Source organism: Dipodomys spectabilis, unplaced genomic scaffold (genome assembly GCF_019054845.1).
Source record: "Dipodomys spectabilis isolate Male_0828 unplaced genomic scaffold, ASM1905484v1 ptg000193l, whole genome shotgun sequence".
Lineage (NCBI taxonomy): Eukaryota > Metazoa > Chordata > Mammalia > Rodentia > Heteromyidae > Dipodomys > Dipodomys spectabilis.
This window is the reverse complement of record NW_024870870.1, coordinates 460,563-531,851: the sequence shown is the minus strand read 5'-3', so window position 1 is coordinate 531,851 and position 71,289 is coordinate 460,563. Positions and strand designations below refer to the sequence as shown.

Sequence of the window (71,289 nt, the reverse complement as noted above, 5' to 3'; positions counted from 1 at the left end):
GTAATTCAATAAATAACAAGCAAGCTCACATGAAAGCTATCAGCATAACCATGTTCAGGGCCCAGGCCCAGTGTTCAAGGACTGGAAAAAAAGTTACCACTTCTGGTATTTGTTTTTAAAAATATGAACTTTTGACATAAGAAACCAGATCATTCTATTTGCAGTAGCTAGGATAGGACTTAAATGTTGTGGGTGATAAAATGGCTTCTTTGTTGAATGTTAGGAAAAGATGTAGGCAGTCCAAGAAAAGGGATATGTTTTTTGTTGTTGGTTGAGGGGCTTGAAGTCTGGGCTTGGGCACTGTCCCTGAGCTCTTCAACTCAAGGTGAGTTCTCTACCTCTTGAGCCACAGTGCAACTTCTGGTTTTCCTGTGGTTAAATGGAGATAAGAGTCTCTGGGACTTTCCTGTCTAGGGGGCTTTGAACTGCAGTCCTTAGATCTCAACTTCCTGAGTAGCTAGGATTACAGTTGTGAGCCACTGGCACTAGGCTAAAAATGGGGGGATTTTAGAAAAGAAAGTCCACCTCTTTACCTGTGTCTAAACCTCAGGTATCACTATTAGAACACTTCATCCTCAACTCATTTCACCAGACATTTGTAAATTTTCTCTTTCCCTTTATGTAGGAATACTGCAGTCAGTATCAACTCAGCTGTGGGACTGGATCAATTGTATGTTAATTGCTAGCACCTAAATCAAGAACTGTTACATCAAAACAAATGAACCCCTCACTTGGAATAATTGTATTCTTTTTATTACAAATCTGTGCTTTATCAATTCCTAAGGTGATATTGGACATCCTAACAGGGTGTTGATATTTTCTTTCTCTTCAGCAATTGTCCTTCTCCCACATGTGTTCAAATATTTAAGATTTCAAAGATTTTCATTGATAATTCATTAAGCTGACCTCTAAGATAATGTGCAATTCTTGAATTTGGTCTGCTGTCTTGTTCTTACATGCACAGGCTTTCTATTATTTATTTGTTCTACAAGGAATTCTACTTTCCAATCTTCATGTGATCAATTTTAGTCCCTTTCATCAGTCTTTCTGACTCTCTCTCAGGAGTCTCATTTGAGTCTGTCTCATAAAAAATGTATTAGTTATCAGCTAAATGACTCTCAATTTCTGTTTCTGGCCTGATTTCATGTAGGCTGTGATAGCAGCCCTGACTGGCTGTGCTTACTGCAGTGTTTTTTGTTTGTTTTGTTTCTGGTTTTGTTTTGTTTTGTTTTAGAGGTCTAGGATTACTATTCAAGGTAGTAGCTTTTCTGGGCCCCTGTGATCCCCTGGCCTAGAGTCAATGGTGTTAAGATGATTGATGATTGTAGAATACACTTTGAATTATTACATTAATTCACAGAATTAAAAAAGTAATAATATATTATTTGTTTAAATTCTCCTTCTCAATTTTACAATTCATGATATATATTAGTAAAATTAGGTTCACTTTATTCTTTTCTATAGCTGCTAAAAGTAAAATTATATATTAAACATTCAACATTAAGAAATCAATAATAAGTAACCTATTATTAAAATGATATAATACTAAACTGTGATTTGAATTATAGTTCTAACAAATTGTGATGTAAACAACAATTAATAGAATTATGGGTAATATTTTTTAAACTTACCAGCTTTTTATTTGTTTCCTAATTGTCTCATTTGTAATTTTTGGTCCAAGCCATCTCTTCATCCTTATTGTTTAGTTTTCTATTTTATCTCTACTGGTTTGTATTTTGTTTTCCCTTTTTAGTGACTGACATGAGGCTGAAAATCTGTATGCTAGTTAATTACTTCCTATGTTAAAGTAAAATTATTGTTCTCCACAGCTGTTCTACTATTTGTATAGTATTTTCCCCAGTCCCATATCCTGTATTGCTGTTCTCATGTATTTTATTGTATTTTTATTGTGAAAATACCATACAGAGGGGTTACAATTACATGGGCAAAATAATGAATACATTTCTTATTAAGCATTGTTGTCTCCTCCTTTGTTTCCCCTTCCCATAGCTTCTTTACTTTACTTTTTATTTAAATTTTACTGTCAAGGTAATGTACAGAGGGGTTATACTTACATAAGTAAGGTAATGAATTCATTTCTTTCCTAATTTGTTATCCCTTCCCCCATTTTTCTCCCTCTTCCCTCCCCACAGCCCCTCCAGATTATTTCCAACATATTTTTTTCTGTGTATCACTGTTGCATAGGTTCCCCCTTTGTCCTTTGCCTAGACATTTTTTCCCTTTCCCTTCCCTAGTTCAGATTAACATATTTACAATAACCAGGGTATCAAAATCAAATACTGTGACTACAGGGGATACACCATAGTTGGGGAAAACACAAAAGGATAAAAAGAAATCACACAATACATTAAGAACAAAAACAACAAAGAACATGTCTTGGAGTTCATTTCACTTAGAATCACCTTATACGATCATATGTACATAACTATAGGGCTATTCTGCTCATCTACTAAGATTATCCTTGATGTACACAATAATGCTCCCCTATTACTCAGTAATCCCACTGCTGGGCATTTAACCAGGTGGCCACAAGCAAGGCCACACTAAAGCTACCAGCAAAATTATGTTTATCACAGTATTATTTACCATAGCTAAGATATGGAATCCATCCAGATGCCCCTCAGTAGATGAATGGATCAAGAAAATGAGACACACACACACACACACACACACACACACACACATGGAATAATATGCTTTCATCAGAAAGAACGATACCACCTCATTTGTAAGGAAATGGAAGTTCTTGGAAAAAATTATATTAAGTGAAGTAAGCCAGACTTAAAGAAACATAGGTCCTACGGTTTCCCTTATTTGTAATAATTAGTTTACACCAAGGATAATCTCATGTCCTATGTTGAGCATACAACATTATTGCTATATTGTTTGTTATTATTTCTGCAAACAGGCAGGTATATTTAAAGAATTATGCTCATCTTATCCATTATTGGAGGAAGAGCATCCAAAAGAGCAACCCCTACTAGGAAGAACAACTCCTACTTATTTAGCTTCATTCCTATGTAAGGCCAGTGTTGTCCCCTGTATCCTCATGCTGTACATTACAACTCTATACCAGTTCATCCTGTATATCTACTATCTTCTACATTGTGACCTAAATGCCCCAGCAATTCCACTTCGCTTTACTTTTCAAAAAATTTTACTCTTAATGTTTGAGGTTGGTGTGTGTGTGTGTGTGTGTGTGTGTGTGTGTGTGTGTGTGTGTGTTTACAAAAATCAGAAGACAACATTTTTCCTCATTTACAATATATCTTTCAGGTCATTATAAGTTATGGCTAATGGGAGAAGTCTCTTGCTATTTTAAGGATGAAACAGAAAAATATATTTGTGCATGCACCACAGTTGTTATTAGTCTGTAGTTGAACACTGAATTTCGATTTATATCTTGGCTGTTGTTGTGAATAAGGTGAGTAACAATGAACTACAGATATATTTATGAGTTACCCAGAGAGAAATAATCACATGATTGGTGGGTCAGGTGATATTTCAACTTTGGATTTCTTTAGAAAACTGCATACTACTTTCTACAAGGAGAGTATTAACCTGTATTTTGACCAAGAGTGTAGAAAATTTCCTTTTCTCCACACTCTCACCAGCCAACCTTATTACCTTTTGAGTTTTTTTAAAGGGCATGCTTTTAATGTGTGCAATACCCAAGATGACCTCAGACCCAAATCCTTTTACTCCAACCTCCTAAAAGCTTCGAATTACACATCTTTACCACCACACCTGGTTCCTTTGATTTTTTTGATAAGAGTTATAATAGTTATGAAGTAGTATCATAGTAATTTTGAATTGCATTTCTCTAATGACTTTTGTTTACAAAACATTAAGCCAGCATAGAAGTTGTATTAAACACAACTTTGTAAACCCACTGGCGATTTTCAGAGCTTTTTGGTAAACATATCTATTCAGAAATTTTGACAATTTTTAATCAAGTTTCTTGTTAATCTCATCTTTAATCTCTCTGTACAAAATCAATAATTTCAAGGTAGTAGAAAGGAAAAAATAAAGCAACTCCTAACATTTTTCAGTTTTCAATAACATGATATTGCTTAAATCATTTTCTGTTAATGCTTGAGACTATATAACTCAATTTAGTTATACCTTATACAAGGCTATGTATTTTATTTTACGTTGATTTTTCTTTCCAAAGCTTGTGTGACTAATTTCCCTTGGTTCCTTTCTGTCTCATGTAGTTCAGATTTCAAACTGAAGAATAAATGGAAGGAACAAACAAAAAAAAATACAGTTCCTCTCATCTGATGATGCCTCTACAAGAATGAGGAAAGACCTATGATAGAATATCAAAAAGACAATTCATTCTTCTAGGTCTTCTTTATCTTTGTGATGTAACTTAAATGATGTAACTTAAATGGAAGGAAGCAAACCAAAAACTTAGTTCCTCAAATCTGATGATGCCTCTACATGAATGAGAAAAGACCTATGATAGAATATCAAAAAGACAATTCATTCTTCTAGGTCTGCCTTATCTTTGAGATGTAACTTAAATGATGTAAAACACAATATACTGCTCAGATACTTTTGTTTTATCAGTTTTGTACATTTTCTTTTGGACTTCATCTCAGTCTACAACATTCCTTCATTATTATGTCCCTTATATTTTTACACTAACAAGACTTAAGATAACCAGTTTGATTTACAGCATGAGAAGTTATCTACCCGGCTTCCTTGGAAGTAGAGCATGATTAATAGATAACATTGCTCACTACATGTAATGGTTTCTGTAATACTTATGACATTCTATTTAGTATTTAAAAAAAACTTCTGGCTAAACTCAAAGCTCATGCATAGAAGTTTATGTTAAGTATTTTACAAGTTTTATTTCTCTTAATTCTTAAGATAACATTTGCTATAATGCTAATGTTATTACTATTTTAGTGTTGGGAAAAATTGTAATTAAAGGCACTAAGTGCATGGCCCAAAGACACACAGTGAGGAAGGAAATGAGTCAAAGTTTCCAAAAGTCTTTCAGCAATACACAAAAGGTAGGTAAATTCTTTCCATTCTCTTACACTCTCAATTCAATATTCATATTGTCCAAGAAATTATAGCATAGCAAATATTGCCCATCGTGATTGTTTTCTATCACATTTTGTCTTCAACACAGACTGTGTTGGTGACATTGGATTATCATGCACAGAGCTGAGCTTCTAAATTGAGGTCCAAAGAGAAACAAATTTCTTCTGTCCCACAGTTCCAGTTTCCTTTTTTAAAAAGTACCAAAACTTTTAAATATCACCACTTACTATCTTTTAAGAATCCAAAAATGAAATAAATTCACATTTAATCAATCCAAAATGTTTTAAAAGTAGGAGATAATTAAACAGGCCCCCATGAAGTAAATTTTCTTCTACTTTTAAAATTATGCTGAAAGCCTTGTATTGGCTAGTCACACCTGTAATCCTATCTACTCGGGATAGCTACTCAGGAGCCTGGGATCTGTGGATAACCATTGGAAGTCAATCAGGGCCAAAAAAAAAAAAATTCATGAAATTATTTTTCAAAATTTTTAATGAACTAGCAAAGACCCAGGAAAGAAAATGTAGCTCATATAGTACTTCACTAACCTAGAGAAGAAAGGCCTAGCAAGACCTTTAAGCCCTGATTTCAAACTCTGATCATGCCAACACACATGCATGCACATGCGTTCACGCACACACATTTTTTCCCTTCCCCTCCCCAAATTAGAGAAGCGTACATACAAGAGGCAGATGCACCAACTTCAAATACAGAGAAAACAAGGGTTATAGCGTGGGGGAGGAACATACAAAGAAACGAAAATTCACATCGCACATTATAAGTACGTTAGAAACAATAGCAAGAAACAAAAAACTACTTGTTTCCCTATCGTGGGGTTCAATTCCCTTAACATTATCATTTCTGTTCATATGTACATAGCTTTTGACCTTGTCTGCTTAACCCAGACATATATTCGTTATTGAAAATAAGGGAAACCATGGGACCTGTTTCTTTGGACTTGGCTTACTTCACTTAATAAATTTTTTTCCAAGTCTTTCCATTTCCTAACAAATGGGGCAATGTCATTCTTTCTGATGGAGGCATAGAATTCCCTTGTGTATATACATCACATTTTCTTGATCCATTCATGTAGTGGGGACAGCCGGTTGGTTCCATATCTTAGCTATGGTAAATAATGCTGCAATAAACATAGTTGTGCTGGTAGTTTTAGTATGGTCTTGTTTGTGATCATTTAGTAAATCCCCAAAAGTGGGACTGCTGGGTCAAAGGGGAGCTTTATGTGGAATCTTTTGAGGAACCTCCATAATGCCTTCCAAAGTGGTTGAACAAGTTTACACTCCCACCAAGAATGTTGTATGGTTCCCTTGTGGCCACATCCCCTCCAGCATCTGTTGTAAAAATATGGAACACACCACGAATTTGCATATCGTCCTTGAGCAAGTGCCATGCTACTCTTCTCTGTATTGTTCCAATGTTAGTGTATGTGTGGCTGAATTGAGCACAGAATATTTTTTATGTCAAAAGTGCAATTGTGGGGGCTGAGAAGGTGGCTCAGTGGTAGAGCGCTTGCCTTACATGCATGAGGCCCTGGGCTCGATTCCTCAGCACCACATGAGCAAAAAGAAAAAAGCTGCAAGTGGCGCTGTGGCTCAAGTGGTAGAACGCTAGCCTTGAGCTGAAGAGCTGAGGGACAGCGCCCAGGCCCAGAGTTCAGGCCCCACGAATGGACCCCCCCCCAAAAAAGTGCAGTTGGATTTTATTAAACTAGACAATTCAACAAAAAGTAAGTTCAAAAGAATTGTCATGAAATTTTAGAACCATATATTTCTTACATAAGCACAAATTTAAGAATAAAGTCAAGATTGACATGTCAAAAACAAAATAATTCCAGATATTTGTTGCTCAAGAAATGTGTAGGAGGGGGATTCAATTATTCTATACAAGGCACCTGTCATAATGAACACTGCACCAAGTGTTAAGGTTTGTTAAAAGTTTTAATGTTTTAAATATATTTAATTTTGGGAATTTGTTTACATATGCCAAAATTAGGACTATTTGGCAGGTATAAAACTTTTCCATAAAGTATTTAAGATTTATGGTAGCAGACATATACTACTAAGTATGTACATTTCAGAGTTTCGAGAAACTTCATCAATGAGAAATTGCAAAGTTTTTGTGTAAAGAAGCAGAATGAAGTGTTAACACTTTGTTAACTACACAGGCTGTTAAAACTTTAGGGCTTCCTCAGTTTATAAGTTAACGAGGAAAAATGATGATATAAGCCATAAACAAATAATGAGAAGAGCCATAAATAGTAATCTTAGTGGATAGCTTTAAAGACTATTCATATTCTATAAAACTCTTGATGAACATCACAACCTCAGTCAGTGTTAAATGTACAGGATTATGAGAAAATAGTAAAATCTAATATGTAGTACACTTCAAATAGTGAAAACAGTGATAATATTTTTGTTTTTTATTTTACTAATTATTAACATTTAATTATTGTTTTCTTTATTTGTAGCATTGTTTTACTTGTTGAAATATAGTACAACTTTTTTGGGGGGGTCCGGTCATGGGGCCTGGGCGCTGTCCCTCAGCTCTTCAGCTCAAGGCTAGCGCTCTACCATTTGAGCCACAGCACTACTTCCGGCTTTTTTCTTTTTCCTTATGTGGTGCTGAGGAATCTAACCCAGTTCCTTATGCATGCAAGGCAAGCGCTCTACCGCTGAGCCACCTTTCCAGCCCTAGTACAACTTTTTGTAAATCATCATTAGGAGGCACTTTGAGAAGGTTACTTGGATGGTCAAACCAATTTTTATAGGTGCATGTTAATTTACAAAGAGGAAAATTAAGATCAAAATATTTATTTAAAAAATTATCAAATAGAGTCTGAGTCAGAAGTTTTGATAAATGTCCACACCTAAAATTTTATCCCTAGGCTGAAGCAGCGGTATTACAGAGTTAAGGCCAAAACAGTGATAGACTGTGGGTTGTTCTTTATTTTGATTTTGTTGGTCATGAGGCATGTACTCTTGGGCCTGGGTGTTGTCCCTCAGCTCAAGGCTAGCGCTACCACTTGAACCACTGCACCACTTCCATCTTTTTTTGCTTATGTGGTGCTGAGGAATCAAACCCTGGGGCTGATGCATGCAAGACAAGCACTCTACCTCTGAGCCACCTTCCCAGAAACTGTGTTTTAAAAAATCATCTAAACAACGTTTGCTTTCTGCTTTGGGTAATACAGTGAGAGATATAAATATATTTTTATATTTTTGTGAATTGTACTTCTAAATTTATACTAACTTCAGCCACTTTATCCTTTTCAAAGTCATAAATATCTCTGAGAGTTTGCTTCAGTGAAGATTGTTTTTGCATTTATAATTTCTTCTGAGTTATTTTTATTTTTATCAAAATAACTTTATATTTCATGTTGATTTGTTATCATATAACAAATACCTTCAAATGTACACATAGAGTCTAAAGATAGCAGTATGAATATTCTCATACAGCTCTTGTTTGTCTGTTATGCACTTCTAGTATTGTGATATTTCTCTCTCTTTCACTCTCTCCCATGTCTAAGTACCATATCTGGTACTTAGAATTTCGGCTGGTCTACTACTATCCTTCAGGATCCACTAGTTTTGTGGGAACATGATAGCGACCATCAGTTACCCTTGCATTCTTTAAGAGTTATAAGAGTGACTTGATATTATTCTTTGCCATAATAAATGGCAAAACAGCAGATCTAGGAATTCCTTTTCACGTTTACTATTATAAATTTTATCTCATAGGAATCATTGGGATGGATAAGATACTGTTAACCTGTGACCTAAAAGTTCTTTTTCTTTTACAAACAACCTTTTTCTTTTATTATCAGTTAGTAACTACACATAATGAAAACAAAGCTAGCCTATGGAAAGTGGACCGAAGTTGCTCACAGGGATGAAAAAAAAAGGAATGTGGGAAGTGTGTACAAAGGATGTCCATCATAGAACACAGATCCTAGGAGCAATTTATCATGTATACTTTGTGAGAAAGACAATGTGCTGTGAACTATAGATTAAATCACTGAACAACTGATATATATATGCACATATATTTGTATATGTATATTTATTTATATATGCACACATATGTGTATATGCCCTTATATATGTACACATGTATGTTACTGTACACACAAATACACACGTACATGTACACATGTATACATGCACACATGGAGAAAGACACATAGATACAGCCAACACAAGTTTCACTAGGTGTTGAATATGCCTCAAATGGAATGCTTGGAACAAAGTATGTTCAAGATGTATTTGTCTCTAAGCGTTTTTTTTACCACTCTCTTATCTCTTAAAACTTGTACATTTAGAGAGATTCCACTTGCAAAATGCAGTAGAAGGGACAGCAAATCACTCAGAAAACTCAATAAGTAAAGTTCATATGGTGTTTCCTTGCTCCCCACAGAATGCTTGCTCTTGTAGAAACTCTCAACAATCAAAGTAGAAGGAGAATGCCCTGGTAAAGAATAAAGTTATAAGGCTTTAAATGGCATCCTTACTTGAGCTTTTTCCAAGGACTGGATTCTACACATACATTTAACCAACTCATGTGAAAAGTCTTATGTGAGAAATGCTGACTAAGGTCTTGCTGATTTCCTGGCCAAGAAAATAAGAAAAAAAGAAAATATTTTTAATGTTTTAAAGTTTGAGAATAATTTGTAACCTGTCAATAAATGTGTAGAACACAATTATACCAAGTAACAAAAAATGATGGTCTTTCATTTATGTGCTCTTGGCCTTGATGAGTGATTTTAGGTGTGTCTACACAAGTAGAATCAGCATAAATCAAGCTAGCACTTCTTCATTTAAGATATAAGGAAAGGATACAGGTTGACCCATTCTAACAATGAGATGTACAAGACAGTCTATCAAGGGGTGGGGGGTGAATGGGGAAGTTGGGGAGGAGTGAAGGAATGGTATGGTAGAGGAAAAACAAATGAGGGGGTAACAATGCTCAATAAGAAATATACTCATTACCTTACTTAGGTAACTGTAACTCCTCTGTACAGTATATTTACAATAAAAAATATATATTAAAAAGATACAAGGAAAACTTCTGTACTTATAGGAAGTTGTATTTATCACTCAATATCAGTAAGGTATTGGTTTTAGGACCAAAGGTATATGAAAACTTTGGATACTCAAATTCTCTACATAAACACAGTATATTATTTACTTTAGAATCTGCCCACAAGCTAGTGCAGAGTAATTGCTATGAAAATTTTTACTACATTCTAGGTTTGAAATGAAACATAAAAATATATGCAATATCAACAGATACAAATTTTTTCAGATAAATGTTGTTTGCAGTTTGTGGATGGAATTAGGAGAGCAATTTTGAAAAGCACACATTTCATCACCAAGACCGGTCTGCAAATTTTAACAAGGAGCTAATACAGCATCATTGAATAGTATGGAACTCCAAGGAGAAATACTTGAATTGAGACATTATCAGAAAAGGTAACCACAGGGGCTGGGAAGGTGGCTCAGTGCTACAGTGCTTGCCTTGCAATGCATGAGGCCCTGGGTTCGATTCCTCAGCACCACATAAGCAAAAAAAAAAGCCGGAAGTGCCTCTGTGGCTCAAGTGGTAAAGCTCTAGCCATGAGCTGAAGAGCTGAGGGACAGCGCCCAGGCCCAGAGTTCAGGCCCCACAACCGGACTCAAAAAAAAAAAAGAAAAAGAAAGAAGAAAGAAAGAGAGAAAGAGAGAAAGAGAGAAAGAGAGAAAGAAAGAAAGAAAGAAAGAAAGAAAGAAAGAAAGAAAGAAAGAAAGAAAGAAAGAAAGAAAGAAAGAAAGAAAGAAAGAAAGAAAGAAAGAAAGAAAGAAAGAAAGAAAATGTTACCACACAAGGACTTTTTAGAAATGCAGCTGCTAGATTTTCATGGAGAGCTTTCATAACACTTTGTGAAGCACAAATCAGAACCTCACTGAAGTGTAGATGGATTTCCCTCTCCTTCCTGTCATGGTTAGTCATTATCAATCAACATATAGCTAATCTTGAATAATCCTCTAATAACAAAATGTTGATGGAGTGTTTATATGCAGAAAACCTGGGAAGGCTAACTTTTTCCAATTAGGACATTCTGTATTCTATGACCCAGCAGAGAGTAAACTAAGTAAGCATCCATTTACAGCCTTCTGAATAATTCTGATTCTGCCCACATCAGTTATCTATCCATACCTGTGCCCGAGCGAGAGGATTTTAAAAGAATTTAGTGATTTACAATTTAAACTTAAATATGGAATGAAATTAGTTCCAATGCATTACATTAAGATATTTAGAAACAACTGGGAAACCTAAAGGTCTATTGTTGGGTCTTCGTCCGTCTTTGGATGGACGGGGTCCAAGGAGAGGTAAATGCGAAGTGAAGTGCGGCTGCTTGCCTGTTCCCCAGCCTCCCTTAGCCCAGTAGCCCAGGATACAATCAGACTCAGCTGGGAGTCAAACCAAGCAGGAACTCGTTTATTAACAGGGAGCATCCCCTTTTTAAAGCAAAAGACTGCGTGGGAGGAGAGGAAATGGGACCAACCAATCACTGAAAGGCCACACCTTATCATGCACCTAAGCTTCCATGAGATGTTTACACACTGAACCTAAACAAATCCAGCTCTGCCCACTCAACTTCCTCTCAGGGCCATCTTTGCTATCCCCCACAGTCTATAAGATTTATTTTTATTTAAAGTGAAGGAATATTGGAATTTGGTTTTCTACAGTTTAAGAAATTTGCAGCAGACTTGATACTTATTTAGTTTTGTATATTGAAAGGAACAAAAGCCTCAACAATATGTCAATACTATCCTTTTATTTATCTATAAAGGTTTATGCTTCTGGTCTCTTAATATTAAAACTTCAAAAAAATTATCTTTAGCAAGTTGTGCAAAGGGGTTTCAGTTCATCATGTCAGTGTTAAATAGAGTGTATGTGCATTTCAATGTTCAGTGCATCTGGATCATTGTCAAACTTTCCATTTTTCTTCCTTCCCTTACCCCAACCCCACCTATCCCTTCAAGTTTCCTACTTATATTCTCACATATAACACATTGAGTGTTATAACTGTATTAGTCCACCATTTCTCTCTCCATCCTTCTGCCCTATTTCCTGTAAGCCTAGATCCCCTTTTAAGACTTGTTTCAACTTCATGGTATTTTGTTAAATATCTCTACCTTTGGCATTTGGCTATGGGCTTGCCACATCCTCTCTTCCATGTTTGACCACATAAATGAGTATATTTCTCCACATTTCTAATCTCTGAATGGCTGACATAGGTCTATTTTACTATTCACCTTCTGTCCTAAATTTAGAATTGCACCTTCAGGGCCATCCTAGAGACCTTTATTCTTCTCTACACACTGAAGATGGAAAGGAAATAATTTCCATGCTCTCAGCATTATGCTATCCAATATGAATTTCCATCACTTATCACTTCAGCAGTCGATGTTTAGGGACAATCTTCAATTTCTGATGATAGGAGCACAAGTCAGTTTTAATTATGCAGATTCCACTATGTAGTGAGCCCTGTAGTCTTCTAAATTTTCAATAAATTTCGAGTAACTTTTTATTAATAATTTAAAAAGTTTTATTTCAGTATTTGAAATTCTGCCCCAATTATTTAAAAAGTTTCACAATAAGCTAGACTGAACTTTCCCCCCATTTTCCCCACTAGTTCAAGTTAAGTCTCCTTTGGCTTTATTGTTTGAGAGGCCAAGGGATGAGGGTAAACAGAGAGATGATCATTACTCAGATATCTCCTTCCTCTTCTGGTTCTGCTATTCTTGTTGAGAGGAAGACTGTAGCAGGGAACAAGAGTGATGCTTGACTTCACCATACAAGGGACCATTCCTGGCATGTCAATTATTGTTTCTCAGAATAACTTAAACTTCTTACTTTTGCCTTCTCTGTAACAGTAACCTAACTATGGCTTCCTTGGTGCGGGAGGAAGCACACTAACAGGTTACTACCTGTAAACTGGTATTTTATATCTCAGCTTACTACCAAAAATATAAAGCTTTGGCTACATAAATGTAAAGGTACTGATTGTCCAACAATACCTTAGTGAGCAGTAGACAATTCTACCCAGCTACCCTCTCCTCTCATATCCTCTCTTTCACTCCCCTCCACTCATTTACCCATCCCTTCTTTCTTTGTCTCTCTCCTCTTCTCTATCTTCTCTCTTTTTCTTTTCCAGTAGCAAGTGATTTGGTTTATCAGACAACACATACACAATTGAACAAATATTTATTTCTCCTCTTTTTGTGATTATTTATTCTTAAGAAGTGAGTTCTAGCACAGCACCAGTGGCTTACACCTAGATATTCAGTAGGTTCAAATTTCACAATTGCAATTCCAAGCTATTTTAAGTAGATAAACCTAAGAGATTCTTTTCTGCACTTCTGGTAAAACGAAGACGTGAAGTTATAGCTCAGGTGGTATAGAGCAAACATTGAGAATTAAAGCCCAGATAGAGCTCAAGGCCAGGAGTTCAAACCCCATTGCCAGCACAATATTTAAAAAAAAACAAAACTGAGTCCTTTGTCTTAGAAGGAATATTTCTCCAAATATTCATACCCAGGGCAATTCTCAAGGTCCAATACTCTTTGTAAGGCTCTTTCACATCTTAAACCGATTCCTCTGCTTGATTCACATTATGAAAAATATGAGTCACAATTCATATTAAAAAGTATGTGCATTGCTGAACAGTTCTTCCCATTTTTAATGTAAAGGAAGCATGACAGGAATTCACCTCACTTGGGAGTTAGGTTTGATTCACTGACAGACTTTTGCAAGTAAATGAAGGTCTGTTTACATGTAAAGAAGTCTATACAGATGGTTTTCTAGGAGAGAGAACAAGGTAGCTGTTGTTCAAGTTTGAATCAGAGTAAGTTTATTCCTATGATATGGTAAAGAGAAGCTCATCTCATAGAACACTATGCAGACAGTAATTTCAAAAGGATTAAAAACCCATGTCTATGTTGTGAACAGCCAAGTTTTCACAAACATAAAACAGTTTCCTGAGCCATAAAAATATAAGTTAGAGCAAAGGGAACTATGTTAAATATAGTTAATGACTAAGTGACATGTGTAATCACAACTAAACTATAAATTTTTCATCATGTCCCTAACAAGAATCGCTAAGATAGGCCTGCCTAAATCTGTCATAGAGGACTGGGTTCATGCAATTATCAGTTTTGTTTAGGGTCCAATATCTTCTACAGTTGCTTGGGTTGCAAACCGCTCACACCACATGCAGTGTCTGGAAAAACGTGCTGTCTTGCTAGGCACCTATGGGATTTTTGTGCCACTGTGAATATTTATCGTTTTTTAATTATACCTGACAGTGTGAAGTCGTTTCATGATAAGAATAATAGTTTCTGTACCCTTTGTTCCACTAACAAATCTCAGATATAAATATAGCCGGGAGCCTGTAGCTCATGCCTATAATCCTAGCTACTCAGGAGGCTGACATCTGAGGGTCACAGTTCAATGCCAGCCCAGGCAGGAAATTCCAAAGATTCTTATCTCCAATAAACCACCAGAAAACTGTAAATGGCACTATGTCTCAAGTGGTAGAGCTCTTGCCTTGAGCAGAAGAGCACAGGGACAGCACTCCAGCCCAGAATTCAAGCCCCAAGACTGACCAAAAAAAAAAATATGCATATATATATGTATAAATGATGAGATGAATTACATTTAAATATAAGTCAATATTTATGGTATACATTTAAAATATAACTATATATGATATATTTATAATATATACATATATTTATGTATAAGATCATATTGGCTTAGGGGTGTTTGTGTGTTCGTATGTGTGTTTGTGTGTGTGTGTATGTGTGTATAAGTGTCCGGGATACCTACCCTCATCTCTGTGGTGCCTCATCCTCCCAGCAGGGAGTGCATCCAGGATCTTGACCCCAAGGAAGGTGGATGGGGGAAGGTACCTAAGGTCACATCCAGGGTGATGATCCAAATTCTGTCCTGCAACCTAAGCCTGGACAGATAAAAGAGAGGAGAGGTTTAGGGGAACATCAAGAGAAGCCCCTTACCTTTGGCTACAAGTACAGCAGAAAACTGTATCCATCTTTCTTAGTAGTCAGATAAAAGGTGCACACTGTTCATTTATTTTATGATTGTGTTAGTCTTAGGACTTGGATTCAGGGTCTGGGTGTTATCCCTGAGCTTCTTTTGTTCAAGGCTGAGGCTCTACCACTTGAGCCACAGCACATCTGGCTTGTGTGTGGATTTGGAGAGGGAGGTGATTTATGGGAGATAAGAATCTCCTGAACTTTCCTGCCCAGCCTGGCTCTGAGTCATGACCATCAGACCTCAGCCTCCCAAAGAGCCAGGATGATGGATGGGAGCCATGCGCCTCTGACCGCCACCATCCATTTATAATGCCTTAGGCCCAGGGCCAGTCCACCCACACTACATCTCCTTGTTGGGAGTAGGAAGCAGACATGAGTGGGTTTGATACTTCAACAGCCTACTTATCTTTGAGCATTGTTCTGGGTCACTCTGATGTGGCTTCCTCCTTATCCACAGCAATGACTTGGCTCTGTCACAAGAACAAATGTCCTCCGGGAGGTGTCACGTCTTGGGTCTTTCCTCTGCACCCCACCCCCCTAACCAAAACTACACTCCCCAGCAAAAGGTATTAGACATGGAGTGTTTTCATTGTCTTATAGCCAGGCCCTGACCAGATAGGTGGGGGTATGGGTCAGAGTCCCGGGATTGTGCTGGGCAGAGGGACAAGGCAACATCTCCTCATTCACTTTCCTTCAATGGTGTAGCAGAGGGATGTGAGGAAGGACTCAAGGGATGGACAAGGAATAACCATCACAGTCTAGCCGGGGCACAGAGGGGCTTACCTCATGAAGCTGGCTCAACAGCCTGAGCAAAACAGCTCCTGACCCTCAGCCCACCTCCAGAATGAGAGGGACACCTTTGGTTCCAGCCACATGGGGATGCTGGGCCACCTCCTCCAGCACGTATTCAACCAGTTCCTGAGAGAGAAAGAGAGAGAGATAGAGAGAGAGGGAAAGAGGGGGGAGAGAGAAAGAGAGGGAGAGAGGAGAGGGAGAGGGGGGGTGAGAGAGAGAGAGAGAAAGAGGAAGAGAGGGCCAGAATTACACTTAAGCCAGGTGCTCGTGGCTCAGGCCTATAATCCTAACTACACAAGAGGCTGAGATGTGAAGATCATGATTCACAGCTAGCCCAGGCAGGAATGTCTGTGAAACTCTTATACTCAAAGAACCAACAGAAAACCGGAAGTGATGCTGTGGCTCATGTGGTAGATCGCTAGCCTTGATCTAAGGAGCTCAGGCACAGAATCCAGGCCTCAAATTCAAGCCTCACACATAACAAAAGTGGACCTCCCACCACAAGAAGTGGGCTGAATAACACTCACTGTCCTAGGAAGTATGGCAGAGAAGTCAGGCCGAGCTTCCTGTCAGCTGGAGGTCATGAGTAGATCACCTGGCTTCTCAATGCCTTATTTTCCCCAGCTGCAAGACTGAATACAGTGAAGGATCCCCTTCCTCATGGGGATAGGTTAATGATGAAAGACAGCCATGTATTGTTTCATAATACTATAACTGTTGCAGGATTAATAACAGACCCCATCTGAGCCCTTTTCCGGCATCTTCCTGTCATATGCTCACAGAATTGTTGAGAACCATATCTGACACCTGCTCCCTCTGTGCCTGGCCCAGCTCTAGAGAGCCCTCTGTATTAGTCCCTTGTTTCCTCACAACTGCCCCGTGAGGAGACTGAGGTCCGATGGTCGACATCCAACCCAGAGCTTCACCTGTGGTCAAGAATCGGCTGCCATGGACTAAGAGATTTGGACAATCCATCTGAAATGATAACTGAGTGGGGCGCTAAATGTCTACCACCCCCACCCCACACACACACAAACACACCTCCACCGTCCTTTGCAGGCAAATATATTTTACTTTCTTTCTTTTCGTTGGTTGTGGGGCTTGAACTCTGGGCCTGGGTGCTATCCCTGAGCTCTTCAGCTCAAGTCCAGCACTCTACTACTTGTGCCACAGCACCACTTCCAGTTTTCTGGTGCTTTATTGGAGAGAAGAGTCTGAGGGTCTTTCCTGCCCATGCTGGCTTTGAACCGTGATCCTAAGATTCAGCTCCTGAGTGCTTAGGATGAGAGCCATGAGCCATTGGCACCCAGCCAAAGATGCTTTTCCATGCCTGTCATCCTATCCCCTCAGGAGACTGAGATCTGAGGACTGCAGTTGGATGCACCCTTGGCAGCAAAGTCATTGAGAATTCTTACCTCCAATTAAACACCAAAAAACGTTGCAAGTGGAGCTGTGGCTCAAATGGTAGAGTGCTAGCTTTGAGCATAAAAAAAGGGATGGGATACAGGCCCTAGTTTTAAGCTTTTTCTAGCATAGATGCACCTAAGAAAAGGAAGCGGGTGAGCACATGGGAGCTCAAAGCTCACACATAATACTCAAGACTCACAGAATAGACCCCATCCTGCTCTGATTCTCTAGATTCTATGTCCTAGATCATGGCAGTCTTAGATGAGACTGACCATGCACCAAGTCAGGACATTCAAGTACAATCTCATACTGAGGATCTTATGACCTCATCAAGGACTCAAGATCTCTCACTGTCCTGCCTTGACACTGGGCAGTCAGGTGAGATCTAGTTATACAACTACAGGATATGGGAATGAAAGGATTTCTCAGCCAAGGGATGCAGACTGGAGGGCTCTAGGTCCCTCTCTCTCAGGGAGGAGAAAAGGGCCCATCCATCCCAGGAATGTTCCTGGGTTGTGAGTATTCTCAAAGAAACAACCCTGCTCCGAGCCCACTGCCTCTGGTTTTCCCACTAGATTCGACTTTCAGTCGGCCCTCTCTGAATCACAATCTGCCATCTAGATTAATGGCTGAGCAAGCAAAGAGACCCACCTCTACCTCTGAGGATGGCAGTCACGGGGACCTAGAGTCCCCTAAAGGAAGTCTGAGGGCAACACGGGTCTGACTCTCGCCCTCATTCCCTGGGTGTCCTGTTCCAGTGGCCCGCTTACCTCTGTCTCTGGTCGAGGAATGAACACTGGGGGTGTCATCTTCAGATTTAGTCAGCAAAAGTCCCAGTGCCCAAGGATGTACTGCATAGGCATCCTGCAGCGGATGACAGCCAAATCGTCAACGGTGAACCCAGAGTGCCAGGACTTTTCATAGGCATGTGGCTGGGTCGAAGGCTCTATCACTGATGGTCTAGGTTGTCAGGTGAGGTCATGGCTTCAATGGCCTGACACACTTGATCTGGGATTGTCCTCCCTCTTCATCTTCCTGCTAATCCCTTGCCACCCCCCTCTTGACACTCCCTCACCCTATACCTCCCTAGCCCTTGGACAGTTTCTTCTTATCTGACCAGAAAATAAACTTGGTGAGCCAGGGGAGATTGAAACTCTGTGACCCACCCTGAGCCCTAGGGTCTACCCGAGGCTGTTTCCCTCTGCAGTCAGCGACCACTCAGATCTTGGATGTCATGAAGTTGCTGATGTCATGAACGGGTCAGTAGCTTGGTCCTACATACTAGCTTTAGGCTCAGAAACTGTCCCCACAGATATTGTGAATGGTTGGCTCCCTTGATCCAGGGACTCCAAACCAAGGCTTGCATGCTCCCTTCATCCTTCCTTTCCTCCTTTTCTCCCTCCATCCTTTTCTCCGCTCTTTCTTTTTCCTTTCTTTGTGTCACTCCTGGGCTTGAACTCAGAGCCTTGGTGCTGTCCCTGAGCCTTTGTATTCAAGGCCAACAGTCTACAGCTTGAGCCTACTTCTGGCATTTTCTTTTTGGTAGTTAGTTGGAGATAAGAGTCTTACAGGCTTTTCTGCCTGGGCCTTAAGCTTCAATCCTACTATTTCAGCCTCCTAAGTAGCTAGGATGACAGGTGTGAGGCACCAGCATCCAGCTCAAACCAAGATTTCTTCATGTGCTGTGAGACCAGAACTGGAATCTTTCATCGTGTATGACCCCCACCTCTCCCTCCCCCCCCAGGACCTGGCAAACACTGTAACGGTTTGTTGGTGAATCTGTCTATGACAATACTACAGAAAAGTCCCATCCAATTCAGGTAAGCATCCTGGGTGGGGGTAAAGCCTGATGTAGCTCTCCAACAGTTCTCCCTCCTCCCTCTTCCCACCCTCTTGGTGCCACCGCACTTAACTGTTTTGGTTCTAAGGACATGAGCCATGATGTACTCACTGGATTCCAGGGCCTCTGGGATGCCTATCTTCTCAAGGATCTCTGTCCAGCGGCTGACCAGCTCTGTGGCACTCAATTCCCCACTCAGCGGTGAACAAGGTTGCCCTGAGGTGAAAGCCTGGCTCAAGAGGCCTCCTCTCCACTCCCTGGGGCCAGACAGGATGGTCCACCATATCCGGCCCCCAAGTTTCATGTTCCAGAGATAGGATCCCTGAGGCATCCCAGGTCTCTGAATTTCCCAGAGTCCAGGACAGGTCCTGGGAATTGTCTCTACACACAGCTAGTAGGCTGCAGATGGCGAAGTCAGAATCTCTGCTCCCCACAACATGCTCAACTGTGGTGGTCACCCTAGAGAGAGCTGGAGAAGAATCGGCAGCTGCCGGAGAAAGGCAGTCAAGGCACGACGTTCATAGCAGGAGATCATCTGGCTAGGGAACTCTGCTTGTGCTGCTTTGAACGTCATTATTTGGTAGCTGAAATGGTCTATCTAATTTGACCCAGAATCCCAAGCATTAGTTAGAAATTGCCAGTTTCAAGAAAAAACCCTGGAAAAGCTGGCATTTCACATGTCCCAATCGAACTTAAAGGGTTCCATAGTTAGTGGTCCCCTTTTCCTTCCAGACAGCCTACAGCAGGTTATAGAAAATGGCATTCAGAGAGCCCTAGCTAACTGTCATGTCCTGATCCCAAGTAGTCTCCAGCAGAGGGAACATACTTGCCTACCATTGTGCAGCTGGAAACAGCCCAAGAGGGACACAGCTTGGAGTCTGCAGGACTCCAGGGAGGACTGCCCACCAGTGCACTGCCCCTGGAGGGAATCCATGCCACCATTGGAGGCCTGGAGCCCCATGCCAAGATGCCCACGTACACCATCAATACCCTGGGTAAGATTCCCCTCTCATCCTCGGTCGTGGTGAACCATCTGCCATGTCACACTGATCATAACTTCCCAGACCCTCTTAGCTTCACAGCCCCTGCCCTACTACCTCTCATCTCGTTCCCTATTTATGTTTGGCAGACTCCTTCCCAACCTTGAATTAGCTCCAACTATACACACCAGAGCAGACTGTCTGGCTGGAAGAGTGCGGCTGTGGTCACAGTAGCCTCATGAGCCTTCTGGCTGAAGACAGAAGAGCAGGTGTCCACACTGGTCTGTGGTTCACACAAGCCTCCTAGGGGAGACCCACGCAGGCCCAGCAGTTACTGTGGGCTGCAGGAAAGGGGAAGAAAGAGGTGGAAAGGAACATCTACTGAAATCTTCCCTAAAGGAGCCATGAAACGGTGAAAGAGAAAACAAAAATTGTGGCTGGTCTCCTAGTGGGCATTAATGAAAAAAGAACAACAAATAAAATGCTTTTGCTCTTTTTAGACATGGTGACTTAAATATATTTTCATTGTTCTCATCCTCCTTGCTCTCCCAACAAACACACACACACACACACACACACACACACACACACACACACACACACACAAGCAAAGACAGACTCAGAGCAGTGCCTCTCCGGAGTTTGTTTCTCATCTGGGCAATGTACCAGCTTGAGTACAGGGGTTCCCTTGTCAGAACCAGGGGCAACCACCCAAGGGGAAAATGCTCTAATAATGTAGAACCACCCTGCCTCCCCGTTTCTCCAGGGCCAGACTCTTCCCCTTGGGAACAACCAGCCTTGACTCCCCATTCACCAAAAACCCTAGGCCAGGACGCTGGGTGAAGGAGTCCTGAGACATGTGGCTCCTCAGAGCCTGGACAGAAAACAAAGCAGGGGGTCATGGTGCCTCCAGAGAGGTGTCTGACCTGGGGTGGGGGCGTTGTTGGGGACTTTGATGGGGTTCTAAAGGCTATATACATGGATAGACTCCCTACTTTAAGCCTATATACTTCGGGGCGACTTGGCAGATCTTGGGGAGGACAAGAAGACCAGATGGACTGGGAGCACTAGCAGAAGCTGGCAGAGCTGGGAAATGTGATCACCCAGTCAGAACTGTTGACAGCTGGGGTTGGGGGTACAGGCTGGGTGTATGTCTGTCAGAAGGGGTGTGTATTTCTCCCAAATATCCACCTTCTATCTGACCCCAGTGCCCTCACCTCTCTAGTGGGCTCTTCTGGGAATGTCCTCAGGTGAAAGGGTGACTGAGCACAGAAGACAAGGGCTCACACAGCAAGGGGGGCCTATCTTCTGTATCCAACACCTCCCTCCCCAGCAAAAAGGAAAAGACCTAAGAAGGCAGGTGTTGGGTGCTGCTCCCCATCTCTGACGAAAGCCACCAGGTTCCCACCAGGGAGAGGAAGGATGCAGATGCAAGGCTGTTTGGCTCCCACTGCTCCAGCCAGGGGCTCTGTGGTGTCCCTGGATGGGTGCTCCTCACCCATCCTTGCAGCTCCCATTTTCATGGGACACTGGACGCTAGGGATGGGGGTGGGATCCTCAGGTCGACACCCAGCTCCAACTTCCACCCCTGGGGTGCATATGTGGCAGAGCCAGGGCAGATTGTGGGGTGCTGGGGAGGTGCAGGCAGGACAGGAGAGGGGAGGCGAGAGGCTGAGTTCCGGGTCTGCGGGGGTTGTGGGGGAAGGGGTAGAGTGGTGGAGTCACAGGGTGCAGGAGTCACGTGAGGTGCTGGCCCGCAGGGCGGCCACTCAAGTGTGCTGCTGGAAGAAGCTGTAGGCTGCGACTCTGGGTGTGCACCCTGAGTCTGAGGGCCTGGGGCCGGGACCAAGTCAGGGCCACGAGCCAGACAGGGGTGCGCCATCTCCACCAGGTGACTGCAAGAGGCTCCAACAGTCTGAGCTTGCAGCACGTTTGAAATGCAGCACTGCTTGGAAGGGGCGGGGGCGTCTGCTGGCGCGTGGTGGGGCAGCTCTCAGCCTCTGCTCCTTCTCCTCAGCGGCTGCAGCCCCCTCAGTGGCCTTGTCCCCTGTGGCTACTGCCTCTGCCTCAGCAGCTGCTGACTCTGCCTTGCTCCCCTAACTGGGACCTCAGACTCAGGGGCGCCATGGCTGCTGCAGGGGTTACGTGCGGCCATGGCCTGCTATGCAGGCTCCACATGCTCTATGCAACCAGCCAGGACCCACGCTATGATCTGAGCAGCCGCCAGCCACTGAAGCCATCTCCACTGGGGCTTGTGCTCATGCTCACTCTTCTCCCAGCTCTCTTTCTGCCCCATACTCCTCTCCTGGGCCACCCCGCCCCTGCTGTGCACATGCCCCAGCCCCCTTGGGCCCCTGGCCATTGCTGCCACCAAAGTGCGCTCCTGGGCCCCGCCCACTCCTCCCCTGGGCCCCGCCCCCCAGCCCTGGCCACAATTGCAGCCCTGACTGGGCCCTGAGGTTTCTAGACCATGGGAATTGCAGCCTTACCTCAGCTCAGCACTACCCCGCACCCCCAGTACTTGCCCGGGGGATCGAATCTCCCCTCAGCCCCACCGCTGGAGGAGACTCTCCTCCATCCCCCTCCACTCCACACACCAAGCAGGTGCATGGTGAAATTTGTGTGTGTATGTGTGTTTGTGCTTGTGTGTGTGTGAGTGTTGGGGATAACTATCTCTCAAGGACTCAGAACGTAGCACCCTTTGGGGTGACTCAGCACACAGCACACTTCCAAAAACAGCACAAAGCACCCTGTGTAAAGGACTCAGCACACAGCTCCCTTTGAGGACTCAGCATGTAGTATGCTGGGTAGAGTACTCAGCACACAGCACCCTTTGAAGGGCTGAGTATAAAGCACCCTGTGTAAAACATCTAGTGCACAGCAACCTTCGAAAAACTCAGCACATAGAACAATTTTGAAGGACTCAGCACATACCACACTGTGGAAGCACTCAGCTCACAGCACCATTTGAAGGAAAGTACAGAGCACCCTGTGTAAAGGACTCGGCACACAGCATTCAAAAAACTCACCTCATCCCTCTCTTCGCAAGGGCTCAGCACATAGCAGGACCCTTTGGGATGCAGTAGCTCAACACACTTTTTGAAGGACTCAGCATACAGTACGTAGTGTAATGGACTCAGCACACAGCACCCTTTGAAAAACCCAGGACAGCCCACTCTTCTCAGGGACTCAGCATATAGAACCCTTTGGGATGACTCACCAAATCTTTTTGAGAACTCAGCTCAAAACCCCCATGTGGGAAGGACCCAGCAAATAGCGCCCTGTGAAGGATTCAGCACATAGCTGTATGTCAAAAGTTCAGCTGTCATTAGAATTAGGGTGCTTTCTTCAGTATCACCATTCTTCAGAAACACTTCACAAATCCTACTAGTTCACAGTTAGACAACCTGTGTTTTATGGGGGAAGGTCAGCTGGGGGTCTTGAACTCAAAGCTTGGGGGTCCTGTCCCTGAGCTCTTTGGTTCAATGCTAGAGCTCTACCACTTGGAGGCACAGCTCCAATTTTGTTTTGGGGGGTTGTTCTTTGACAGGTCTTATAGTGATAAGTAAGGCCAAGTTGGGGTATCTGTAGGCAAAGGCTCTTAGCTCAGCCTGGAGCTGACCTCTCCCTTTTTGTGTCCCTGGTAAGCCGGGCCTCCTGGAGCTCTCTTGGCCTAGGGTGGAACAGACCTGCTCTGGCATGAGCAATCAGGGTGAGCAAAAGTCAGCTTGGCCCTGGTCACTTCCTCAAAGTGAACTCTAGAGAATGATGGCACGGGGCCACATGTCTCACATCTGGCCCCCAGGGTGCAGGAGTAGCCCACCATAGGGATAGTATTTGAGAGTTGTGTTTACTCTTGCTTCCTTGGGGGCCCCCATCATGATTCAAAGCCACCCTGGAAAGGAAAGTCCTTGAGGCTCTTACCTACAATTAACCATCGAAAAGCAAGTGAGGCTGTGGCTCAAGTGGCAGAGCACTAGCCTTGAGCAAGAAAACTCAGGGATAGAGCCTAGGCCCTGAGTTCACACACACACACACACACAGACACACACACACACACACACACACACACACACACACCACGTGCATGCAAAATCAGAGATTTCTACACTACAATCTTTTCCCCACTAAGCCTGGTGGCTGCTGGCCTAGGTGTTTGATGCATACACCACCACCTACTTCCTATTTATCTGAGGAATGGTCATATGGGTTTGGGAGGGGGGAGAATCATCCTAGCTGAGAATGTGGCTCAGTGGTAGAGTGGTCACCTAGCATGCCTGAAGCCCTGGGGTCTATTCCACACAGAAAAAGCTGGAAAGGGAGGTGGGGCTCAACTGGTAGAGTGCCAGTCTTGATCAAAAAGAGCTCAGGACAATGGCCAGGCTCTGAGTTCAAGCCCCAGGGCTGGAAGAACAAATCTTTGTTGAAGGCTTTTTATTTTGTTTTGAAAACAATTTATTCTTTGTGATAAGCATAACATGGGCCTCTTTCCTGGCCACCAATGGGCCATTAGATATCTCTTGAGTTTGGCTCACCTCCCGGCAGCCTCTGCCTTACCCGACCCCCAGTTTAACCTTCCCATCACCCGGCTGATGGAGGCCTGAGAGAAACCCACCTTGCCACCTACTTCTGGTGGCTGCCAAGGCTTTTGAGAGTCAGTATGTCACATAGAGAGTCATCATCCGCATCAGTCTACAAGAGAAAGTGCGGGAACACGCCTCCCCTGAGCCTGGGAGCTGTGGGCAGATCTGGATGTGCGGCATCTGGCGCAGGACGTGCTCCTTGAGGGAGTCCACTATGGGGTCAGGAAGCTGACCTCTCCTCTGGCAGTTTCCATGCTGTCTTCAAGTTGCAATTCTTCAAAACCTTTCTGCTCCTCCCTCATTTCACCCACCACAGGCCCTGAGGCGTCTGAAGCAGTGCTGGTGGTGGGGAGTTCAGCCTGTGCTGGCATCTGGAGACTGCTGTCTGTGCCTTCCCTTGCGAGGAGTGACAGCAGCTCCTGCAGCACTCTCCTCCTCTCCATCTTCTCCTGGGACAGCAAGTGCATGCACTGGGCTTTCTCCCAACACAGGTCATTCAGGACCAACATCTGCTCTTTACACACCATGAGGGACTCCTTGATGATTTGGATGTGTGCCAACAGCTGGCTGCATCAGTGGGGGAGCTCACCTGCTGGACTCTGGAAGTCTACCTCATCAGGCAGGTCATGGACAAAGCAGATTTTCTTCTCAGATGCCCATGTGTCCTGCTTCCCATCCCCACGCATGCTGTGGTGGCAGCTCATGGGGCAGAGGGCCTGTGGCTCCAGCTCAGTCTGGCACTGAGATGCTGGGTTGGCCAGGGGGTACCTGTAGCTGGCACACACTACTGTGGCAGGATTTTCCCCTGTGGATCTCAGCCTCCGAGTGTTCTAACAGAGCCTAGTCCATCTACCAGGAATGTGGGCATGGCCACCATTCTTGTATCCCTTTGGTCAGAAAGAACCATGAACTAATGGTGTGGCCAGAATCCTGTGATGCAGGCAGAATGGGCAGAGTCAAGATGACAGTGGCTCCCCCAGCCCCTTTCCCAGGGAACTCTGTCCAATTTAGTTGGGGACAAGAGGGTGACATGCTTTAGCTGGATGGCTGCACAGATTGTTGTGTATGTCTGTTTGTTGCCAGTCCCGGACCTTGAACTCAGGATCTGGGCACAGTCCATGAGCTGCTTTTGCTCAAGGCTAGCCCTCTACCACTGGAGCCACACGGCTCTACTTCTGGCTTTGTTGGCACTGAAGTTGGACAGGGGTTTCTAGGACTTTCCTGCTTAGGGTGACTTTGACCATAGCCTTGTAGGTTTCAAGGAGGACCTGCGCTGCTGCTGCTGCTGCTGGCCGCCCTGCTCTGCGGCCTGGGCCCAGGAGGCTGAGGTGAGGCCTTGGTGGTTTCTAGTCCCCCAACCCTCTTTGGTGGTTTGTAGTTCTCCCCCCTTGGTGATTTCTAGTTCTCCCCTTGGTGGTTTCTAGTTCTCTCCTCTTTGGCGGCTTCTAGTTCTCCCACCTTGGTGGTTTCTAGTTCCCCCCAGTTTGGTGGTTTCTAGTTCCCCCTCTTTGGTGGTTTCTAGTTGTCCCTCCTTGGTGGTTTCTAGTTCTCTCCCTCTGGTTGGTGGTTTCTAGTTCTCTCCCCCAGTTAAGTGGTTTCTAGTTCTCTCCCCGTGGTTGGCGGTTTCTAGTTCCCCTCGTTTGGTGGTTTCTAGTTCTCTCCCCCTGGTTGGTGGTTTCTAGTTCCCCCTCCTCGGTGGTTTCTAGTTCTCCCCCCTTGGTGGTTTCTAGTTCCCCCCTCCTTGGTGGTTTCTCTCCCCCTTGGTGGTTTCTAGTTCCCCCACCTTGGTGGTTCTACTTCCCCCCCCAGTTTGGTGGTTTCTAGTTCTCCCTCTTTGGTGGTTTCTAGTTCTCCACCCCTTTTTGGTGGTTTCTAGTTCTCCCCTGTTTGGTGGTTTCTAGTTCTCTCCTCAGTTTGGTGGTTTGTAGTTCTCCCCTCTTTGGTGGTTTCTAGTGTCCCCCTCTCCTCTCCTGGTGGTTTCGGGTTCCCCCCCCATCAGGGCCCGGGGCTGGGCTGGGGTTGTGGGGTGGGGAGGTGGCGGTGGATTTTCAGGCTGGTCCAGGTTGTTGGAAGCCGGGGCCTTGTCCTGTTGGCCTGTGTGTCTCTGTGTCTGTCTGTCTGTCTGTCTGTCCGTCTCCTCTCGGTCTGTCTGTCTGTCTGTCTGTCCATCTGTCAGTCTGTCTGTGTCCCTGTCTGTCTGTCTGTCTCTGGGTCTGTCTGTCCATCTGTCCATCTGTCCGTCAGTCAGTCTGTCTGTGTCAGTCTGTTTCTCTCTGTGTCTGTCTGTCTGTCCATCTCCTCTTGGTCTGTCTATGTCTGTCTGCCTGTCTCTCCGTCTGTCTGTCTCCTCTCTGTCCATCTGTCTTCCTTTTTGTCTGTCTGTCCGTCTGCATCTCAGTCTGTCTGTCTGTGTCTCTGTCCATCTGCTTCTGTCGGTCTGTCCATCTCCTCTCAGTCTGTCTGTCTGTCTGTGTCTGTCTGTCTCCTCGCAGTCTGTCTGTCTTCTTCTTGGTCTGTCTGTCCACCTAGATGTCCATCTGCTTCTCCTGTCTGTCTGTCCATCCGGTCTTGGTCATCCGTCGATCCCTTGTCTGTCTGTCTGTCCCTCAGTCTCTACATCTGTCTGTCTCTATCTGTCTGCAGGTCAGTCTGTGTCTGGGCCCCTGCCTGTCCGTGTGTCTGTCCGTGTGTGTGTGTCCATGTTTCTGTCTGTCCATCTCCTCTCTGTCTGTCTCATTGTCTGTCTGTCTGTCCATCTGTCTCTGGCTCTGTCTGTCTGTCTATCTTTCCATGTGTCATCCTCTTGGTCTGTCTGTCTGTCTGTCCGTCTGCCTCTCAGTCTCTCTGTCTGGGTCTGTCTGTCCTGTGTCTGTCTGTCTGTCTCCTCTCTGTCCATCTGTCTTCCTCACTGTCTGTCTGCCTCTTGGTCTGTCTGTCCACCTGGCTGTCCATCTGCTTCTTCTGTCTATCCATCTGTCTGTCCTGTCTTGATCATCTGTCCATCCCTTGTCTGTCTGTCTGTCCGTGTGTCATCCTCTCGGTCTGTCTGTTCATTTCTGTGTCTATCTGTCTCCCCATCCATACGTCTGTCCCCAACAACTGTCCTCTTCCCCCCTCAGGCCAGGCCGACTTTGACCTCGCCGACGCCCTGGATGACCCTGGTGAGTCCTGACCTCTCACCTTTCCCCCCCCCATGGCTTCACCCTGGCCGCTAGGCCTCACGTGGGGCCTTGATCCAGCTGTGGGCCTGAATCCCATGTGACCCTTTGCCACCCCCTGAGGCCTTGGGATCAGGGGTTGGGGGGGTCAGGGGAGGTCAGGGGTCACCACCCTCTCTCTCTTCACCCGCAGATCCCACCCCGAAGCCCATCTCGGATGAGTGGGGTCCTCCCACACACACACCAGGCCCACCCAGGGTGGGGAAACTGAGGCACGGCCCACTCCTGGCACACAGGGCTGTACCCACAGCTGCCTGACCCGCCCAGGCCGTGACCCCTGGGTCGGGATGGAGGTGAGCGGGGTCAGGGAGGGTCAGGGGGAGTCAGGGGTCAGGGGAAGGAGGGGGGTAAGGGGAAGGGGGAGGCCGGCCTCCATCCTCCCTCGCTCTCTCTCTTCCCGCAGACATCTACCTCCCGACGCCGGCCTCCACCCCAGCCCCAACCCCTGCCAGGCACAGGAGGTGAGGACATGGAAGGGGGGAGGCCCGGATGTGGAGGCTGGGGATGGAGAGGCCCGGATGTAGAAGCCTGGATGTAGGGAACCCAGTGTGGAGGCCCGGATTTACGGACCCGGATGTAGGGACCCAGACATGGGAATCTGGATGTAGGGACCCGGATGTGGAAGCCTGGATGTAGAGACCCAGATGTGGAGACCCCAGTGTGGAGACCTGGATGTAGAGACCCGGATGTGGAGACCCCAGTGTGGATTCCTGGATGTAGAGACCCGGATGTGGAGACCCAGACATGGGATCACGGATGTAGGGACCTGGATGTGGGTACCCCGATGTAGGGACCCGGATGTAAGGACCCGGATGTGGAGGCCGAGCTCCCAGGGCTGCGTCTCTCCTCCTCCTCCACCCCAGGTGCTGGCGACAAACACGTGATCCACGGAGACCTTCCAGGGTAAGTCCCGCACCCTCGGCCGCCCCACTTCCGGTCCCCTCCAGATCTGGGCCCAGGCGTGTATTGGGACTTCCGGTCTGCATGAGAACTTCCGCTCCTGACAGTATGTGAACTTCTGGTCCAGAGTTTCGGAACTTCCGGTCCTGATTGGGAACTTCCGGTCCCTAGTATATAACAACTTCCGGTCCTGACTGAGGACTTCCGGTCCCTAGTGTATATGAACTTCCGGTCCTGACTATGGGGACTTCCGGTCCCTAGTGTGTAAGAACTTCCGGTCTTCACTGTGGAGACTTCCGGTCCCTAGTATATAACAACTTCTGGTCTTGACTATGGGGACTTCCAGTCCAAGTGTACAGGAACTTCTGGTCCTGATTGGAAGGGCACTTCCGGTCCCTAGTGTATAGGAACTTCCGATCCTGATTGGAAAGGCACTTCCAGTCCCTAGTGTAGAGGAACTTCCCGTTTCTAGTGTATAAGAACTTCTGGTATTGACTATGGGGACTTCCGGTTTTGACTGTGGAGATTTCCGGTCCCTAGTATATAGGAACTTCTGGTCCTGACTGGGGACTTCCGGTCCCTAGTATATAGAAACTTCCGGTCCTGATGGGAAGGGCACTTCTGGTCCTGATTAGAAGGGCATTTCTGGTCCCTAGTGTGTAGGAACTTCTGGTCTTGACTGTGGAGACCTCCAGTCCCTAGTATATAACAACTTCTGGTCTTGACTATGGGGACTTCCGGTCCCTAGTATACAAGAACTTCTGGTCTTGACTATGGAGACTTCCAGTCCCTAGTACACAAGAACTTCCGGCCTTGACTAGGGGCACTTCCTGTCCCTGTTCATGGACACTTCCTGTCATGGCTGTGATAGCACTTCTGGTCAGGCACCCTTGTCCCGCCCCCTTCGCCTTGGCTCGCTTCCTGTTTCCAGACACTTCCTGACCAGAAGCTGCAGGGGGACGCCCCACCCCTTCCTGGGTGTGTTCTCCCCCCCATTTCCGGTTCCGCCCCCTCCAGGCAGCGCGCTGGCCCGCCTCGTGTCCCCTGCTGTGTCCGTGGTGGTCGTGGCCCTAGTGGGCACCGCCATCACCTACTTCTAATCTGGAGGTTGCAGACGCTGCTTCCGGGCTGCGGGCCAGGATGCAGGTGGGAACTGCCCCCTCCCAGGGTGCCCGGATGAGGGGGGGCGCGGGGCAAAGCCTCCCATGATCCCCTGCGGGCGCTGTAGCCTGTGCCTCCCCTCGCCCCCAGGCCCCACCCCGGTGTGAGGCTGGATTCGAACCCGGGACCTCCAGCAGCAAGCGGAAGCGGAAGCGTAAGAAGGAGCCTGGGGGGGAGGGATGAATAAAATCAACACATGCGCACTGTCAGGCCTGTCTGCCCCGCCCATCTTTCCATGGCGCATGCGCAGGCTCTGCCTCTTTGGAACCACTTCCCGCAAATGCGCGTTGCGTGCGCCCAGGCAGCGTTTCCCTTCCCCTCTGGCGCCTACTCAGTGTGGAGACAGGCGCAGGGTGGGACAGGATGGTAATGGACAGCTAGAGTGTCCAGTCAGTCACTTGTGGGCGGGACTTCGGCTTGACAGGACCTAAGACGGAGTAGGAGGAGGGGCCTGGAGGTAAATGACACCCTGTGTGGCCATCTAATTGCAAGGGGCGTGGCCTGAAGTCGACAGGACACTTGATAATACAAGGGGGCGTGGCCTGAAGGTGACAGACAGGACACATGATTATACAACAAGGGCGCGTGGTCTGAAGGTGACAGACAGGACAAATGTCCACACAACAGCCAGGGGGCGGGACCTGGAGGAGACAGACAGCCCCTGTGGCCTTTCAACAGCCATTGGGCGGGGCCTGGAGGTGACAAAGAGCCTCTATGGCCTTCCAACAGCCAGGAGGCGGGACCTGGAAGTGAAGGACAGCCCCTGAGCCCATACATTCACTAGTGGGCGGGACCTCTGGGTGATGGGCACCCACAGCGTTCATAGAGCTAGCCACGAAGAGGCGTGGCTTCACACATATCGACTCTCCAGCTATTGGCTTGGCAGGGGGCGGGACAAAGAGATGATGGACAGCATGCCCTGCCTTTCAATATCACCCAAGGAAGAGGCGGGACTGGACCCCCAGCTTCCCTGGGCGGGGCCAAAGGATGGAGAGACAGGCGTGTCAGCCAATCAGAGCAGGGGACGTGCCTGGAGGAGTCCCCGGGGAAGCCAATGGGTCCCTCCCTCCAGAGAAGACCTGGATGCCGTGCAGGTGCAATGCATCCTAGGCCTAGGGAGACACAGACCTCTGACCTCGACTTATCCTACCGCCATAAGGAGCTATAGGCCCATCTGGGTCAATCCCTGGAGAGGTCATTGGGGTCCCCTGGGACAGGCACAGAAGGGGAAGAGGTCGCAGACCTGGTCATCCACCCATCCATCCACCCAACCACTGCCCCCCCTTAGAGTGGTCCAACATCCGGGTACCCCACGTCTCCAATCCCACTGGGTCAATCTGAATCCGAGTTCAGGTAGTTAGGGGCAGGACTGTCGTGTGAGGTCCAATCAGCAGCGAGTTGGATTTGTGGGGGGGCTAAAGGGCGTGTCTTACAGCTGGACCAATGACAAGTGAATTAGGAAAGTGAGGGCAGGGTTTTCATGGAATAGGCCAATCAGGTGTGAATCTAGGTGATGGGATGTCCTGGAGGAGGGCGAGACCAAGCCTGTATCCTAGCAACCCACCGGAAATGGTCTGAAATGGAAGGTGGGAATAGTCCAATACCCTAGCAACCACCGGAAATGGCCTGAAATGTAAGGCGGGACTAGTCCAATACCCTAGCAACCACCAGAAATGACCTGAAATGGAAGGTGGGACCAGCCCTGTATTCTAGCAATGACCGGAAATGGTCTGAAATGGAAGGCGGGACCAGTCCTATACCCTAGCAATGACCAGAAGTGGCCTGAAATGGAAAGTGGGACTAGTCCTATACCTTAGCAATGACCGGAAATTACCTGAAATGGAAGGTGGGACTAGTCCTATACCCTAGCAATGACCAGAAGTGGCCTGAAATGGAAGGCGGGACCAGCCCTGTATCCTAGCAACGACCAGAAGTGGCCTGAAATGGAAGGCGGGACCAGCCCTGTATCCTAGCATCAACCGGAAATGACCTGAAATGGAAGGCAGGACCAGTGCCCGGCTTCTGACCCCGGTGACCCCTGACCCTGCTGTGCGGTGTGGTGCTCACGAGGTTTTGTTGTGTGAGAAGTTAGAGGACATAGGCCCGGATGTGAGAGGGCCCCGGATGGGAGGCTGGGGAAAGGCCCCGGATGGGAGGCCCAAGGTGGAGGTCCAGGATGAGAGGCTCAGGATGTGAGAGTCCCCGGATGTGGGAATCCCTGGGTCTGAGAATCCCCAGATGTGAGACTCTCTGAATGTGAAAATCCCCAGATGTAAGAGTTCCCAAGATGTGAGAATCCCCGCATGTGAGAGTCTCTGGATGTAAAAGTCCCTGGATGTGACAATCCCTGGATGTAGGAATCTCTAGATGTGGGAATCCCCGGATGTGAGAATCCCCGGCTGTGGGAATCCCCAGATGTGAGAATCCCTGGATGCGAGAATCCCCAGATGTGGGAATCCCCAGATGTGAGAGTCTCTGGATGTGAGATTTCCCCAGATGTGGGAATTCCCTGGTCTGAGAATCCCCGGAAGTGGGAATCCCTGGATATGAGAATCCCCGGATGTGGGAATCTCTGGATGTGAGAATTTCTGGATGTGAGAATCCCCAGATGTGAGAATCTCTGGATGTGAGAGTCTGTATGTAGGAATCCCCGGATGTGAGAGTCTCTGGATATGAGATTCCCCGGATGCAAAAGTCCCCGGATGTGAGAGTCTCTGGTTGTGAGAATCCCCGGGTGTAAAAGTCCCCGGATGTGGGATTCCCCGGATGTGTAAATACATCCCCGGGAATCCCCGGATGTGTCACCAGAAGTGAGAATCCCCAGATGTGAGAATCCCCGGATGTAGGAATCCCTGGATGTGAGAATCCCCGGATGTAGGAATCCCCGGATGTAGGAATCCCTGGATGTGAGAGTCTGTATGTGGGAATCTCTGGATGTGGGAATCTCTGTATTTGAGTATACCCGGATGTTTAATACCCGGATGTGAGTCCCCGGATGTGAGAGGCGCAGGCCAGGATCTGCCATAGCCCCAGGGAAGTTGGGGGTTGGGGGTCGGGTCGGGGTCAGAGGTCGGGGATCAGGTGGTCGCAGGCACAGAGCGGTCTGGGCTCGCAGCAGGGCTGCAGGCACGGGCTCCAGGTGTTGTGTGCAGGGGCGAGGGGCGGGGCCACAAGGGGGCGGCGCGTGCGCAGCATCCGGGCCACCGCGGCCTCCACACGCCTGTGCGTCGCCATCGGGCCCTGCAGCAGGCGGGTCTCCCCCGGGTCCACCGTCAGGTCAAAGAGCAGTGGCCGCAGGTGGCGGGTCATTTGCCGCCCCGAACAGGCACAGGCAGGGAAACTGAGGCAGGCGCCCGAGCACAGCGAGTCGAAGCGCGGAGCGGCGAAGTGCAGCTTCCACACCGTGTGGCCTGCGGGGGGTGGGGGGAGAAAGGAGTAACATCCAGGGCCTCACATCCGGGGATTCCCATCCGGGAATTCACATCCAGAACATCACATCCAGGGATTCACATCCGGGCATTCACATGCAAGACCTTACATCCGGGGATTCCCATCCAGGACTTCACATCTGGGTATTCACATCCGGGGATTCCCATCTCGGACCTCACATCTGGGAATTCACATCCGGGACCTCACATCCAGAACCTTACATCCGGGGCTTCACATCCGGGGATTCACATCTGGGGCTTCACATCCGGGGATTCACATCCGGGGCCCCACATCCGTGCATTCACATGTGGGACCTCACATCCGGGGACTCACATCCATGGCCTCACATCCGGGGATTCTCATCTGGGACCTCACATCCAGGGATTCCCATTTGGGACCTCACATCCGGAGCCTCACATCCGGGGATTCCCATCTCATGTCTTCCATCCAGGTCCTCACATCCCAGGATTCCCACATCCGGGGCCTCACATCCAGGGATTCTCATCCAGTACCTCACATCCGGGAATTCCCATCGGGGACTTCACATCTGGGACCTTACATCCGGGGATTCCCATCTCATGCCTTCTATCCAGGTCCTCACATCCCAGGATTCCCACATCCGGGGATTCCCACATCCAGGTCTCCCACCCCCAGGCCTTGCATCCGGGTCCCTGCACGCATGCATGCAGCTCCCTCCCCCGCCCCGGGGCCCAGCGGAGGTCAAGGCACTCACTTGGGTGGTCGAACCAGCGCACGGCGTGCAGCCGGGCCTCGCAGTAGTGCAGCAGGAAGTCGTGACCTGCGGCCTGCGCCGTCCCCAGCAGCACGGGCATCAGGTCCCGGCCTTCCACCTCCCTGCGGGACCTGGATGTGCAGGCCAGAGCCCCCAGAGACCCGGATGTGCAGGCCAGAGATCCCAGAGACCTGGATGTCAAGGCTTGAGCCTTTAGAGACCCGGATGTGCAGGCTTCTGAGCCCTCAGAGACCTGGATGTGCAGGCTTCTGAGGCCTTCAAGACCCGGATGTCCAGGCTCCTGAACACTCAGAGACCCAGATGTGCAGGCTTCTGAGCACTCAGAGGCCCAGATGTGCAGGCCAGAAATCCCAGAGACCCGGATGTCCAGGTTTCTGAGCCCCCAGAGACCCGGATGTGCAGGCCTGAGATCCCAGAGACACAGATGTGCAGGCTTCTGAGCCCTCAGAGACCCAGATGTGCAGGCCTGAGCCCTCAGAGACCCGGATGTCCAGGCCTGAGACCTGGGACTAGGTACTCAGAGACCTGGATGTGCAGACCTGATGCCTTAGAGACCCGGATATGAAGGCCTGAGTCCTCAGAGACCCAGATGTCTAGGCTTCTGAGTGCTCAGAGGCCCAGATTTGCAGGCCTGAGCCCTTAGTTACCCGGATGTAAAGGCTCCTCAGCCCCCAGAGACCCGGATGTGCAGGTCTGAGCCCTCAGAGACCCGGATGTGCAGGCTTCTGAGCAACCAGAGACCCGGATGTGCAGGCCTCAGCCTCCCCCGAGGCCCCGGATGACCCCCCTTCTCCTCCACCCCGTGGGGACGCAGGCCGGAGAACTCCTACCTGTCCGACGGAACCCAGCCCCCGGCCAGGCGCACCACGGTGGGGAACAGGTCCATAAGGCTGGTGGGCTCAGGCACCAGGCGCCCTGCGGGCAGCGTCCCAGGCCAGCACACCAGCCCAGGGACCCGGATGCCACCCTCCCAGCTGCCCATGCCTTTGCCACCTGCAAGGGAGGGCGAAGGGCAAAGGTCAAGGGGCGGGGGCGGGCCGCGTGTGAGGCCCCGCCCACCCTGCCTCAGTTTTCCCCTCGCCTCGGTGAATGCCATTGGAACCCCCGAGGCGGGCGCCCCAGCCCGGGCCTCCAGCGAGGCATTGTGGTCCGACGTGAAGTAGACGAGGGTATGGCGCCCCAGCCCCACGCCGTCCAGCGCTGCCAGCAGTCGCCCTGCGCGGGGGAATGGGTCCATGCCTCAGTTTACCCCCAGCATCCACCGTGCCTCGGTTTGCCCCCAACATGCACCGTGCCTCAGTTTACCCAACATGCATTGTGACTCAGTTTACAAATTTCCATCGTGCTTCAGTTTATCCCCAATGCCCAGTGACTCAGTTTACCAAACAGGCACCGTGCCTCAGTTTACCCCCAACGCTCACCGGGCCTCAGTTTACCCAAATGCACCGTGCCTCAGTTTACCCCCAACATGCACTGTGCCTCAGTTTACCCCCAACATGCACTGTGCCTCAGTTTACCCAAATGCACTTTGCCTCAGTTTACCCAAGTGCACCGTGCCTCAGTTTACCCTAAACATGCACCGTGCCTCAGTTTACCCCTATATTTGGGCCTCAGTTTAGCCAAGTGCACCGTGCCTAAGTTTACCCAAATGCACCGTGCCTCAGTTTACCCCAACCCGCTGAACCCGTCCCCGTGCCTCAGTTTACCCCCATCACGGTACCTCAGTTTACTCAACCCACTCACCTCGTCCCCGTGCCTCAGTTTACCTAACATGCACCATGCCTCAGTTTACCCAACATGCCTAGTGACTCAGTTTACCCAACATGCACCATGCCTCAGTTTGCCCAACATGCCCAGTGACTCAGTTTACCCAAATACACCGTGCCTCAGTTTACCCCAATACCCAGTGACTCAGTTTACACAACATGCACCGTCCCTCAGTTTACCCCTATATGCGGGCCTCAGTTTACCCACATCCACCGTACCTCAGTTTACCCAAATGCACCGTGCCTCAGTTCACCCTGAACATGCACCGTGCTTCAGTTTACCCAACATGCACCGTGCCTCAGTTTACCCAAGTGCACCTTGCCTCAGTTTACCCCCAACATGCCCAGTGACTCAGCTTACCCAAATGCACCATGCCTCAGTTTACCCAAACCCCATGCCTCAGTTTATCCCCAACACACTGACCCTGTCCCCGTGCCTCAGTTTACCCAAATGCACCGTGCCTCAGTTTACCCAAGTGCACCGTGCCTCAGTTTACCCCAATCCATTGACCCCGTTCCCATGCCTCAGTTTCCCCCATCCCGCTCACCCCATCTCTGTGCCTCAGTTTCCCCCAACCCACTCACCCCACCCCCGTGCCTCAGTTTCCCTATCCCGCTCACCCCGTCCCCATGCCTCAGTCTCCCTATCCCTCTCACCCCACCCCGTGCCTCAGTTTCCCCCATCCCAAGCACCGTGCCTCAGTTCCTGCCGCCCCGCACTCACCCACCATCCAGTCGAGCTCCTCCACGTTGTCGCCGTGAGCGCCGTGCGCGCTGCGGCCCCGGAAGGCAGGTGAGGTGACCAGCGGGACGTGGACGTGGAGGAAGGAGACGAGAAGGAGGAAGGGGCGGGCCTGGTGCCTGCGGACCCACGTCAGACCCCGCCCCCATCATCAATAACCTCACCAATAACCGACCTGATCAGGTATTGCCAATAATCGATCAGATGATCGATAATTGATCCTGATCTGATCAGATATTACCAATAATCGATCCTGATCTGATCGATAATACCAATAATCAATAGTGATCTGATCAAAAATACCAATAATCGATCGTGATCCGATCAGTTATTACCAATAATCGAACAGATCTGATCAGTTATTACCAATAATCAAACATCTGATCGATATGACCAATAATAGAACATGAGCTGATCAGATATTACTAATAATCGAACAGGACCTGATCAATAATACCAATATTCGATTGTGATGTGATCGATAATACCAATAATCGAACATCATCTGATCGATAATACCAATAATTGAACATGAGCTGATCAGTTATTACCAATAATCGATCATGATCTGATCAATACTACCAATAATCGATCATGGTCTGATCTGAGGTCTACCAGATGTCTCTGCAGATCTACTGATGGAACATCTGGGAACCTGAGGTCTACCAGATGTCTATAGAGATGTACTAGATGTAACATTCAGGGATTTGAGGTCTACCAGAGGATTTGAGGTTGACAGTTGACTATAGAGATCTACTGGATATACATCTGGGCACCTGAGGTCTACCAGTTGACTATAGAGATCTAGTAGATGTACATCTGGGGATCTGAGGTCTACCAGATGCCTATAGAGATCTCCTAGTGGAACATTCGGGGATTTGAGGTTGATAGTTGACTATAGAGATCTACTGGATGTACATCCGGGGATCTAAGGTCTACCAGTTGACTATAGAGATCTAGTAGATGGCATCTGTCCCCCTCCCCGACTCCAGGCTGACCTGTGGATGAAGGCCTCAGCCTCCTGCAAGAAGAGCCCCGCACTGGCCTCAAACCTCAGAGGCTGCTGGACGACCTGGTGATCCCTCATCAGGAAGCAGTCGGCATGGACGATGAAGACACCCAGGAGGCGGGAGGTGCAGGCCAGGAGCAAGGCCCCACATCCAGGGCCCAGCACCCAGGGCACCCAGCGCAGGCCCAGCAGGCCCGTGAGCTTCCCAGAGTCCAGGCAGAGCAGGGAAAGCAGCAGCAGCTGCGCCCCCAGGTCCAGCGGCCCTTGCAGATGCGCTCGCTTCTCTGAGGGCTCCACTTGCAAGCAGTCCCCCATCAGGGTGAAGGGGACCCCGAAGAAGGAGTCAAACCCGTGGTTCAGGGGGTGGTGGCAGTGGTCAGTGGGGGACTCACAGTTGAGGCCCAGGTGCCATTTGCCTGGAGGGGAAGAGACGGATGGATGAGTGAATGGATGGGTGAATGGGTGCATGGATGGGTGGATGGATGGGTGGATGGATGGGTGGGTGGATGGTTGGGTGGGTGGATGGATGGATGGATGGATGGGTGGATGGATGGATGGATGGATGGATGGGTGGGTGGATGGATGGATGGATGAATAGGGGAATGGGTGGATGGCTGGATGGCTGGATGGTTGGATGCACAGTGGATGGATGGATGGGTGGATGGGTGGATGGATGGATGGATGGGTGGGTGGATGGATGGATGGATGGGTGGATGGATGGGTGGGTGGGTGGATGGATGGATGGGTGGATGGATGGGTGGGTGAATGGATGAATGGATGGAGGTGGATGGATGGATGGGTGGGTGGATGGATGGATGGATGGATGAATAGGTGGATGGATGGATGGGTGCGTGGATGAGTGGATGGATGGGTGGATGGGTGGATGGATGGATGGATGGATGGATGGATGGATAGATGGATGGGTGGATGGATGGGGGATGGGTGGATGGATGGATGGGTGGATGGATGACTTCTCTCTTACCTATGAGGCCGGTGGCGTATCCCTGCTCCTGCAGGATCTTGGCGAAGGTGATCTCGGAGGTGGGCAGCCCGCCCGACACGGCTGCCCACTGCAGCACACGCGCCCCGTTGGTGGTCACCATGCCTTTCAAGAGAGAGGAGAAGGACCCTAGGTCAGTGATGATGGCGTCCCGGGTCAGGAGGGGGCATCTAACACCTTCAGGGGGAAGGCCTGCTGTGTCTGGGATAGCCTGGGACCTGCCCACCCGGGGTGGAAAGGACCCCAGCCCTGGGAGCCCCCGGGGGAAACCAATATGGCATCACTTCCGGTTTCCTGGCGTTTCAGGGGGGAAGTCCCAGAGTCTCAGGAATTTGAACCTGAGATCCTCAGAGTAGTCCTCCCCTCCCTCTAGTGGACCTCAGTGCCCTAGATGTTGAGCCTCAGTTCCCTGGATGTTGGACCTCAGGTCCCCGGATGTTTGATGTTAGTATCCCGGATGTTGGCCCTCAGATCCCCGGATGATGGAGTTCAGTGCCCTGTATGGTGGATATCAGGACCCCAGATGTTGGACTTCAGTTACCCGGATGTTGTAGCTCAGTTCCCTGGATGTTGGGTCTTACAACCCCGGATATTGGAGCTTAGATTCGGGTATGTTGGCCCTCAGATCCCCAGATGTTGGAGCTCTGTTCCCCAGATGTTGGGGCTCAGGTTCCCGGATGTTGGATCTTAGTACCCCGATGGTGGATGTCAGGTCCTCGGATATTGGAGTTCAGTTCCCAGAATGTTAGGCCTCAGATCCCCGGATGTTGGATCTTAGTACAATGGATGTTAGAGATAAGGTTCCCGGATATTAGAGTTCAGTGCCCCGGATGTTTGTGCTCAGATCCCCGGATGTTGGATCTTAGTAACCCGGATGTCAGAGATGAAGTCCCTGGATGTTAGAGCTCAGTGCCCCGGATGTTGGTGCTCAGTTCCCCGGATGTTGGGCTTTAGATCCCCGGATGTTGGGTCTCAGATCCGCAGATGTTGAATATCAGGTCCACGGATGTTGGATCTTAGTATCCCAGATGTTGGCTCTCAGATCCCCGGATGTCCTGCCCCCACCTCCCCCCCACCGCTCCCTCCGTTCCCCAGATGTCCCACCCCCCCATACCAACCCAGGCGCACAGGGTAGCGTCCCGTCAGGAAGGCCGCACGGCTCGGGCTGCAGACGGACGCTGCCGCCAGGAGCTGGGTCAGCCGCACGCCGTCCCGGGCCAGGCCGTCCAGGTGCGGGGTGCTGTGGGGGGAGAGGGAAACTGAGTCACAGCCAAGAACATACGGGGACCTGGGGTCTAACGTCCGGGGATCTAATGCCCAACATCCCAGGAGCTGAACTCCAACATCCGGGGTCCTGAGATCCCACATCCGGGGATCTAAGATCCAACATCCGGGGACCTGAGATCCCACATCTGGGATACTAAGATCCAACCTCTGGGGACCTGAGGTCCAACATCTGGGGATCTAAGATCCAACATCTGGGGCCCTGAGATCCCACATCCAGGGTACTAAGATCTATATCTGTGGACTGGGCTCCTACATCCGGGGATCTAAGGCCCAACATCCGGGGACCTGAGGGCCTACATCCGGGCAACTAAGATCCAACCTCTGGGACCTGAGCTCAAACATCCGGGTACCTGGTCTCCAACATCTGGGACACTAAGATCCAACATCCAGGGATCTGATATCCAACATCCGGGGGCCTGATCTCTAACATCTGGGGTACTAACATCTAACATCCGGGAACCTGATTTCCCACATCTGGGGTATACTAAGATTTAACATCTGAGGACCTGATCTCCAACATCCGGGGCACTAACATCCCACATCCAGGGATCTGATATCCAACATTCGGGGACCTGATCTTCAACATCCAGGGAACTGAGATCTAACATCCTGGGAATTGAACTCCAACATCCGGGGACCTAACATCCAACATCCGGGGACTTGGGGTCCACTAGATGTCTATACAGTTCTCCTGGTGGAACATCCGGGGAACTGAGCTCTAACATCCGGGGTACTAACATGTAACATCTGGGGACCTGATATCCAACATCCGGGGCAGTAAGATTCAACATCCGGGGACCTGATCTCCAACATCGGGGACCTGATGTCCAACATCCGGGGACCTGATTTCCCACATCCGGGGCATTAAGATCTAACATAAGTGGACCTGTCCTCCAACATCCAGGGCACTAACATTCCACATCCGAGGATCTGATATCCAACATCCGGGGTACTAACATCTAACATCCGAGGACCTGATATCCAACATCCAGGACACTAAGATCTAACATCCAGGCACCTGGGCTCCTACATCCGGAGGAATAAGATCCAACATCCGGGGCACTGAGCTACAACATCCAGGGTACTAATATCTAACATCCGGGGACCTGAGCTCCCACATTCGGGGCACTAACCTCCAACATCTGGGGACCTGAGCTCCTACATCCGGGGCACTGAAGTCCAATATCTGGGGACATGATCTCCCACATCCGGGGTACTAAGATTTAACATCCAGGGACCTGATATCCAACATCCGGGGCACTAACATCCAACATCCGGGGACCTAGTCTCCAACATCCGGGGTACTAACATCCAACATCCAGAGAACTGAAGTCCAACATCCAGGAACCTGATTTCCCACATCCGGGGTATTAAGATTTAACATCCGGGGACCTGATATCCAACATCCGGGGACCTGGTCTTCAAATCCAGGGTACTAACATGTAACATCCGGGGACCTGATATCCAACATCCGGGGCACTAAGATCCAACATCCCGGGATTTGATATCCAACATCCACGATACTAACATCCAACATCCGAGGAACTGAGTTACTAGATGTCTATACAGTTCTCCTGGTGGAACATCCAGGGATCTGAGCTCCCACATCTGGGTAACTAAGGCCCTACATCTGGGCCTCCCCCTCTGCTCACCGCAGGCTGCGGTTCCCGAAGCTGCCCAGGTCGCCCAGGCCCAGGTCGTCGGCCAAGAGCAGCAGGAAGTTGGGGCGCGAGGGGGCAGGGCCTGCGCAGGGGCCAGGGGGGAGGAGGAGGAGGAGAAGGAGGAAGACAAGGGGTGGGGCTGTGCAGCTGCTGTGCGACCTGAGGAGGAGAGAGAGGATGGGTGGATGGATGGGTGGATGGATGGATGGATGGATAGGTGGATGGGTGGATGGATGGATGGATGGGTGAATGGATGGGTGGATGGATGGATGGTTGGATGGATGAGTGGATGGGTGGATGGGTGGATGGGTGGATGGATGGATGGGTGGGTGGGTGGATGGATGGATGGATGGATGGGTGGATGGATGGGTGGATGGGTGGATGGATGGATGGGTGGATGGATGGATGGGTGGGTGAGTGGATGGATGGATGGATGGGTGGATGGATGGGTGGATGGGTGTATGGATGGATGGATGGGTGGATGGATGGGTGGGTGGATGGATGAATGGATGGATGGATAGGTGGATGGGTGGATGGGTGGATAGATGGATGGGTGGATGGATGGATGGGTGGATGAATAGGTGGATGGGTGGATGGATGGATGGGTGGAGGGATGGGTGGATGGATGGATGGGTGGATGGGAGGAGGGATGGGAGGACTCCCCCTCCCTCCAGGCCCTCTCCTGACCAACATGGCGCCCAGGATCACGTCCTTCCCATGATGCTCCCCGTTTCCTGGAAGAGAAGGCCGGAAGCAGGAAGTGGGGAAGAGCTGAGGAACATCCGGCCACCCCAGGGCCAGGCTGCTGTTGCCCCCACCAGTACATCAGCCCCTCACCTCGTCTTTCCAGGCTTGTGGCGGGGCCCTGAAGCCCCCACCCCGGGGCATGGTGGGACATCCGGGTGGGGCTCCAAAAAGCAATCGAAGCCCCCCAAACCCGGGTCCCCACACCTCTCCCCGTGTTCCCCAGAGGACGAACTCACATCCACAGTTCTCTGCCATCAGCGCCTGGGCCTGTTGCTCTCCCTGCCAGCCAGGAAGCTCGCAGGGCGCAAATGTCCACGTCACTCCAGCAGCCAGAACTCCACAAACCCCCTCCAAAATAAAAGTCCCCTTGTTCCTTGGAAAGGAACAGGATGTGGTGCTGAAGGGGTAGGCAGGGAAGGAAGGGAAAAGCCCGGAGTTGCTGGGCTGGGTGCCAAGAAATTGCCAGGCCTGGCAGAGGCAGGAGGAAGGGGAGGAGGGAAACCTCGAGAACTACATGGAGGGCTGCAATAAGAGGACCGTCAGGGAGCGTGGCCTGTGCCCGGGGGGGGGGGGGGTGGCCTGTGCTCAGTAGGGCATGGCCAGAGCTCAGGAGGGCGTGGCCTGCGCTGGGGAGGAAGTGAGGGACTCAGGAGGGCTTGGCCTGCGCTGGGGGGCGGAAGTGAGGAAGAATTCCATCCAGAAGCAGCATGGTTGCTTTATTGCCTCCGAGTCTGGGAAAGGACCCCAACGGCCAAAGCGCAGCTGGAGCCAAGGTGTGGAGTGCCCGCTCCGCCACATCCGGGTTCCACCTCTCACATCTGGGTCTCAACCCCTCACATCTGGGTCCCAACCCTCACATCCGGGTCCAAACCCCTCACATCCGGGTCCTGGCGCCTGCCAGTGGACCTGGAGTTAAGTGACATCCTGGTACTCGCCTCCACATCTGGGTTCCCGGACCTGGAGATCCCTAACATCCGGGTACCCACCCCACATACGGGTTCACAGACCTGGAGGTCCCTAACATCTGGGTACTCACCCCACATCCAGGTTCATGGACCTGGAGGTCCCTAACATCTGGGTACTCACCCCACATCCAGGTTCATGGACCTGGAGGACCCTAACATCCGAGTACCCAGCCCACATCCGGGTTCACTGACCTGGAGGTCCCTAACATCTGGGTACTCACCCCACATCCAGGTTCATGGACCTGGAGGTCCCTAACATCCTAGTATCCAGCCCACATCCGGGTTCACGGACCTGGAGGTCCCAAACATCCAGGTAGTTCCCATTCCACATTTTGGTCCTGGACCCTCAGTGGATGTGGAGTGACCTGACATCCGGGATCCTCACGCCACATCCGGGTCCTAGACGCTGTCAGTGGAAGGAGAGGAGCGTGACATCCGAGACTCCACACGCCACAGCCAGGCCTGTGGATGTGATATCCGGGTCCTGCCCAGCACATGTCCAGGTCCCTGCCACAGTCCACATCCGGGTTAATGGACGTGGACTTACATAACATCCGGGTTCCCCACGCAACATCCGGGTCCTGGCCCCTCAGTGGACCTGGAGATAGGCGACATCCGGGTCCCCCAGTCCACATCTGGGTCCTGGCCCCTCAGTGGACCTGGAGATAAGTGACATCTGGGTCCCTGACGCCACATCCGGGTGAGTGGACACTGAGGAGGGTGACATCCGGGTCCCCCAGTCCACATCCGGGTCCTGGCCCTTCAGTGGACCTGGAGATAAGTGACATCCGGGTTCCCCAGGCCACATCTGGGTCAGTGGACACGAATGAGGGTGACATCCGGGTCCCTCCCAGTCCACATCCGTGTACTGGCCCCTCAGTGGACATGAAGGAAGGTGACATCTGGGTCCCTCCTAGTCCACATCCGGGTCCTGACCCATCAGTGCATCTGGAGGAAAGTGACATCCGGTTCCTCCATGCCACATCTGGGTCAGTGGACATGGAAGAAAGTGACATCCGGGTCCCTTCTAGTCCACATTCGGGTCCTGGCCCCTCAGTGGACCGGGAGATAGGTGACATCCGGGTTTCTCCCAGTCCACATCCGGGTCCTGGCCCCTCAGTGGACCCAGAGATAGGTGACATCTGGGTCTTTCCCAGTCCACATCCGGGTCCTAGCATCTCCGTGGACTCTGGTCGTACCGCAGCTTCTGTACAGCACACGCAGGTTTGGAGTCCCACATCCCGACATCTTCCGGCTGCAGCCCAGGAGTCTTGCTAGAGCCGGACATCAGGGTCTCACGCATTTCCCGGCAACCGAACCCAGCGGCCTAAAGGCAGGAATGAAGCCCCACATTCGGGTCTTCTCGGTCTGTTGCCTGGCAACCAAAGGCACAGGCCTAGACGCTGTGGTGGAGCCCAACATCCTGGTATCTTCACTTGGTTGCCCGGCAACTGAACGCTGCGGCCTAGCGGCGGGAATGAAGCCCCACATCCGGGTCTCCTCAGTCCATTGCCCTGCCATGGCACCCAGCGGCCTAGTGGCGGGAATGAAGCTGAACATCCGGGTCTCCGGCGCACGGGGGTCGTGTCCGGGCGGTGCCCTGGGGTAGGCGTGGCAGATGTAGGCGGTGCGCACGTCCAGGCTGCCGTCGGTGCCCAATGTGAAGCGGCCATGACTCGGCGGCCCATGCAGCACCAGCCCGCCAGGCAGGCGCCCGGACACCGGAAGCGTGGAGGTGGGGCAGCGCAGCCGGAAGCTGCCACCCAGCGCCACACGCAGCGCTGCCCCCCGACGCTGCCCCAGGGGGTGAAGTCAGCGCCCAAGATGGCGGCGCAGGCGGGCCAGGGGGCAGAGCTGCCTCAGAGGGCAGAGCCAGCACACCAGGGGGCGGAGCCAGCGCCCAAGATGGCAGGGCAGGAGTGTGACTGGGCGGAGCTGGCGCGCCAGGGGACGGAATCAACGCCTCAGAGGGCGGAGCCGACGCCACAGGGGGCAGAGCCCACGCCCACCATGGCGGCAGCCACACCCACATCTGGGCTTCACCCGCCAGGTTGCGCGCCACACATGCCACGGCGTAGCTGCCACCGCTGCGCAGCGCAAGCACATCCGGGATTTCCAACGTCCCACGTGCATCCACGCTGATCCCTCCCCCCCCCGTGTGACTGCTATACGGGACTGGAAGTACCAGCCCGCCCGGAAGTTCCCACAGCAGGCGGGGCTCGGGGACGCCATCCGCCTGGCAGCGCACGCACAGACGCACTAGGGGGGAGACCCGGATGTCGTCGTTCACGTTGTCATGGACATCAGGCATGACCCGGATGCGCAGCGCCCACAGCTGCACATGTAGGCGCACGGTGGCGCGCCAGCCCCGCTCCGCCATGCACGTGTACGTGCCTGCGTCGGCCCGCCGTGCCCCCCGCAGGCGCAGACGCCCGTCCGGCAGCACCCGGAAGTGGGCGTCCTCCGGGCCGGAAGTGAAGGCCACGGGCTGCGAGGCCGGCGTCAGCCAGGTCACTGCACGCGACCCCTGGGTCACGGGGGCATGTGAAGGTCACGGGGGTGCTGTAGGGGACGTAGAGCTCGGGGGTAGTGGGGCGGAAGCGGAAGTGGGAGATGAAGAGGAAGCAGGAAGTGAAGGGGAATCCGGAAGTGAAGCAGGAAGCGAAGGGGAAGCAGGAAGTGAAGAGGAACCAGGAAGTGAAGAGGAAGAGGAAATAGGAAATGAAGAGGAAGAAGGAAGAGACTGAGAGGAAGAGGAAGAAGAGGAAGAAGGAAAGGAAGAGGAAGAAGAGGAAACATGAGAGGAAGCAGGAAGAGATGGAGAAGAGGAAGAAGGAAAAGAAGAGGAAGCAGGAAAAGAATGTGAAGAAGAGGAAGAAGGAAGAGACTGAGAAGAGGAAGAGGAAGGAAAGGAAGAAGAGGAAGAAGGAAGAGACTGAGAAGAGGAAGAGGAAGGAAAGGAAGAAGAGGAAGAAGGAAGAGATTGAGAGGAAGAGAACAGGAAAGGATGAGAGGAAGAGGAAGAAGGAAAGGAAGAGGAAGAAGGAAAGAAGTAGAGGAGGAAGCAGAGGAAGAGGAAGAAGATGAAGGATGGTGAGAGGAAGAGGAAGGAAGAGATGGAGAGGAAGAAGGAAAGGAAGAGGAAACAGGAAAGGAAGAGGAAGAGGGAAAGGAAGAGGAAGAAGAAGTTGAATGATGTTGAGAGGAAGAGGAAGAAGAAGGAAGTGATTGAGAGAAGAGGAAGAAGGAAAGGAAGAGGAAACAGGAAATGAAGAGGAAGAGGAAGAAGGAAGTGACTGAGAGGAAGAGGAAGCACCCGCCCTAGGCTCCGCCCCCCCACCCGCGGTCACACATCCGAGGTCTAACCCAGGCCCCAGGTCCCAGATCCCCACACTCCCATCAGGCCTCGAGACCCGAACATCCAGATCTCCCAGGACACCGGATGGGACGTGGAGGCAGTGGTGGGCAGCACAGTCCTCCCTGGGATCGGCATCCTGGGTCACGGGGGTCACGGGGGTCACGGGAAGCTGGGGTTGCAGATAGGAGGCGCCTGGCCCAGCCGCCAACTCCACGCGCAGCCGTGCATGCACGTTGCGCGCCACACACACGTACTCCCCCGCATCGCGTGACGTCACCGGACGCACGGATAGCGTGCCGTTGGGAAAGGCGTGGACCCGGATGTCAGAGCTGGGGAGGGGAGAGGGAGGGAGGGCAGGAAGGAAGGAAGGAGGGAAGGAAGGAGGGAAGGATGAAGGAAGGATTGGAGGGAAGGAAGGAAGGATTGGAGGGAAGGAAGGATAGAAGGATTGGAGGGAAGGAAGGAGGGAATGTAGGGAAGGGAGATTGGAAGGAAGGAGCGAATGTAGGAAAGGAAGGATGGAAGGAAGGAAGGATTGGAGGGAAGGAAGGAAGGATTGGAGGGAAGGAAGGATTGGAGGGAAGGAAGGAAGGATTGGAGGGAAGGAAGGAAGGATCGGAGGGAAGGAAGGAAGAAGGGAAGGAGGGAAGGAAGGAAGGAAGAAGGGAAGGAAGGAAGGAAGGAGGGAAGGAAGGAGGGAAGGAAGGAGGGAAGGAAGTAATAGGAGGAAAGACCATAAGGAAGGGAAGACAAATTTGAAGCCAATGTTAGTTATTCACACATGTGACATATGCATCCAATACTCATCTTGTATCGATCCCTGATCGATCATCTATCAATGATCGATCACTAGGGTTCTACCTTGCGATCTGGCAAGCCAGGACCTATAAATTACCTATTCACTGCTAATGGATCTACCATCCCCACCTCAACTCTATCAATATTTAATCGATAATCGATTTGTTATCTATGGTCTACTGTGTCTATGTCATCTGTCTAATCCATCCTCTATCAATTAACTATCTATCAAGGGGTATCATCTTTATCCCAACTATGGGTGGATGGATGGATGGATGCATGGATGGGTGGATGGATGAGTGGATGGATGGGTGGATGGATGGATGGGTGGATGGATGGGTAGATGGATGGGTGGATGAATGGGTAGATGGATGGGTGGATGAATGGGTAGATGGATAGATGGATGGGTGGACGGATGGGTGGGTGGATGGGTGGGGGAATGGATGAGTGCATGGGTGGATGGGTGGAGGGATGGATGGATGGATGGGTGGATGGATGGATGAGTGGATGGGTGGATGGATGGATGGATGGAGGGATGGATGGATGGATGGGTGGATGGGTGAGTGGATGGATGGATGAATGGATGGGTGGATGGATGGATGGATGGGTGGGTGGATGGATGGATGGAAGGGTGGATGGGTGGGTGGATGGATGGGTAGATGGATGAATGGATGGATGGGTGGATGGGTGGGTGGACGGATGGATCAATGGGTGGATGGATGGGTGGATGGATGAGTGGATGTATGGATGTGTGGATGGGTAGATGCGCTGGTGGGTGGATGGATGCCCCCCACTTCCCACACTCAGCTGCTCCCAGCATCTACCAGGCGCCCATCTGGCAGCCTCCAGAACACGCATGGGGCGGGGTCCCCGCGCGTGTGGCAGTGCAGCGTGAGGTCAGCACCGTGGGGCACGCGTGTGGCGAGCGGACCTCGGGGTTGGACGCTGGGGGGGAGACGCGCGTGCGCGGGCGTTACTTTGACGTGCACAGTGCGTCCCTCGCTGCTCAGCGCGTTGGCGGCCACGCACTCGCACTCACCAGCGTGCCGCGGGGCCTGCAGGCGGCGCAGCACCAGCGTGCCATTGGGGAGGACGTAGACGTTGCTGAGTCGAGGGTGCGTGTGCGCATGCACGGGTCTCACGTGGGTCCTGTCAGGCAGGCGCCAGTGCAGGGCCGCAGGGGAACAGGCCTGGGCTGTGCCGGGCAGGTGCAGGGTGAGGCCTGCGTGGGCAGACACGAACTCCGTGGGCGCCTCGCGCAGCACGGGGGGAGCGGGGGAGACGTGCATGACATTTCCACGTGTGTCAGAGCCACGCATGCTTGCTTCATGTGTATCAGGTGAGTGTGGAAGGGACGTGATCGTGTCCCTTTCACGAGTGATATTTCCACGTGTGACCATTGTGTGAGTGTCAGATTCACGCGTGACATTTACACGCGTGTCAGATCCATGCATGTGCGGTCCAAGAGTATCAGGGCCATGCAGAAGGGACCTGATCGCGTCCATTCCACGCATGACATTTTCACGCGTGATGTTTTCAAGCATGTCAGGTCTATGAATGGACCTGATCGTGTCCATTCCACGCCTGTCATATCCAAGCGTGACATTTGCACGCGTGTCTGATCCACGTATGTGCATTCTAAGAGTTTCAAGTCCACGCAGAAGGGGTCTGATCGTGTCAGATCCACGAGTGACATTTCCACTGGGGTTAAGCCTATGAATAACGGACATGATCGTGTCCCTTTCACGCGTGACATTTACATGTGTGACATTTACACGCATGTCAGATGCAGTTATGTGAGTTTCACGCGTGTCCAGTGAGTGTGGAAGGAATCTGATCGTGTCCATGTCACGTGTGACATTTTCACACGTGATCATCAAGTCAGTGGCAGGCCTACGCGTGCCCAGTTTGCTCCTGTGAGGTCCACGCCTGTCCTTTCCACGCGTGACCATCGTGTGAGTTTCAGATCCACTCGTGACATTTCCATGAGTGTGCATCGTGCCAGCGTCAGATCCACTCGTGTCCGTCCCACGCGTGTCGGGCGCCGCTGGGGTCAGCTCCATGCCTGGGGATAGACAGACGGACGGAGGGAGGGACAGAGGGACAGGGCGTTGGATAAGGGCCCCTGTGCTGGTCGGAGACAGTGCTCTGTCCCTTTGTCTGTCCGTCCGGCTGTCCATCTCTCTGTCTGTCTGTCTATCCATCTGTCTGTCAGTCTGTCTATGTCTGTCTGTCCCTCTGTCTTTCTGTCAGTCTGTCTGTTCGTCTGTCTACTTGTCCGTCCGTCTGTCCATCTGTCTGTCCGTCCGTTTCTCTGTCCATCTGTCTGTCCCTCTGTCTCTCTGTCCCTCTGTCTGTCCATCTGTCTCTCTGTCCCTCTGTCTGTCCATCTGTCTGTCCCTCTGTCTCTCTGTCCATCTGTCTATCCATCCATCAGTCCATCCGTCTGTCTGTCCATTCATCTGTCCATCCATCTACTGTCTGTCTACCTACCTGTGTATCCTTCCTTCCGTCCATCTCTCTCTCTCTCTCTCTCTCTCTCTCTCTCTCTCTCTCTCTGTCTATGGCTCTGTTTGTCTATCTGTCCATTGCTCTGTCTGTCTATCTATGATTCTATTTGTCCACTGGTCCATCCATCTAGCTATCTGTCCATCTGTCTGTCCACCTGTCTCTCTATGTATCTGTCTGCCTGTCTGTCTGGTGTCTGTCTACCTATCTGTCTACCCACCTGTCCATGTTATCTCTTTCAATCCATCCATCCATCCACCCGTCTGTCTATCCATCCATCTGTCCATCTGTCTCTCTGATTGTGTATGCCTCTGTCTGTCTATCTGTCCATTGGTCCATCTATCCATCTGTTCATCTGTTCGTCTCTCTGTCCATTCTTCTGTCTATCTGTCTCTATGGCTCTGTCTATCCGTCCATTGGTCTGTCTGTCTGTCTGTCTATCTATCTATCTATCTGTCTGTCTGTCTGTCTGTCTGTCTGTCTACCTATCCATCCATCCAACCATGTATGTTTCTATCTGTCTGTGTGTCTATCCGTCCAGTTGTCCATGTATCTCTCTGTCTGTCTGTCTCTCTATGGCTCTGTCTGTCCATCCTTCTATTGGTCAGTCTGTCTGTCTGTCTCTTTCTATCTATCTGTCCATGTCTCTGGTGTCTGTCTGTCTATGGCTCTGTCTATCCATCCATCAGTCTATCTGTCTGTTTATCCGTCCATCAGTCCATGTATCTCTCTGTCTGTCTGTCTGTCTCTCTATGGCTCTGTCTATCTGTCCATTGGTTTATCTGTCTGTCTACCTATCTATCTGTCCATCTGTCCTTCTATCTATCTACTATCTGTCTACCTGTCTATCCGTCCTTCTGTCTGTCCATCTGTCCACCTGTGTCTGTATCCATCCGTCTGTCTGGTGTCTGTCTACCTATCTGTCTATACATCCATCAGTCTGTCTGTCTGTCTACCCATCCATCTGTCCATCTATCTCTTTGTCTATGGCTCTGTCTGTCTATCTGTCCATTGGTCTGTCTATCTATCCATCCAGCTGTCTGTCTGTCTACCTATCTATCCATCCATCCAATCATGTATGTTTCCATGTCTGTCTGTCTCTCCATCCATCTGTCCATGTATCTCTCTGTCTGTCTGTCTATGGCTCTGTCTGTCCATTTGTTTATCTATCTATCTATCAGTCTATCTGTCTGTCTATCTATCTGTCCATCTGTCTGTCTACTGTCTGTCTACCTGTCTACCAGTCCTTCTGTCCATCTGACTGTCTGACTCTCTATGGCTCTGTCTATCCGTCCATTCATCCGTCTATCCACCTATCTGTCTGTCTGTCTGTCTGTCTATCCATCCGTCCCTCTATCTATCTGTCTGCTCTGTCTGTCTGTCTGTCTGTCCGTGCGTGTGTGTTTGTCTCCCCAGTCATCCTGTCCCCCACACGGCCAGGAACACAGACAACAGACAGACAGACAGAGTAAAGGACTTCGCCCCTCCCCTTCCCATGCCCTCTGACCTGTCCATGCCCTCTGCCCTCCCAGTGACCCCTGACCTCCCAGTGACCTCTCCATGACCTCTGACTACTCTGTGTCCTCTGACCTCCTGTGAATCCTGGCTTCCCCATGACCTCTGACCTCCCAGTGACCCTCCCGAGACCTCCCCGTGACTTCTCCATGACCCCTGAGTTCCCCATGACCTTTGACCTCCCATCCACTTCTCACCTGCCCATGGCCTCTCACCTCCCTGTGACCTCTCCATGACCTCTGACCTCTCTGCAACCGCTGACCCTACTGTGACCCCTGACTTCCCTGTGACTTCTGACCACCCGTGACCCCTAACTTCCCCGTGACCTCTGACTGTCTTGTATCCTCCCTGTGACCTCTAACCTCCACCTCCTATTTGGCTCCCTTCAGTCCCCTGTCCCCACGCCAAGAGCCTGCAGGAGACAGATGGGTAAACTGAGGCTCACCCTTTTCTAGCTCGTTCCAGGCGCCACGGGGCGGGGTCACGGCGGGCGGGGCCGGGGGTCGTGGGTCAAAGGTCCTGGGAAGCCGCAGGACAGGAAGGGAGGGCATCCGGGGCATGGCCATGCAGGGTCGTGACCATGGGGTCACGGGGGTTTGCCGTGGGTCCTGGCAGGGCGCGGTGGGCTTTGTGCTGTCGCCCCTGCCTGCGGCCGCAGCCAGGCCTCCTGGAGGCCTGAAGTAAGGAGGCCGGAAGTGAGGAGGCCGGAAGTGAGGAGGACAGAAGTGCAGAGGTCGGAGCAGCGGATGGTCGAGGGGTGGAGGCCAGAAGTGGGGATGTCCGTGTCAAAACCAGAAGTGGAGAGGTCCGTGGGGAGACCGGAAGTGTGGAAGTCAGAAGTGAGGATCTCCAAGTGGTAATAGGAAGTCGGGTGGTCCCATTGGAGATCGGAAGTGGGGAGGTCCGTGGGGAAACCGGAGGTGTGGAAGCCGGAAGTGGGGATCTCTCAGTCGAAAACGGAAGTGGGTAGGGCGAAGTAGTGGAGGCATGAAGTGGGGATTTCTGAGTGGAAACCAGATGTGGGGAAACAGGAAGTGGGGTGGTCCGAATGGAGACCGGAAGTGGGGATCTCCGTGTGGAGACCGGAAGTGTAGATCTGCGAGTGGAGCCCAGAAGTGGGGATGTTCGAGACAAAACCGGAAGTGTGGAAGCCGGAAGTGGGGTGGTCCGAGTGGAGACCGGAAGTAGGAATTTTTGAGTGGAAACTGGAAGTGTGGAAGTAGGAAGTGCGGGGGTCTGAGTGGAGACTGGAAGTGGGGAGGTCCGCGGGGAGAGCGGAAGTGGGTAGGCGGAAGTAGTGAAGACAGGAAGTGGTGATGTTCAAGTGGAAACCGGCAGTGTGGAGACCAGAAGTAGGGTGGTCTGAGTGGAGACCGGAAGTGGTGAGGTCCGAGTGGAGACCGGAAGTGGGTCGGCGGAAGACACAGAGACCGGAAGTGGGGATATTTGTATCGAAACCGGAAGTGTGGAAACCGGAAATGTGAACGCCGGAAGTGGGGAGGTCTCCTTGGAGACTGGAAGCAGGGAGGGCGGGGCCCGGAAGTCGCCCGTGCTGCGGCCTTGCACGCGCGCCAGGATGCGCGCCGAGTGCTAGGGCCGGATGTGCTTGGCAGGCACTGTTGGGCATGGGTGGCGCGGCAAGGCGGGCTGGAACCCGCGGCCGGCGGGGGCGGCACGCGGGACGGGAGGGAGATGCGGAGGCGGCGGACGCCGCTGCTGCCCGCGGTTGGGGCCGCCAGCAGGACGCCGACGCCACAGCCACGCTTCCCCAGTGCCCGGGCCCAAGCTTGGCACACCAACAATGACGTCAGCACCGCGCGACACCCCCGCAGCCACTTCAACAGCAGCGCCTGCCATCTTGGAATCTGCCATTTTTGAATCCGCCATCTTGGCCTCCTCCATCTTGGAATCCGCCATCTTAATTCCCTCCATCTTGGATTCCTCCATCTTTGGTTCCACCACCTTGTTTTCGGCCATCTTTATTCCTTCCATCTTGTTTTCTGCCATCTTGATTCCTTCCATCTTTGGATTCCGCCATCTTGGCGTCCACCATCTTGGAATCCACCATGTTGGTGTCGGCCATGTTGGATTCCACCATGTTTTCAGCCATCTTGGTTCCCTTCATCTTGGATTCCTCCATCTTGTTTCTCTCCATGTTTGATTCCGCCATCTTGGCATCTGCCATCTTCGTTAAGTCCATCTTGGATTCCGCCATCTTAGTTCCCTCCATCTTGGATTCTGCAATCTTGGCTTCCGCCATTTTGTTTCCTTCCATCTTGGATTCCACCATCTTGGTTCCCTCCATCTTGGTGTCCACCATCTTGTTTTTGGCCATCTTGGATTCCGCCATGTTGGCGTCGGGCATGTTTGTTTCCGTCATGTTTTCAGCCATCTTGCTTCCCTCCATTTTGGATTCCGCCATCTTGGTGTCCACCATCTTGGAATCCACCATCTTAATTCCCTCCATCTTGTTTTCCGCCATCTTGTTGCCTTTCGTCTTTGATTCTGCCATCTTGTTTTTGGCCGTCTTGCTTTCTGCCATCTTGGATTCTTCCATCTTTGATTCTGCCATCTTGTTTTTGGCCATCTTGCTTTCTGCCATCTTGGATTCTTCCATCTTTGATTCCACCATCTTGTCTCCCGCCATCTTGCCCCCCGCCGCCCCACCCACGCTGATGTCGGCGCGTCCCAGCGCGCCAGCCCCAGCGCGTTGGTGGCCACGCACACATAGCGCCCGGCGTGCCGTGGGCCCAGCGTGGGAAGCGTCAGCGTCCCGTCTGCCCCGACCCTGACCCCGTTCATCCCCAGCTCCGTCTCCGCCCAGGCCCAGCGCCCTCCCGGCAGCAGCCAGCCCATGCGCGCCGCCGGCTCCGCCTCTGCCCGGCAGCCCAGCCGCAGCGCAACGCATGCAGGCAGCACCAGATCCGTGGCCGCTGGCGCCTGTGACGCCACCACGAACATGCGCTGCACCCGGCCTGTCATGGCGGCCTCAAAGCCGCCGTAGGCCGCAGGGCCCGGGGCTGCAGACGGGGTGTCGGCCGTGGGGGCTGTGGCTTCAGAAGGGGCGGAGGCCGTGGGGGCTGTGGCTTCAAAGCTGGTGTAGGCGGCGGGGCCTGTGGCTTCAGACAGGGTGTAGGCTGTGGGGCTTGTGGCTTTCTCCTCAGTATAGGCCTCAGATCCTATGGCTTTTTCCTCAGCGAAGGCCTCGGATTCTATGGCTTTATTTGCACCATAGGCCTCGGATTCTATGGCTTCATTCACAGCGTAGGCTTTTTCTTCACCATAGGTCTCAGATTTCGTGGCTTTTTCCTCAGTGTAGGCCTCGGATCTCATGGCTTCATCTGAGCCATAGGCACTGGATCCTTTGGCTTTCTCCTCAGTGTAGGCCTCAGATCCTATGGTTTCATTCACAGCGTAGGCCTCGGATCCTGTGGCTTCATTCACACCATAGGCCTCGGATTCCATGACTTCCTCCTCCGCGTAGGCCCCGGACCCCTTGGCTCCGTCCCTGCCATAGGCCACGTGCCGTGCCTTGGTTTCCCCGCGGCGCCCCACGCGGGCCTCACAGCGGTACCAGCCAGCATCGGCCTGGCGCATCCTGTGGATCTCCAGCGTTGTCCCCCCATCATGGCCCCCATCCTCATTGCCCCGCAGGATGGAGCCGTCGGGCCGCGTCCAGGCCATGCGTGGTGTTTCCGAGCCCTGTGCCGAACAGCGCAGCTGCAGCGTCTGCCCCGGGGTCACCACGTGCACGTCATCGGGGTCATCACGGGGGTTGAGGGTCACCCAGGGTGCGTCCTCTGGGTCCTTGGGGCACGTACGCATGCCGTCCACGTCAGACGCATGTGTGGCCCACGCAGCCCGGCCCAGCGCAGCGTCAGCTCTGGCTGCAGCAGCCAGGCAGGCCGCGTTCACAGCCGGGCCACCACACCCGGAAGTGACATCGGCGACGATGATGAGGTGCCAGGGCTGCGCACCAGGAGGTAGGCCTTACCCACATCCGGGTCATGGACATCCGGGAAACTGGCCTCAGGGTGAGCGTGGCCTCCATCCTGGTCATAACCGGGGCCTACATCCGGGTCTCTGTCCTCAGAGTGGGCGGGGCCCTGATCTGGGTCATTGACATCCGGGTTTCTAGCCTCAGGGTGGGCATGGCCTCCATCCTGGTCTCTATCCTCATGGTGGGCAGGGCCCTCATCCGGGTCATTGACATTCGGGTCTCTGTCCTGAGGGTGGGCGGGGCCTACGTCCTAATTATACTCATGGCCTAAATCCGGGTGTCTGGCATGCTTGTAGGCGGGGCCTACATCTGGGTGTCTGTCCTGCTGGTGGGAGGGTCTACATCCGGGTCTCAGGCTTGATACATATAGCCTACATCCGGGTATTTGTCCTGCAGATGGGTGTGGCCTACAACCTGGTCTCTGTCCTGAGCGTGGGCAGGGCCTACATCAGGGTCTCTGGCTCCCTGGTGGACATGGCCTATATCAGGGTTCCTGGTTCGATGGTGGGCATGGCCTACATCCGAGTCTGTGGCCTGATACATATGATCCACATCCGGGTCTCCGCCCTGATGGTGGGTGTGGCCTACATCCAGGTCCCTGTCCTGATACAGCTTGCCCCCATCAGCGTCTCTGCCCGAGGGTTGGGCGTGGCCTTCCCCATCCATCTCCTGGGTCCCTATCCGGGTGGGCGTGGCCTGGCGCCTCCAGGTCCCAGCGCAGCATCAGCGCGACATCATCAGTGTCATCATCGCTTCCCAGCAGGTGGCGGGCATGTGCAAGGTGGGCGGGGTCGGCGTAGCAGGCGAGGGCGACGCTGAGCGTCAGGCGCACGCGCACAGGGACATCGGGGGCAGGGCCGGGCCGCACGTCGAGGTTGCGCACGCTGGGCACGCGCCGCAGGCGGCAGGCAAGGTCGGCGGCATGGCCACGGGCGTCTGTCAGCCTCAGCCGCACCTTACCCACCTCCTCCCGTCCTCCACTTCCTCTTCTTCTGCCTCCACTTCTGCTTCCGGCGGCTCCTCGCTGTCCACCGGGCTGGTGAGGATGCGCAGCGGGCGACAGCGCATGCATGGAGGCAGGCGACGCAGGTCCAAGCCACGGCGGTCGGTGGGGCTGGCGCAGGCTTTGCACACCTGTTCCTTCCCACAGCGCAGCACGCCTGCAGGGGGGCATGGGAGAAGGGCGGGGCTGAAATGGGACACGCCCCCCTGGGGAGCATCGGCCACGCTCCCACCGCGCCTGACTGGCTGGAGCTTGGCCACACCCCTCCTGGGGGTTCTCAGCCACTCCACCGCCATGCCTGACTAGCTGGAGATTGACCACGCCCCCGGCCGAGCCTCAGCCACACCCCTGCCCTGCCTGACTGGCTGGAGCTCAGCCACGCCCCCATGTGTCACCTCAGCCATGTCCTCATCTCACCTGACTGGCAGGAGATAGGCCATGTCCCTTGCAGGTCCTCACTAGTGCCTAGCCACGCCCAGCCACGCCCCCGCCTTGACCTCGGCCACGCCCCCCTCACCCCCCCTCCGTGGAGCCTTAGCCGTACCATCACCCTGCCTGAGTGGCTAAAGCTGGGCCACACCCTCCCTGTGGAGCCTCAGCAACTTCCCTGCCCCGCCTAAGTGGCTAGACCTTGGCCATGCCCCCTGCAGCTCCTCACTAATGCCCAGCCATGCCCAGCCACGCTGCTGCCGCTTTTTACTGGCTGGAGCTCGGCCACGCCCCCCTGGGCGCTTCGGCCACGCCTCCGCCCCGCGTGACTGGGGAGCTCGGCTACTCACTTATGCCCAGCCACGCCCCCGTCCTTTCTCACTGGCTGTAGTTCGGCCACGCCCCCTCTCTGCATCGCCTCAGCCCCGCCCGGCCCTCTCATTGGCCTGCGCTTGACCATGCCCCCTCTGCTCACCTCGACCCCTCCCCTCCAGGTCCTCCATCCAGTGCGCACGGCAACCGCAGGCCCAGAGGTTACCCTGAAGGTGCAGCGTGCACAGCGAGGCTGCGGGGGCCAGGGTGCCGGCGGGCAGTGCAGCCCGCCGGTTCCCGGCCAGGGGCAGCACGCGCAGCGTGCAGGCCGGGACCCCGCGCACGCGCAGCGTGGCTAGCGCCTAGGTCGCCAGCACCGCCAGCCGGTTCCCTTCCAGACACAGCAGCCGCAGTGACGCCAGCCCCAGCAGCACCCGCGGGGTTACCAACTCAAGCCGGTTGTGGTCCAGGTACAGCTGGGACAGGCACCGCAGGCCCCGCAGGGAGCCCGTGCGCAGTGCCCGAAGCTGGTTGTAGCTCAGCTTCAGCACCTGCGGGGGTGAAAGGGGGCATACCCGGGATCCGAAGGGCCACTTCGGCGTCACTTCCGCCCCACTTCTGGTCTCACTTCCACCCTACTTCCGTACCACTTCCTGTCACACTTCTGCTCCACGTCCGGCTTACTTCTGCCGAATTCCGCCTCTACTTCCTCCCACTTCCGAGTACATTTCCTCACTTCATCTGGTCCCACTTCTGCCCCATTCTCACTTCCTCCCTACTCCCGACTCATTTCCGCCCCAGTTCCGGGTCACTTCCTCTCCACTTCCGGCTGACTTCCGCCTCTACTTCCTCCAAGTTCCTCCGCACTTCCGGCCACAGTTACGGCCCTACTTCCTGTCACTTCCAGATCCATATCCTCACCACTTCTGCCCAACTTCCGGCTCACTTCTGCCTCACTTCAGCCCTGAATTCCTCCCACTTCCTGCCCATTTCCTTCCTTATTTCTGCCCCACTTCCCATCCTACCCATGGTCCTATTTCCACTTTCTTCCCCACTTCCGGCTATATGTCATTTGCCACTTCTGGGTCACTTTCGCCCCCACTTCCTCCCCACTTCCTTCCCTATTTTCACTCCACTTCCGGATCCATATCCTCACCACTTCCGCCCCACTTCCGCCTTACTTCCGCCCCTACTTCATCCTGCTTCCTCCCCACTTCCTTCGCTATTTCCACTCCACTTCTCACTTCCGGAACCATATCCTAACCACTTCCGCCCCACTTCCGCCCCCCTAGTTCCTCCCACTTCCTCCCCACTTCCGGCTTATTTTCGCCCCTACTTCCTCACACTTCCTCCCTACTTCCTGATTTCCACCCCACTTCCGGCCCTACTTCCACTTCCAGATCCATATCCTCACTACTTCTGACCCACTTCCGCTCCACTTCCTTCCCTATTTCCACTCAACATCCGGCTACACTTCTGGCCCTACTTCTTCCCAGGTCCTTATCCATTTCCGTCTCACTTCCGCCTCCCTTCTGCCCCCGACTTCCTCCCATGTCCGTCTCTACTTCCTCCATTGATTCCCTACTTCCTCCCCACTTCCTTTGCTATTTGATCCCCATTTCTGCCTGTCTTCCTCCGCATTTCCCCCCTCCTTCCTCCCTACTCTTTTCCCACTTCCTTCTTCCTCCAACTTCCTTCCCACTTCCGGCCCTACTTCCTCCCACTTCCGTATCTATTTCATCAAACTTCCGCCCCACTTTCTCCCCTACTTTGTCCCACTTCACTGTGTATTTCTGCCCCACTTCCTGCCAAACTTCCTTCCACTTCCTTCCAATTCCGCCCCACTTCCACCCGCTCCCTGCACACCTGCAGTGCGCCCAGGTCGCTCAGGGTGCCCTCGGCGATGTCCGCGATCTCATTTCCGTGCAGCAGCAGCAACTGAAGTCTCGCGAGACCGGGGAAGGAAGCGTGGGTCAGGACCCGGATGTGGTTGAACCTAATTCAACAGGCGAGAGGACAGGAAGAGGAAATCAGGAAAACAGCCTGAAAACCAGCGCTGGGAGGGCAGAACTTTTGTTTCTGGGTCAGGGTCAAGAATAATTAATCATTACTCATCATCATCTTCCTTCCTTCCTTTCCTTCCTTGCTTCCTTCCTTCCTTCCCTCCCTCCTTCCTTCTTTCCCTCCCTCCTTCCCTCCTTCCTTCTTTCCTTCCCTCCTTCCTTCCTTCTCTCCCTCCTTCCTTCCTTCCATCTTTCCCTCCTTCCTTCCTTCCTTCCCTCCCTCCCTCCTTCCTTCCCTCCCTCCTTCCTTCCCTCCTTCCTTCCTTCTTTCCTTTCCTCCTTCCTTCCTTCCTTCCATCCTTCCTTCTTTCCCTCCATCCTCCTTCCTTCCCTTCTTCCCTCCTTCCCTCCTTCCTTCCCTTCTTCCTTCCTTCCTTCCTTCCTTCCTTCCTTCCTCTTCCTTCCCTTTCCTCCCCCCTTTCCCCTCCCCAGACCTCACCCCAGGTTCACGTGCTCCATCTTGGGGTCCAGCACGTGGGGCACGGCCCTGAGGCTGCAGAAGGTGCAGTGGAGTTCGGTGGGGATGTAGCAGGCGCAGGTCCTGGGGCAGCGGGTGGCAGGGGCTGGGTGGGGGCTGCACAGGAGCAGCAGCAGCAGCAGCAGCAGCAGCGAGGCCCAGTGGTGGGGGTCCCCCATCCTGGGGCTGGGATGGAGGGGGGGAGGCTGGGGATGGAGGCCCAAGTGTGGAGGCCCAGGGAAATGGAGGCTGGAAGTTGGAGGCCCAGGGAAGGAGGCCTAGGGATTAGAGGCCAGGGTGGAGGCTGGGGATGGAGGTCCAACGGGGTGGAGGCCAGGGGTGGAGGCTGAGGAAGGAGACTGGAAGTTGGAGGCCCAGGGGGTGGAGGCCCAGGGATGGAGGCCTAGGGGAAGTGGAGGCCCAGGGATGGGGGCCTAGGCGTTAGAGGCCAGGTATGGAGGCTGGGGATGTAGGTCCAAGAAGTTGGAGGCCAGAGGTAGAGGCTGAGGATGGAGACTGGAAGTTGGAGGCCAGAGAAGGAGGCCCAGAGGTATTGGAGGCTGGGGATGGAGGCCCAGGGATGGAGGCCTAATTGGGTGGAGGCTGGGGATGGAGACTGGAAGTTGGAGGCCCAGGGAAGGAGGCCCAAGAGGGTGGAGGCTAGGGATGGGGGCCTAGGGGGGTAGAGGAAAGTAGGTCAAATGGGGTGGAGGCTGGGGATGGAGGCCAGGAGTGGAGGCTGGAGATGGAGGTCCAAGGGGGTGGAGGCCCAAGGATGGAGGCCAGGGATGGAGGCTGGAAGTTGGAGGCCCGGGGATGGAGGTTCAAGGATGTGAGGCGACCTGTGGGGGTCAGGGAGACAACGGGGAGGAAGAGGAAGGAGAATGGGAAGAGGAAGGAGATGTATCAGCAGAACAGGAAGAGGAAGAAGGACATGGACATGATGAAGAGGAAGGGGAAGAGGAAGAGGAGATGGAAGAGGAAGAGGAGATGGAAGAGGAGATGGAAGAGGAAGAGGTGATGGAAAAGGAGACCGAAGAGGAGATAGAAGAGGAGACGGAAAAGGAGACAGAAGAGGAGATGGAAAAGGAAGAGGAGTCGGAAGAGGAAGAGGAGATGGAAGAGGAAGAGGAGATGGAAGAGGAGACGGAAGAGGAGATGGAAGAGGAGACGGAAGAGGAGACGGGAGAGGAAGAGGAGACGGAAGAGGAGACGGAAGAGGAGACAGAAGAGGAGATGGAAGAGGAGACAGAAGATGAAGAGGAGATGGAAGAGGAGACAGAAGAGGAAGAGGAGATGGAAGAGGAGATGGAAGATGAAGAGGAGATGGAAGAGAAGATGGAAGAGGAGACGGAAGAGGAAGAGAAGAGGGAAGAGGAGACGGAAGAGGAGATGGAAGAGGAGATGGAAGAGGAAGAGGAAATGGAAGAAGAAGAGGAGATGGAAGACAAGATGGAAGAGGAGATGGAAGAGGAAGAGGAGACAGAAGAGGAAAAAGGAAAACACCAACCAACAGGAATACGATCAGGAAGTCGAGAGACACAAGGAAAAAGAGACCGGGAAGGCCTACTCTGTCTGTCTGTCTCTGTCCATCTGTCTCTCTGTCTATCTCTCTGTCTTTAGCTTTCTGTCTGTCTTTGTCTGTCTACCTGTCTGTCTGTCTCTGTGTTGACACCTGTCTGTCTGTCTCTTATCTGTCTGTCTGTCTGCCTCTCTGTCTCTGTCTGTTATCTGTCCATTGGTCTCATGTCTGTCTGTCTGGTCTGTCTGTCCCTGTCTGTCTCTGTGTCTGTCTGCCTGTGTCTGTCTCTTATGTCTGTCTCCCTCTGTCTGTCTCTTAGCTCTGTCTGGCTGTATCTGTCTGTCTGTGTCCCTGTCTGTCTGTCTGTCTGTCTGTCTGTGTCTCTGTCTCTGTGTCTGTCTGTCTCTCTCTCTTATCTCTGTCTGTCTGTCTGTTCTGTCTGTGTTGACATCTGCCTGTCTCTGTCTGTCCGTCTACCTCTGTCAGTCTCTCCCTGTCTCTGTGTCTCTGTCTGTCTGTCTGTCTCTGTCTGTGTCTCTCTGTCTCTGTCTGTTATCTGTCCATTGGTCTCATGTCTCTCTGTCTGTCTGTTCTGTCTCTCCCTGTCTGTCTCTGTGTCTCCATCTGTCTGTACATCTCCGTCTGTCTGTCTGGGTATCTCTATCTCTGTCTCTTGTCTGTCCATCGATCTTGTCTGTCTGTCTGTTCCATCACTGTCTGTGTTGACGTCTGTCTGCCTCCACATCTGTTTGTCTCTGTCTTTTGTCTCTGTCTGTCTGTGTTGATGTCTGTCTGTCTGTTATCTCTGTCTCTCCCTGTGTCTGTCTACCAGTCTCATGTCTGTCTGACTCTGTCCATCTGTCTCTTGTCTCTGTCTCTGTCCGACTCTCTTCCTGTCCGTCTGTGTGTGTACATCTGTCTGTCTGGATCTCTTCTGTCTCAGTCTGTCTGTCCCTGTCTGTCTCTTGTCTCTGTCTGTCTGTCTCTCTGTGCCTGTGTCTATCTCTGTTGGTCTGTTCTGTCTGTCTGTCTGTCTTCCTGTCTCTGTCCATCTGTCTGTGTCTCTTCCTGTCTGTCTCTGTCTCCATCTCCCTTCCTGCCTGTCTCTGTGTCTGTCTGTCTGTCCATCTGTCTCCTCTGTCTGCCCATCTGTCTGTCTGTGCCTGCGTCTGTCTGTCTGAGTCTGTTTCTTCTCTGTCTCTGTGTCTACATGTCTGTCTCTTCTGTCTGTCTGTCTGTCCCTGTCTCTGTCTGTCTGTCCCTGTGTCCGTCTGTCTCTCCCTGTCACTGTCTCTACATCTGTCTGTGTCCTCTGTCTGTCTGTCTCTACATCTGTCTGTGTCCTCTGTCTGTCTGTCTGTCTCTGTCTTCCTGGCTCCATCTGTCTGTCTCGTCTGTCTCTCTCCATCTGTCACTTGTCTTTGTCTGTGTCTGTCTGTCTGTCTCTTGTCTTTGTCTATCTGTCTCTGTGCATCTGTCTCTCCCTGTCTCTCTCTGTGTGTACATCTGTCTGTCTGTCCCTGTCTGTCTCTTCTGTCTCTTCTCTTTGTCTGTCTGTCTCTCTGTGTCTGTCTGTGCCGGTTTCTCTCACGTCCATCTCTGTCTGTCTGTCTGTTCTGTCTCTGTCTGTCTGTGCCTGTGTCCATCCTTCTCTTCCTGTCTCTGTGTCTATGTCTGTCTATCTGTCCTGGCTGAGTTTGTCTGTCTGTGACTGTGTCTGTCTGTCTGTCTTTGTCTCTTCTGTCTCTGTCCATCTGTCTCTTGTCTCTATGTCTGTCTGTCTATGCCTGTGTCTGTCTCTATCCGTTTCTCTTCCTGTGTGTCTCTGTGTGTACATCTGTCTGTCTGTCTGTCTGGGTCTCTTCTATCTCAGTCTGTGTCTGTCTGTCTCTGTGTCTACATCTGTGTCCTCTGTCTGTCGGTCTGTCTGTCTGTCTGTCTGTTTCTGTCTGTCACTGTCTTCCTGGCTCATCTGTCTGTCTCTTCTGCCTCTCTCCATCTGTCACTTGTGTCTGGCTGTCTATGTCTCATGTCTGTCTCTGTGTTGACGGCTGTCTGTCTGTCTGTCTGTATCTGACTCTTCTGTCTGTCGGTCTGTCTGCCCCTGCGTCTATGTTCTGTGTCTGTCCATCTGTCTCTCTGTCTCTGTGTCTGCCTGTGTCTGTCTGTCTCCCTCTCTGTCTCTTATCTCTGTCTGTCTGTTTCTGTTCTGTCTCTGTCTCTTGTGTCTGTCTGTCTGTCTATTCTGTCTCTGTCTCTTCCTGTCTGTCTCAGTCTGTCTGTCTGTCCGTCTACCTCTGTCGGTCTCTCCCTGTCTCCATCTGTCTGTCTGTCTGTTCTGTCCGTCGGTCTATCTCTCCCTGTCTTTGTCTGTGTCTCCGTCTGGCTCTGTCTCTCATCTCTGTGTCTGTCTCTTGTCTGTCCATCAGTCTCATGTTTGTCAGTCTGTGTCTGTTCTCTCTGTCCGTCTGTCTCCGTGTCTCCATCTGTCTGTCTGTCTCATGTCTTTATCTTTGTGTATATGTCTGTCTGTCTGTGTCTCTTCTGTCTCTTGTCTGTCCATTGGCCCTCATGTCTCTGTCTCTCTGTGTCTGTCTGTCTCTTCTCAGTCTGTCTCTCTGTGCCTGTGTCGGTTTCTTCTGTCTCAGTCTGTCTGTCTGTCCCCGTCTGTCTTCCTGTCTGTGTCTGTTTGTCTCTTTTCTCTTCTGTCTGTACCTGTCTGTCTTTTGTCTCTGTCTGTCTGTGTGACTCTTGTCTCTGTCCATCTGTCACTTGTCTATGTCTGTGTCTGTTTGTCCATCTGTCTCCTCTGTGTCTGCCCATCTGTCTGTCTGTGCCTGCGTCTGTCTGTCTGAGTCTGTTTCTTATCTATCTCTGTGTCTACATGTCTGTCTCTGTCTGTCTGTCTCTTCCTGTCTGTCTCTGTGTCTACATCTGTCTGTGTCCTCTGTCTGTCTGTCTGTCTCATCTGTCTCTCTCCATCTGTCACTTGTCTCTGTCTGTCTGTCTGTCTGTCCGTCTCTCTGTGCCTGTGTCTGTCTGTCTGTTCTCTTTGTCTGACTGTCTCGGTGCATCTGTCTCTCCCTGTATGTCTCTTTGTGTACATCTGTTTGTCTGTCTGTCTGTCTTTTGTCTCTTCTCTTTGTCTGTCTGTCTATCTGTCTGTCTGTACCTGTGTCTGTCTGTCTCTTCCTGTCTCTGTGTCTCTGTCTGTCTATCTGTCCTGTCTCAGTTTGTCTGTCTGTGCCTGTCTGTCTCTTCTGATTCTAACTGTCTCCGTCTGTCTGTCAGTCCTGTCTGTGTCTCTGGCTCATGTCTGTCTGTGTCTCTCAGTCTGTGTCTCTTCTGTCTCTGTCCATCTGTCTGTCTCTGTGTCTGTCTGTGTGTGTTCTGTGTGTCTCCGTCTGTCTGTCTGTACATCTTCGTCTGTCTGTGTGTCTCTCTGTCTCATGTCTGTGTCTGTCTATCCGTCTCTGTAACTACATCTGTCTGTCTCTTCTGTTGTCTGTCTGTCTGTTCTATCTCTGTCTCTTCCTGTATGTCTCTGTATTCACATGTCTGTCACTTGTGTCTGTCTGTCCGTCTGTGCCTGTTTCTGTCACATCTCTGCCTCTGTCTGTCTGTTCTGTCTGTGTCTGTCTTCCTGTCTCTGTCCTTCTGTCTTTTCTCTGTCTCTGTCTCTCTGTCTGTGTCTGTCTGTCTCTATCCATCTGTCTCTCCCTATCTGTCTGTCTGTCTGTCCGTCTATCTCTGTTGGTCTCCCCCTGTCTCCATGTCTCCCTCTGTCTGTCTCTGTCTGTCTGCCTCTCTGTCTCTGTCTGTTATCTGTCCATTGGTCTCTCTGTCTGTCTGTCTGTCTCTGTCTTCTTGGTTCTGTCTCTTCTGCCTCTCTCCATCTGTCACTTGTCTCTGTCTCTGTCTGTGTCTGTCTGTCTGTCTCTGTCTCATGACTGTCTGTATGCTGATGTCTGTCTGTCTGTCTCAGTCTGTGTCTGACTCTTCTGTCAGTCAGTCTGCCCCTGTGTCTATCTGTTCTGTGTCTGTCCATCTGTCTCTCTCTCTCTGTCTCTGAGTCTGTCTGTCTCTTATCTCTGTCTGTCTGTCTGTCTGTGTCTGTTCTGTCTCTTGTGTCTGTCTGTCTGTCTGTCCTGTCTCTGTCTCTTCCTGTCAGTCTCTGTGTTCACATCTGTGTCTCAGTCTGTCTATCTGTCTACCTCTGTCGGTCTCTCCCTGTCTCCATCTGTCTGTCTGTCGGTCTGTTCTGTCTCTGTCCATTTGTCTCTGTCTGTGTCCGTGTCTCCATCTGCCTCTGTCTCTTATCTCTGTGTCTGTCTCTTGTCTCTGTCTGTCTGTCTCTCTGTGCTTGTGTCTATCTCTGTCTGTTGCTGTCTCTCCATGTCTGTCCATCTCCCTTCCTGTCTGTCTCTGTGTCTACAGCTGTCTGTCTGCTTCTTGTCTCTGTCTGTCTGTCTCTTCTACCTCTCTCCATCTGTCACTTCTCTCTGTCTTTTCTGTCTGTCTGTCTCTCTGTGTCTGTCTGTGCCGGTTTTTCTCATGTCCATCTCTGTCTGTCTTTCTGTTCTGTCTCTGTCTGTGCCTGTGTCTGTCTGTCTCTTCCTGTCTCTGTGTCTCTGTCTATCTGTCCTGGCTCAGTTTGTCTGTCTGTGCCTGTCTGTCTCTTCTGTTTCTGTCCATCTGTCTTTCCCTGTCTGTCTGTCTGTGTCTCTGTCTGTGTGTCTCCGTCTGTCTGTCTGTCCTGTCTCTGTCTGTCTCTTCCTGTCTGTCTGCACATCTTCTGCTGTCTGTGTGTGTCTCTCTCTGTCTGTCCGTCTCTGTGTCTACATCTGTCTGTGTGTCTCTTCTGTCTGTCTGTTCTGTCTCTGTGTCTTCCTGTCTGTCTCTGTTCACATCTGTCTGTCTCTTGTGTCTGTCCGTTTACCTCTGTCGGTCTCTCCCTGTCTCCATGTCTACATCTGTCTGTCTCATATTTGTCTGTCTGTGTCTGTCTGTCTGTCTGTCTCTATCTTCCTGTCTCTGTCTGTCTCTTCTGCCTCTCTCCATCTGTCACTTGTCTCTGTCTGTCTGTGTCTGTCTGCCTGTCTCTCTGTGCCTCTGTATGTCTGTCTCTATGTCTATCTGTCTCGGTGCATCTGTCTCTCCCTGTCTGTCTCTGTCTGTCTGTCTCTTCTGTCTCTTCTCTTTGTCTGTCTGTCTGTCTCTCTGTGTCTGTCTGTGCCAGTTTCTCTCACATCCATCTCTGTCTGTCTGTCTCTGTCTGTGCCTGTGTCCATTTGTCTCTTCCTGTCTCTGTGTCTCTGTCTATCTGTCCTGGCTCAGTTTGACTGTCTGTGCCTGTCTGTCTCTTCTGTCTCTGTCTCTCTCTCTGTCTCTGTGTCTCTGTCTGTCTGTGTGTCTGTCTGTGTGTCTGTCTGTCCTGTCTCTGTCTCTCCCTGTCTGTCTGCACATCTTGGTCTGTCTGTCTGTCTGTGTCTCTCTCTCTCTCTGTCATGTCTGTGTCTGTCTGTCCATCTGTGTGCATCTGTCTGTGTGTCTCTTCTGTCTGTCTGTCTGTCTGTCTCTGTCATTGTCCATCCCCCCTCCCCCCTCCCCAGGACTAAGTACTAAGTACTCAGCACCCCATTTCCCCCTGGCTTCCTATCACCCATCACCCTCCTCCTCCTCCTCCTCCTCTTCCTCCCTCCTCCATCAGACCCCCTCACCCCGGGACGTGAACCCGGGGCCAGAGCTCCTCACCTACCTTTCCGGGTTGGGGGGTTCACTGGAGATCCGAGTCTCTCGGTTGGTCCTGGGGGGGGTGGGCGGGGAGAGGGGGTGGGAGGTGGCTTTGAACCATGATCCTCTGGATCTCAGCCTCCTGAGCAACAAGGAAGGCTTGGCGAAGAATACGCCAACGACCGTCACCACCACAGTAACAAGAACAAGAACAACAATAACCATTGTGACAATAATAATAACTATAATAACAATAACAATGACAATAATAACCATAATACCCATAATAGTAATAACCATGGCAACAATAATAACTATAATAATAACAATGACAACAACAACAACAATAATAACCATCACGACAACAATAGCAGTAACCATAATAATAACCATCACCATAGTAACAATAACAACAATAACAATAATAACAATAACCCAAACATCATGACAACAATAACAATAATAATAACCACAATACCCATAATAGTAATAACCATGACAATATTGATGATCATAACCATAATATTAACAATAACAGTAACAACCATGATAGTAAAAACAACAATGTCAATAACAGTAATAATAATAACTATGATGAGAATAATAGTAATAATAATGAGGAGGAAGAAAAGGAGGAGGAGGAGGAAGAAGAGGAAGAAAAGCAGGAGGAAGAGAATGGGTTGGACCAGCCACAGGGGGCATGGCTTCATGGATGGATGGATGGGTGGGTGGATGAATGGATGGATGGGTGGATGGATGGGTGGATGGATGGATGGGTGGATGGATGGATGGGTGGATGGATGGTTGGGAGATGGATGGATGGATGGGTGGATGGGCAGATGGATGGATGTATGGATGGGTGGGTGGATGGATGGATGGATGGATGGATGGATGGATGGATGGGTGGGTGGATGCATGGATGGGTGGGTGGATGGATGGGTGGATGGATGGTTGGGCGATAGATGGATGGATGGGTGGGTGGGTGGGTGGATGGATGGATGGATAGATGGATGGATGGGCAGATGGATGGATGGATTGTTGGGTGGATGGATGGGTGGATGGGTGGATGGGTGGGTGGATGGATGGATGGATGGGTGGATGGGTGGATGGATGGATGGATGGATGGGTGGATGGATGGATGGGTAGATGGATGGGTAGATGGATGGATGGGTGGATGGATGGATGGGTGGATGGGCAGATGGATGGATGGATGGGTTGGTGTGTGGATGGATGGATGGATGGATGGATGGATGGATGGATGGATGGATGGATAGATGGGTGGGTGGATGGGTGGGTGGATGGATGGATGGGTGGATGGATGGGTGGATGGGTGGATGGGTGGGTGGATGGGTGGATGGGTGGGTGGATGGGTGGGTGGATGGATGGGTGGATGGATGGGTGGATGGGTGGGTGGATGGGTGGGTGGATGGATGGATGGGTGGATGGATGGATGGATGGATGGGTGGATGGGTGGATGGATGGGTAGATGGATAGATGGGTGGATGGATGGATGGATGGGGAGGAAGAAAAGGAGGAGGAAGAGGAGGAGGAAGAGAGGAAGAGGAGAAGGAAGAAGAGAAAGAGGAGGAGGACGGGAGAAAGAGGAGGAGGAGGAAGAGGAGGACCCTGACACCCTGCACCACTAAGGTGGGTTTTCCATTACCTCTGGGACCTGGGACCCTAGTACCCCAGATTCCTGTGACCTGTGACCCCTGCACCCCCTGAACTCTGCACCCCAGGACCTTTGCTCCCTGGGCTTTTCTCCTCTGAACTTGGGGGAACCTAGGACCCAGCACCCCCCTGACAGATGCCCTCCCTCACCCCCCAGATTGGTGACCTCTGATCCCTGCACCCCTGAACTTCCCATTCTCCCTCTTTCTGACCCCCTCACCCCTGGACTTTGCACCCCAGGAACTTGGCTCCCTGATCTTGGCCATGTCCCAGGTGTCCCCCCTCCCCTGACCTCTGTCTCCCCCCTCCTTGACCTTTGAACTCCTTTGCTGGCTGCACCCCAGGACCTTTGCTCTCTGGGCCTTTGACCCCCTCTTCCCAGGATTCCTTGTGCTTTACCCCCAATGAACTTTGGGGTCCTGGGAACCACAGGATTGACCATGTTTCCCCCTGCATCTCCCTGACCCCTGACCTCTCCTCCTTGACCCCCCCCAGAACCCCCAAATCCCTCCACCTCCCCCTTTCCCCCTCCCAGGATCCCCTGTACCCCAAGATCCCCTCACCCCCCCTCCACCCCTCGTCCAGGCCCCCTCACCTGGTCTGTCTATCTGTCTGTCTGTCTGTCTGTCTCTCTGTCCTGTGTCTCCAGACAGCACAGCACAGCTTGGGGCTCCTCTTTTATCCGCCCAGGCCCAGATGTCCCCGCCCCGCCACGCTGAGGCCTGAGCCTCAGCTCCGCCCCACACAGCCTGGGCTGAGGGGGGGGTCAGTGGGAAAAGGAGGGAGGGGAATCAGGGAAGAAAAAGAGGGGGGTGAGGGTCGGGGAGAGGGGGATGGGGAGACCTGAATCCCCCCCACGAGGCCAGGCGGGGAAGGGGGTGATGCTGGGGAGGGGGAGGGAGAAATGGCCGAAGAGAAAGTTCTGGAAGAAAAGAGAGAGGAGGAGGAGGAGGAGGGGAGAGGAAGGGGAAAAGGCTGGACCTGTGGGGTGGGGGGGCACAGAACTGAGAAAGAGGGGGTGTGGGGGGGCGGGGGGGGAGGGGGGGACAGACAGACAGAGAGGAAACGCCAGAAAGACAGAGGAATGGAGTCAGAGACAGACACAGAGAGACAGAGAGACACAAACAGACCGACAGACACACAGACAGACACACAGATAGACAGAGAGAGACAGAGACAGACAGACACACAGACAGGCAGATAAAAAGGGACAGACACACAGACAGACAGAGAGGGAAAAATAGACAGACACAGAGAGACAGACAGAGAGATACAGACATACAAATATAGACAGACAGAGACAGAGAGACAGACAGAGACAGAGAGACAGACAGACAGACACAGAGAGAGATGAACAGAGACAGACAGACTCAGAGAGACAGAAACAGACAGACAGAGAGAATGACAGATGGACAGACAGAGACAGAGAGACAAAACACAGACAGAAACAGATAAACAGAGAGAGACAGAGACACAGAGACACAGAGAGACACACAGACAGAGAGAGATGGAGAGACAGACACAAATACAGAGAAACACAAAAGACAGACAGACACAGAGAGGCAGATGAACAGGGACAGACACAGACAGAGAGAGAAAAATAGACAGACAGACACAGACAGACAGACAGAGAGATACAGACAGATAAATATAGAGACAGACAGACAGAGACACACAGACAGAGAGATACAGACAGATAAATATAGAGACAGACAGACAGAGACAGAGAGAAAGACAGACACAGAGACAGAGAGAGAGATGAACAGAGACAGACATGGACAGAGACACAGACAGAGACAGACAGACACAGATAGACAGAGACCAACAGATACAGAGACAGACAGACACAGAGAATGACAGATGGACAGACAGAGACAGAGACAAACAGACAGAGAGAGACAGATGAACACAGACAGACAGACTCACAGACATAGACAGACGGACGGACACAGAGAGACAGAGACAAATACAGAGAAACACAAGAGACAGACAGACACACAGAGAGGTAGATGAACATGGACAGACATACAGACAGAAACAGAAAAATAGACACAGAGCGATAGGCAGAGAGATACAGACAAACAGACACAGAGAGACAGATGAACAGAGACAGACAGACAGAGACAGACATGGACATAGAGATAGACACAGAGACAAATAGAGACCGAGAGACACACAGACAGGGACAGACAGACAAAGAGACAGAGACAAATATATACAGAGAAACACAGACAGACAGACACAGAGAGAGAGATGAACAGAGACAGTCAGACACAGAGACAGACACACAGATAGACAGAGAAAGACAGAGACAGACAGACAAACACACAGATACAGGGACAGACAGACAGAGACACACACAAACACAGAAAAATGGAGTCAGAGACAGACAGACAGACCCAGAGAGAGACAGAGAGATAGACAGACACAGACAGATAACCAGAGACAGACAGACAGACACAGACAAAGACACAAATGG

At 51.3% G+C, this 71,289-nt stretch overlaps 1 protein-coding gene, 1 non-coding gene and 1 pseudogene across 2 annotated transcripts; 1 reads left to right on the top strand and 2 right to left on the bottom strand.

The window, feature by feature from the left end:
* Window positions 1–6,438: 6,438 nt before the first annotated feature.
* On the bottom strand, window positions 6,439–6,545 carry LOC122121693. Its single transcript, XR_006150016.1, has one exon. It is a non-coding gene; the product is annotated as a U6 spliceosomal RNA (small nuclear RNA).
* A 13,661-nt stretch (window positions 6,546–20,206) lies between these two features.
* Window positions 20,207–30,020, top strand: LOC122121667 (glycoprotein Xg-like). The gene is made up of 6 exons (XM_042695854.1): window positions 20,207–20,234; window positions 27,922–27,963; window positions 28,154–28,181; window positions 28,424–28,481; window positions 28,811–28,923; window positions 29,852–30,020. The coding sequence occupies exons 1-6, from the start codon at window positions 20,207–20,209 to the stop codon at window positions 30,018–30,020; spliced, it is 438 nt and encodes a 145-aa protein (XP_042551788.1).
* Window positions 30,021–33,144: 3,124 nt separating this feature from the next.
* On the bottom strand, window positions 33,145–42,731 carry LOC122121666 (annotated as a pseudogene).
* Between the last annotated feature and the right edge of the window lie 28,558 nt (window positions 42,732–71,289).

Excerpts from the sequence above, each read along its gene's own strand:
- LOC122121667 (XM_042695854.1), top strand. The coding sequence starts at position 20,207 with ATGCCCACGTACACCATCAATACCCTGG. Across the intron at positions 27,964-28,153 it reads CGACGCCCTGGATGACCCTG|ATCCCACCCCGAAGCCCATC; the intron begins GTGAGTCCTGAC and ends CTTCACCCGCAG. Across the intron at positions 28,182-28,423 it reads CCGAAGCCCATCTCGGATGA|ACATCTACCTCCCGACGCCG; the intron begins GTGGGGTCCTCC and ends CTCTTCCCGCAG.